The 71,158-nt window shown below is 49.0% G+C and overlaps 3 protein-coding genes across 5 annotated transcripts; 1 reads left to right on the top strand and 2 right to left on the bottom strand.

The window, feature by feature from the left end:
* Window positions 1-3,198: 3,198 nt before the first annotated feature.
* On the bottom strand, window positions 3,199-8,657 carry LOC149356825 (uncharacterized). The gene is made up of 3 exons (XM_089577835.1): window positions 8,469-8,657; window positions 7,971-8,060; window positions 3,199-4,584 (listed from the first exon to the last, which is right to left on the bottom strand). The coding sequence occupies exons 1-3, from the start codon at window positions 8,476-8,478 to the stop codon at window positions 3,416-3,418; spliced, it is 1,269 nt and encodes a 422-aa protein (XP_089433961.1). The 5' UTR covers window positions 8,479-8,657; the 3' UTR covers window positions 3,199-3,415.
* Window positions 8,658-12,758: 4,101 nt separating this feature from the next.
* LOC149356826 (uncharacterized) lies at window positions 12,759-19,630 on the top strand. 3 transcript variants are annotated; one of them, XM_089584340.1, is made up of 11 exons: window positions 12,759-13,410; window positions 13,475-13,528; window positions 13,586-13,684; window positions 13,793-13,849; window positions 15,544-15,714; window positions 15,968-16,096; window positions 16,627-16,686; window positions 16,873-16,938; window positions 18,173-18,223; window positions 18,578-19,301; window positions 19,362-19,630. In XM_089584340.1, the coding sequence occupies exons 6-11, from the start codon at window positions 15,983-15,985 to the stop codon at window positions 19,580-19,582; spliced, it is 1,236 nt and encodes a 411-aa protein (XP_089440466.1). In that variant the 5' UTR covers window positions 12,759-13,410; window positions 13,475-13,528; window positions 13,586-13,684; window positions 13,793-13,849; window positions 15,544-15,714; window positions 15,968-15,982; the 3' UTR covers window positions 19,583-19,630. The 3 variants fall into 3 exon arrangements, with proteins under 3 accessions (XP_089440466.1, XP_089440465.1, XP_089440467.1); XM_089584339.1 differs by having other exon boundaries at window positions 18,578-19,630; XM_089584341.1 differs by lacking the exons at window positions 15,544-15,714; window positions 15,968-16,096; window positions 16,627-16,686; ... (2 more) ...; window positions 18,578-19,301; window positions 19,362-19,630 and adding an exon at window positions 14,465-15,230.
* Window positions 19,631-20,857: 1,227 nt separating this feature from the next.
* On the bottom strand, window positions 20,858-24,967 carry LOC149356827 (uncharacterized). The gene is made up of 4 exons (XM_089575374.1): window positions 24,957-24,967; window positions 22,279-22,976; window positions 21,629-21,964; window positions 20,858-20,970 (listed from the first exon to the last, which is right to left on the bottom strand). The coding sequence occupies exons 1-4, from the start codon at window positions 24,965-24,967 to the stop codon at window positions 20,858-20,860; spliced, it is 1,158 nt and encodes a 385-aa protein (XP_089431500.1).
* Between the last annotated feature and the right edge of the window lie 46,191 nt (window positions 24,968-71,158).

Here is a 71,158-nt window from a genome sequence, read left to right on the forward strand (position 1 = left end):
GCACGGTAGAATAATTAGTGTCATTAGCATGCACAAACTGAAGGCGAGAAAAAAGAAACGCGCGAATCTAGTTCAGAACAGAAGGGTCAATATTTAGAATGCTGAGTTTATATAGAAGTAATGAATAGTTAACTTTATCGAATGCCTTCGCGAAGTCGACAAATATGCAGTCTGTGGAAAACGCGGAGTCTAAGTAGAAGTGCAGATCATTAGTAAAGGAAAGTAATTGAGTTTCACAGGAGAAACCTTTCCGAAAGCCATGCTGAGTCAGAGAAAAGAAGCTATTATCCTCAAGAAAATTAACAAAATGAGTGAAAATTATATGTTCCATTATTTTGCATGGTATAGATGTGAGAGAGATGGGTCGATAGTTAGACGGGTTATGTTTGTCTCCGGCTTTATGTACAGGTATGACCTTAGCAGTTTTCCAGTTCTCGGGTAGTACGCCATCGTGGTATTACTGTGAGAATATGCTTTCCACAATGATAGAGGTATATTCAACAGTATTCCGAAGAAATTTGCTATTAATGCCATCGATTCCGCTAGAAGATATTTGTTTCAAATTATTAATGATCGGTATAATGCCATGAGAGTCAAGCACAATTGGATCCATACAGTAGTAGTTACACGATTGGAGTTTTTGGATGGTGGCGATCAACGGATGAGGAAGAAAATGACTGGACAAAAGAGTCATTTAGTGAAGTGGCACAAATATGGTCCTGAATGGGATTTCCAGTTGCTGAAAGTAATGGCACTTTGTCGTTAGTGCTAGGTTTTATTATGCTCCAGAAGCGTTTAGGATTAGACATTAAGATGTTCGAGAGGGTTGCATTAAAAAAAGAAAATTTAGTAGTCTTTAGTGCACGGGAATAGGCTAAGGCAGCTGATTTATATGCAGTCCATCGCTCAGGTTTTAACGAATACCTAGCAGTTCGCAAAAGTCTTTTCTTTTTGTTAGAAAGGCGGTTTAAATATCGATTATACCATGGAGCTTGGTTATTCGAGTAGACGCGCCGAAGAGGAATATGTCGGTTAACCAATTCAGATTCCTTATTTCGGAACATGCACCAGTTAGTTTCTACCGAGCGCTCGAGGTAATTAGGTAAGAATATGTCTAGAAAAGAGCTCAGTTCGTGATTAATATCAAGAAAATTAGCCTTGTTGTAGTCTCTAATATTTTTGGAGCGGTTTGATAAAGGTGCGTGTCCATGAGTTAACGTGAAATGTAATACATCGTGGTCGCTCAGGCCAGGCATATGTATTACAGGTGACGCGCAATCTTCTGCAGTCGTTAATACAATATCTAGAAGAGAAGATGAATTTTGAGCAACACGTGTGGGTGAAGTGACGATTTGTGTCAAGCCAAAGTCTGCGCAGATGGTGATAAATTGGTTAGTTTCTGCGCTCGGTGGGTTAGAAAAGGGGAACGTGTGTTCTGCGCTTAACTGTTTTGCTGAGTTGCCCGACAATGAAGCAGTCAGCCGCCCCGGATCTCAGTGCTGTGGGTTGCAATTTGGTGTACGCATAAGAAGCTGCGTGTCAAGAATTAATATAATTGGCTTTTTATCCTCAGTCGCTGCAGCCGGCACAGAAGGGTGTGAATCAGCACCCTCAGGCAGGTCGGGTAACATACGCGCGTCTGCAGTACGCGGCCGCGGATGCATTGCATGCTGTTTTCTGAGACCTAATTTCTCGGGCTCATGTCCGTCAGGTCTTGCAGGTGTTCTAGCATCTTGTTTGTGAGCACTTCCGGACGCATCAGGCAGCACGCGTAAGTTTGGAGTACGCAGCGTCGGACCTCTTGACGATTCTTCTTCTCGAGCCCACCCCGTGGAATCATCTGAACCGGCTGCTGCAGTCGATTTAGCATCTTCTAAAAATACATCTTGGAATTTTTCACCTACTCCACATGCGCCTAGAGTAGGCGGCAACTTGAACTCTGGAAGAATAATTGCTGTTGTCGTCCCGCAAAGGTCGTACTTAAAAACTAAGCTTACGCTACCGTCGGCCTCGATTTCGTCCACCGCAGCATCTAGCTGTTCAGTTCCTCAATCAATGTCAGAACCATTATCACGTTTATGTGCAAAGATCTCAGATTCCAATTGACTGAAAATGTTCTCATCAGAGACTTCAAGTAGCACATACAGGTCTTGAGTAGTAGGCGTTGGAGATCCCGGCGGGTTTGCTCCATGAGTGTATGTATTGCACTGATTTTAATCAACAGCCTTTCTGGCTTCTTGCGTGTCAGTGACGTGAAAGAGTTCGCACAGGGCTCCTGTGTCGGCAGTATAGAGGCCGATATTTAAACTGAAATAACTAGCGTTGCCTCCTTGCAGATGTCATGCTCGACAGAGGAGCTCAAGGTTGCAATACGCTCAATTTTTCCCTGAGCAGAAACTAAAGGTTGTGCTATTTTGGCAACCTCAGACATATTTAATGCTGCTTACATAAAGCTCCGCTATAATTTCAAAAATGTTCCATATTTAGAGACCTCAGTAAGCGCACTCGTACCTGTACTTGGGGGCGACAGATGTCTGGGAGATCTTGCTTCACTCAGAAACGTCTCGTGTTCTTCGTCATGAGCTGCCGCAGCCGGTGTAGTATTTTGCGTGTGAGAATCCTGAGAGACGTCAATATCTGCACGCGCATTTCTGCTAAGCGACAACTTGGACTCAGAGGTGATTGTTGTCTTCGTGTAAATGTCATCCTGGACCGCGAAGCTCAAGAGTGCATCATGCTGGAATTCGTTTGCCATAGAAAGTAGTGGTTCAGCAACCTTGTGAAACCCACAATTATTATCACGGTGGTTAAGAAAAGCTCAAATTCTGTTTCAACAAATTGATTGTCATAGCTGTTGGTATCCGGTAATGATTGGTTTCTCGTATCCAAGGTTACTATGTTTTCTTCCAGCTGGTTAGCCTGGCATGTGGCACACTTCCGATTGATGTCAAAGGCTACCTTCGTTACGGTCGGGCGAACGGCTGTGGGGAATGCCTTCCACAGGCGCACGCAGTTTTGCACCTGTACCGTAAGTGCCGAGGTCGGACATCTCTTCTTGGCATTTTTACGAACAGACCGAGTGGTGGCACCTAATGGCAGCATCGCTGCTTTTTGAGCGAGTTGGTTGCTCATAATGACAGGAAATTTTGCGCACACAACATTTAGGGACAAGAAGGGACACATACAGGCGCGCAAAGATAAACACACGAAAAAGAGCCCGATTTATTAGAAATGCATTTCAACATCACTGCATTTTGAGCGGGTTGGTTGCTCATAGCGGAAAAAAAATTCAGGCTCACAACAAACATGGACATGAACGGAGAGACACACAGGCGCAAAGATAAGCACATGAAAAAAAAACCAGATACATTAGAAATGTACTTCAGCATAGCTGCGTTTTAGCCGTGTTTGTCACTCATAGTGGCCGGAAATGTTGCACACAAAACAAACATGGACAAGGAAGGGGACGCACACATCCGCAAGGATAGACACATGTAAAAAAGCCCGGTGGATTGGAAATGTAGTTGAGTGGTGGCTGGCCTGGAAAAGGTAGGGCGTTCCAGTCAAATCCGGTAACAGTGCCTGGGCTGGCATGCTCCACACCAGGAGTGGTGGACTGGGCATCTGCTGCGAGACTGTTGTCTTCAACAATGAAACAGTCTTCGTCATCACTGCTATCAATTATTATCGGGGCTACATCTTCAACCTGGGGCGTCGGCGGCTCCTCACTGCAATCTTGACCACCGAGTGCACCTTGCATGTCACAAGTGCTGTTATCAGCCTGCCCAGGAACTCCATACTCAGCGTCCTGGTGAGGGCATGCATTTGCCTCCTCTTGGCACTGGCAGCTGCCAGCACGGGTCGAACCATTTCGGTCGCGGGAAGGCCCAGCTGAATGATCTGATATCCTCATAGAAACTACATGGGTGTACCTGTCAGGACAACTACTGAATTCCAAACAGTCTGGCCAAAACAGGCTGCGATCCTCCGAGTTGCGGGAACGAGAAGCAACGCACCCGGGCTCCTGCAGGGTTTGTTGTGGGCTATTTTCGAAGTAAAGACCATAAAAAGAACTGCTGTCACAAGATGAATCCTCTTCTGGGTTGTTTATAACCTGCTGCGGACTCCACGCCGGCGACGGCGAAGTCGTCCTCCTTGCAGAAAATTCATCAAGTGTAGATAGAGATGACTTGTCACCACTTTCTACTGCCGCCTCAGGCTCCTCGCTATTGTTAGACTCAGCATTTCCACTGGCCACTGCAGGACCCTGCAGATCTTGCGTAGCGCTGTTCTCAAAGTAAAGGCCATAAAGAGAAGCGCGGTCCCAGGATGAATCCACTTCGGGGCTGTTTATAATCTGCTGCAGAGTTCTTGCAACAGAAGCCGAGGTCTCCCACCTTGCAGCCAATTCATCTAGGATAGCACGAAATGGCCCGTGGTCGCTTTCTGCTCGTTGCTCAGGGCGTTCGCTATGGCCAGACTGAGCACTTCCACTGGCCACTCCCCGGTATTGTACAGGATGGCTCATGTTTGACGTTTCCGGTATAGGCGTGTTCGCAGTCTTCAAATGCTCTCGATCTCCTCCTGTCGAAATGAAAGTAAAAAAAAGGAAGTTATTTTGAGCACAAAAATTCTGAGGGCACTAAGTCTGCTTAGGTGGAGGAATGACAAATCATGTGTTTTGAGGAAAGGAAAGATTTTTGAGGAAAGGGCGCGGTAGCTCTAAAATCTCGGCATCTCGATGGACACCTCAACCGCGCCTTAAAGCATGCAACTGAAGGCGCATATGTCTTCGGTCCGAACCCCTGGCGCAAGCTGGAATCGAACTTCACATCTCGACATCTAAGTGGGGACCTCAACCGCACATTAAAAAAAAATGGAGTCTCAAAAAGCGTGCAATTGATGGTACTTAAGTCAGTCGTCGGAAGCCCTGTCAAAAGCTAGCCTCTAGCTTCACTAAAACAGGGAAGCTATATGCAAAGAGAAACGCAAGGATACCACCCGGAATGCTGTATGACGAACGCTTGCTCAAAATTTTGGTGAATGTATTCGGGAATACTGCCACCCCATTCAGGTCAACCACTGATGACATCGCTCGGATTTCGTCTGCCGGTAGGATGAAGCTGGCATATCCTTTTCTCCTGAGGGATACTGGTAAAGTGCCATTCACATTCATGATCTTAGAGAATCTGCTAAACCCGCACTGCCCCATTCTTATTCTAGTTAATCAATTTTCATGATCCGGATCTGTACTACCCGCCATAAGTAGACGTATTCTCTAAGCACTTCCAACGCCTTGCTATCAATCGTTAACTGCTGTTCCCTTCCGATTTTGTTCAGGGCTACATTGGATTGCTACATATTAATCTTTAGAGCCCCCCCCCCCCATTCAGCTATGCCTATCCAAAACATTGATCATGCTTTGCATTTCATCCCACGACTGAGTTCGGAAGGCATTGTCATCAGCGAATCGCAAAAACTGATATATTCTTTATGAGGTCTTATCCCCAACTGGTTTGGTTTATGGTTTGGTTTATGGGGTTTAACGTCCCAAAGCGACTAAGGCTATGAGAGACGCTGTACTGGAGGGCTCCGGAAATTTCGACCACCTGGGGTTCTTTAACGTGCACTGACATCGCACAGTACACGGGCCTCTAGAATTTCTCCTCCAAAAAAATTCAGGAGAAATATCTAGGCCTATGAATACGTCCTGTAAACAGGCGGTAGATAGCCCTGGAGAGATCGTGTCTCCCTGCATTTGATCCTTCCTTATTGAAATTTTATTGCTCTCTTAACGGGAGACTATGGTCGCTGTGGGACCGTTGTTGATCTTTGTCAGCACCTTTCCGAATCCCTTTTCTACCCCTTGGTTGCGAAATGTCTGCATGACTGCTGAGGTTTCGATTGAGTCAAATACTTTCTCATAACCTGTGAAGTCTATATGCAAGGGTTGGTTATATTCTGGCCCTTTCTTAATCCCCTGATTGATGGTGTGAATATGGTTCATGTCAAATAGCGTTTACGAAACCCTGCCTTATTGCTTTGTTGAATGAAGTGTGATGTTGTCCCGGCTCTATTATTGATTTCCTTAGTAAATACTTTCTAGGCAACAGAAAGCAAGTTGATCGGCCTGTAATTTTTTCAAGTTCTTCACGTCCCCCTTCTCATGGATTGACTTGTAAGCGTTCTTTCAAGCTTCCGGTACGCTCGAAGTGATAATACATTCCGCATAGAGGGTGGCTTGGTGTTCTAGCACAATCTCAACACCATCCTTCTAGACACGTGCTGTTACCTGATCCTCACCAGGTGCTTTCTCCTTTCGCATTGCTCCTGAGGCTTTATTCGCTTCCTCTTTCATTACTGGATTGATGTCCCATTGCTGTACGCTACTGGCTCTCTCATTAACGTCCTGATCGTAATGGCTACTGTGTACATTTGTGTGGGATCCTTCGGCTACTTTAAGTAACTTATCCATATGTTGCTAATGACACTGCCCTCTTTCCCCCTTAAAGCATACATGTTATTTTTTGCATATGCCTAGTTTCCTCTTCATAACTTTCATTCTGTCCCTGCTCTTTAGAACATGCTCGATTGTCTCCGTATTAAACTTCCGTATGTCAGTTACCTTGCGCTTAATGATTACCTTTTATAGCTCTGCTAGTGCTATTCGGTCTGTGGGGTTAGAAGCTTTCATGCTTTGTCGTGGCTTAATCGGAGCTCTTAATGAGAGTAATTGTTAGAATGGATTATATACAGCAACCTTAATGATGACCCAACTCACACTGAACATGGCTTCTTGATTCAGGTGGATATCTAGCCACGCACAATTTAGTCGCGTTATATTGAGAGAAGTATTGCTTTAGCAAAAGTAACCAAGCTGCCTGCTGTCCTCGTACTGCGGAACCCTTGCAACTTCCCTAAAAGACATGGGAGCGAAAACAGGCGCTCCTTATGACTTGCATGACAGACGCCAAGTCATCAAAAAAACGCAACATAGGGGTTGTTTTTAATATGCGGTGTTCATGAATAAGAGCATAATAGGGTGATTAATTAAAGATAATTAATTAGAAAGCTGGAAAAATGAAAACTACATGCCGCTAGTGCGATCAGAAAGTACGACCTTCAAATTTCGCGTCCTGTACTCTACCAGCTGAGCTAAGGCGACGCCTGCTTAATCCTCTGCTTTCGGGTGTATTTATCTGTAGTGTAATCTAGTATTCAGAGTGCTCACCAGCGCCACTCTCGTCCATAGCGGCGGACGCAGTTTGCTGCGCGAGAGCCCTCTTATTCTGCCTGTGATATCAATACTGCCAGAACCGAGGCTCTTATTAGCTGTTGAGGACACAAGGGAAGGGAAAAAAGGCGCCGGTTATTACATGCCTGGTTTTGTCAAATGGTCTTGTAAGGTGAGAAGAGACCTCTTACAGATTTAGTGCTTGAATGGTGACATAGGTGCTTCACTAAATGGCGGAGAAGCATACCATGAAGCCTGATTATTTTTGGCAAGGACTGCATATGAGAGCGACACTGCTTAAATGAACCAGTGCCTGCTGCGGGATGTGTCGCTATAAGTTTTGCCAGCTTCCAAGAACCATCTTACAAGCGTTGTCAGTGTCCGCAGTCACACAACAAAGAAAATAAAGACAGTAAGTAAATCAAACTCCCGTGCTCGACACCCGGCCCCGAACGCCGGATGTGGAACGCCTCCTTCGCTTTACGAGCAGCGGGTTGCTGGTGCTTGAGCCCGAAGAAAAAAGGTGTCAAGCTGAAGCCTCGAACGTCTAGTATGCCAACTTAGCCTGTAGAGCTAGCATTCTGAATTATGTTTCAATACAGACCGTTCAGATGGCAGCTTTATCTGCGTCTTCATCGATGTTATATATTTCATAGTCTAAACGATCAGACGACTGAACCTATGAAACGAAAGTCCGAACTCTCTTACCAGGGATTAATGAGTGTGACAAGCCCACCTTGGGAGTTCAAGTGCGGTGGCCGGCTGAGGACAACAGAGCCGAGGACAGTTCGCCTTGTGCTCGTATGCTGAAGGCCGCTCGACGTGCCTGCACCGTAAACATTCAGTGTGAGTGCGTACAGCAAGCATCCGCTCTGTAACGATTAGAGATATGAAAGGACAGCCCCTATTTCTCAAGCAACCTGTGTACTGCTTAAACTGCGTGAAGAAAACACGGACAGAGACAGAAAAAACACATACACACACTGAGCGCAGTTTAACCATGAACGAAAAGCACCAACTAGGCCGCCAGAAGACTCTTCTGTGTACTGCACAGTTACACTCATGACATACTTTATGCACTCGTGTATAAGGTTGCTTATGTTTGCCGTTACACTCTTCAGATGCTAATGCGAGAGGAGTTTGGTTACAAAAATACCAAATAACTAGCTTCAGGTGCTGAACAGTGCTGTCGCCGCCATGCGTGTATGCTTTCGCTGCCTATGCGCGCACTTACATGGCTGCATTTTGATTGTTTTTGGCTCCTATATAGTTACATGGTGTGCGGCCCCAACATTTCATGACTACTCTCGTGATCGTGCAGCCCAGCAGAGTAATATGTACTACGCTTCTCTCACTGTCGCCGATCTGTGGGCATATACGTATAAGCGATCGTACGACGCAATTTCTCATCGGCGCCTACTCCCGTCGAGACGGCGGCAGTCGTCCCCTCGAGGCTCACGTGAATCTGGCTCGGTGCGCCGGTCGGTCCAGAGTGCACACCGCAACGCCTGCCTCGAGTTTCGCTCACGTGAATCTGGCTCGGTGCGTTGGTCGGTCCGTAATGCATACCGCATCGCTTGCCTATCCTCTTCCATTCTTGCCGGCGCCGTCAGGACGCCGTTTGTGTTTGTGATGTTTGTGTTTTCGCGTGTGCGGCGTCGACTCATCAGCGTCGGCGGCAGGAAGCACGACGAGAGTGTGTGGTGCGCGAGCGAGCTGAGAGGACGTGCGTGTAAGAATGTGTGAACCCTTTTGAAGTGCGCGAACTTGAATTGTAACCAAAATATATCCATCATTTATTCCCAATTTAATGTGTGCGTCAAGTGTCCTTACTCGCTCCCCCTTCCCATTTTCGGCCATCTCTAACATACGATAAAAGAAGCCTGTGAATAGTGCAGGTCGCGGCGCGTTCCTCGCTGTAATTACACCTTATTACAAAGTAATAAATTCTTAGGAAGGGAAGCTCTGTACTAGCGGAGAGTAAGTCGCATACAAAGCGACAAGACCCTTCTACTGAAGTGTTAATCGACATTGCTTGTATTTGGACTCTAGGAACTAATATTTTAATGTATCCGTATTGCTTCCTCAGTTTTCTTGTCCGCGTTTCATTCGGTGCTGATAGTACACTACACAAGGTAGTGAACACGGTGGGTCGCATTTTTACAGCAGGAGCTGCTGCTCCTGCTCTTGGGTTTCTCGTCGTTGTCGTCGTAGTAGTAGTGGACGCAGTAGCGGTATTAAGTCGTACTAGTCGTCGGTGTAATTGATGGCTGCGTTTTCATGGGGACCACTGGAGGAAGGCTACAGTGGAGGGAGGAGTTTAATGAAGCTGAGAGTGCGACGGAATCCCGTCTGGCCGGGTGGGGACATTTGAAACCGATGACTATTGAATAAGATCAAACTGCAGGCGAGGTAACCGCATCGGTGGATCAGGATTATGATTTCCAGACCATACGCCTGGAGAAGGGAGATGAAGGTGATAGGGTGACGGAATCTCGCTTCGCTGAGCGGGTACGACTGAAACGAGGGAGATCTAAAAAAACAATTAGTATTAGATCTGAACTCGATATATGCCCGCTTCTTACTGTGCACTCAAGGCTATTTAAAAACGACTCACTTCTGTTAATGCTTTCACTACGGACGAAGCCCCCGCACTGGGAGCCGAAACTCCAACGATCATTCTTTTCCTGGCCGGCGTCTGTTTTTCTTTCAGGAAGGAGGGTATGATATGAGTGTAAGAATGCGTAACCGGTGGGTAGTTTTCACCGGGAAATATCGGAGGGTGACTATTGTGGAAGAAGGTGGGTATCGCGATACTGGAGGAATTCCAAACAGGGCGATGGTCACTGTGAAAGGAGGAGGGTAGGACGAGAGCGTAAAAAGGGGCAACCGGCAGGCTGTTGCCACGGGAACCAGCCGGATCGTAGTTACCGTAAAAGTAGGGCATGCGGCACCGTAGGAAGATGAAACCGGAGGGCGTTTACCAAGTGAACCGTCTGGAAGGTTGTTACCATGGAAAAAGGAGGTTCTGGCAAGAGCGGAGGAATCCCCAATCTGAGTATGGTTGCCGCGGAAGGAGGATATGGAGACAGCGTAAAAAAGCACGACGGGAGGTGGTTGCCACGAGAACCACCAGGAGAGTAGCTACCCTGGAACAAGGAGGGTTACTGTGGGCGGAGGGAGATGTGGCGAAAACGTAAGAAGGCGTGACCAGAGGGTGATTACCGTGGTACCGTCCGGAAGCTCGTTCCGTGAATGGAGAAGGGTGTGGCGAGAGGGGAAGAATCCCCGACTGTAGGATGCTTTCCGTGGAAGAAAGAAGGTATGGCGAGAGCATAGGAAAGCTTAACTCGAGGGTGGTTACTGTGGAAGGAGGAAGGTAAGGCGAGAGCGTAAGGTGCAAGCGCAGGGTGGTTGCCACGGGAGCCCCCGGTAGGCGGCTAACATGGAAGAAGAAGGGTTTGGTGAGACCGCAAGAATACTTAACTCGAGGTTGGTTACAAAGGTAACCGTCCGGTTGGTGCTAACCATGAAAGAAGACCGTGTGGCAGGTGCGGAACAATCCCCGACCAGAGGTTGGTTTCCATAGAAGAAAGAGCCTTTAGGGAGAGAATAGGAAAGCTTTACCGGAGGGTGGTTAACGTGGTAGGACAAAGGTATGGCGAGAGAGTAAGTCGCAGAAGTTGACTGGTTGGCACGGGAGGGACCCGGAGGGTAGTTACCCTGGAAGTAGCAGGAGGAGGGTTTACCGTGGAAGGAGGACGGTTTGGAGCCAGCATAGAAGTGCGTAGCCGGTTGGCGGTCACCACGGCTCCTATCCGGAGTGTAGCGTGGTTCCTTTGCGGCAGCTGGTGAGAAACGCGCCATCCGAGGAGAGGGTCCCCAGTAAAGCAGTGCGCCTAGAGCAGCTGACTAGGGCAGAGAGCTAGGCGGAAAGGGAGTGTATGAGGAAAACAAAATAGAGCGATATAAAACTATAAAGATACTCAGTCGCTCTCATATTCTCTGGGTCAACAAGTCGTAATCGATAAATCCCTTAACAGCTGTAACCGAATCTCGAGTCACGCAGTGGTAACCGTTATGTCAATTTTTTTTCGTGGTTGTGGCGTTGGAGACATGGGCCTCAGGAGGCGAGATCGGATCCCGTAGCGTTTTAATGTAGGCGAAGTGCAAAAGAAGCCCGCGTGTCAAGAGACGCTATCGCACGTTAAAAGATCTCAGGCAGTAGAAATTATTCCGGGGCCTTCTACTACGGCACATCTTTCTCGGTTCCTCCTTTCACTCCCTCCATGGTTCCATCTCTCATCGTGTGTTTGAGGTGTCCAGTAGGATGTGAGCCAGTTGCTGTGACTTCCCTTCTCTTAGTTATGGTTTTCGTCATATGACGGTGATATGGTTGAAATCAGCTTCTTGAGGTGTTGTTGAGAAGTTCTGGTAGGAGGGCCGATATTGTGACGGAACTGAAAAAAACAGTAGGTGTCTCACTCAGTACCTGGGCGAACTTTTCCCGCTGGGGCGCAGGACTACATAAAGGAGAGGACAAGTACACACAACGTCGTAAAATTAGCAACTGACTGCCCCACTCCGACGCAGCGCGAAAGGTTCTTTACCAAAGAAATTCAACACCAACGATCCTGCGTACAAAATTTGCCGTCTCACTCAGGCTAGAACAGTGAAATAAAAGCAAAGATGCGTTGAGCAAACGAGGGTGTTAGAAAAAAATGCAGGTGCAGCCACACTACACGCGGCTTAGGTCGGCCAATTTCCCTTTAGCCACCTGCTTTTCGTACTTCCGCAACTTGATGAAACTGGTATACCCGACATCATAATTTCAATATAAAACACAGCTAAATAGTACAACTTTAGTAAGATAATAGCGCTCTTTTAAGCCAAATCTTTTCCCACAAGAGATTGGTTACCATGGCGAGTGAGTGGAGCAAATATCAACATTGCCCATGCAAAAAAAAATCGCACGCATTCAGTGGCATTCTTGCGGCATGTTCGCGTTAGCAGCCTTGGTGCAATAAAGCGGCCGCGGTGTTCTCTTCCTTCTCTGTTCTCTATCCTACGGCCGGTGCACTCTCACTCCGTAATGATTTCCATCTTTCTCTCGGGAACTTTTGAAGTGAGCGGACATGTTTTGCTTGCGCTCCTGCCCTTGTTCGCCCTACTCGTCGCGGCAGTCACCTCCCAGCAGTCGGCGCTCCCGGACGAATGCGTCACTCGCTCCGCGGCGAATACGCACACGCTCGCCCGCGTCGCCTCACCCCCCAGCCGCTATAGTTCGCGCCTGCTGCCCTTTCCACGGCTCTTCGTGAGTGCTGTCGGGGAATGTGGGGTAGTTTTCCTGTGCCTGGAGCCGTGGATTACCCCCGTGACCAACTGATGCGCTGCCCGACGCCGAGCCTGCTGCGGGTGAAAGCCACTACCTTCCCGGTCCTTCCTGATGTGCCCGCGTGATCACCCCGAGAACGCCTGCACCCTGGAGCGCCTGCAGGAGCCTCAGCCTGCACCCCAACCAAAGAAGGTGTAGAGAACATTGTTAACCTTTTGCGCGCGTTAAAGTTACAGAACGAGCAGACCCTTTGCTGTCTTGACGTGTTTTTCGGCGCTCCGGCAGCCTTCTCTGCGCTATACACCTTTTCAACACGGGGAGCGCCATCTTCCAGTCAAAAGCCTCAAACCAGGCGGCAAGAGGCCAAGCGTAACTTGCTGGCGGCGAGAGTAACGCACCACTCAATGTTGCCCGTTCTGTCTGGACTGCACGGGAAGCTGGCATGTCGCTACGAGCCACGGGTACGAGTGCTTGTATTGCGAGTGTGCGTGATTGTTTTCCGCTGTGATTGCCTCTAGTTGCGATGTCGGACAGCTACCAAGCTTCCTCTGGACAGCACTGCGCGGTTTACGGCTGCACAAACAGCCAGAAAAAAGGAAATGCGGCAAGGAAAGCGCTTTGCGCAGCTCATCGCGTTGTTCAAGAAGACTGTGGATGCAATATGTTTCAGTTACACAGATTTCCGGCGGACCCTGGCTTAAGGCAGCGCTGGATTGCCTCAGTCAATCGGAAGAATTTTGTCCCTTCAGAGTCCTCGCGCGTATGTTCATTTCATTTTGTTGACGGGAAAAGGACTGAGATCAATCCAGTACCAATGCTTAGGCTCGGATATAAAAGAAAGGTAAGGCGTATGCAAGGAATGCAGAATGAGTGCCTCGCTGAGCACCATAAATCTTACGTTGCAGGTTGTCAAAGGAAGGCGGCGCATAATAAAGCACGATCCTGTTGCGCCGAGAAAGGTTTGTAAAGACAATGCGTGCTGAGCGAGGCATACGTAACAGGACGTTTGTTTTCAGCGAGCAAGGAAAAGTCTTCCTGTGGTACCGACTTCCCCGCCAGCCGTGCCGGATGCAGCAAATAGTTCGCCCACAAAACATTCGCCAATCCCAACAGAGGTAAGGCCACCGTATGGCTTGTTTTCGGCCGGTCTTTTTTTGTGTGTGTGTTGTGCAAAAGGGAGCTGTGATCCAGTTACCTGACAGATCTTTGTCGCGCGTTTGCAGCCTGTCACATATTCCAATACTGCGTTGCAAGTGCTTTGCGATGCCGCCATGGTAACGGTAAGATTTCTTTTCTCTTTTTTGAAGTTTAGTTCACCATTCTGCCTGAAACCGCCGGCAACTTTTGCAAGGCTTTCGGCGCCGATTCAGAGGCTTGCAACTCCCTACTGAATCGTTCGTCGAGATGCGACGACCACTGGTCTGGTGCGGCGATGAAATAGCAGCAAAAAAGATCGATCTTTTAGGATTCTTTAACGAAATACCGCGCCGCGGTGGCTCAGTGGTTACGGCGCTCGGCTACTGGCCCGAAAGACGCGGTTTCGATCCCGGCCGCGGCGGCCGAATTTCGATGGAGGCGGAATTCTAGAGGCCCGTGTGCTGTACGATGTCAGTGCACGTTAAAGAACCCCAGGTGGTCGAAATTTCCCTCATAGCCTGAGTTGCTTTGGGACGTTAAACCCCGATAAACAAAACCATCTTTAACGAAATTGATGTCCTGCGTTTGTACTCAAAGGTACGCAGCCTTGTCTATGACGCTCGAGCGATTTCCTTAGTCGCGAATAATTTGAGATATTGTGACGGACTAGAAGACGACGAAGCGGGCAGTGGCATGGGCAGGAGCGCTCGTGCTAGGCTCGCAGACATTAAATCATATCATCGCCATCGGTCATGCAGTCCTTTCTTCATCGCTTGCCGTCACGTAACATTTGGTGGAGGTGCTGGGTGCCTTCTTCATCCCGGTCCCGGAGCTTAGGAGCCTGCTGTACACCGAGGTCTTCTGTGGAGAGCTCACGGCTTCGCACCTCCCGGCGCTTCCCCAGCCTGCCAGGTATGCCCCGACGCCGCCGCTCTTCACCGCCCCACCCCAAGCCCCGACCAGAAGACACGACGACACAACGACCGCCGCAACTGCCCTGTGATCCCACTCACCGCCCACATGAGAACCCACATGAGACCCTAGAAGACCCAACGACCTACGACCCCATTGAACCGAGACCGCCGCCACTGACCAGAGAACCCATTGACCACCGACACTCACACGAGAAACAAGTACCCCAGCCCCTGCCGTTGGGTGTGTCTACGGGCCTCGACGTTGACTTCCAGAAACCGGTGGCTCCTCAGTCTTCGTGGACCTGGCTTCACCCGCTCATCATCTCTTTCATCGTCACGGCAAGCCCTTCATCTTCTCTTCTCTGTTCATATGTTCTGCCACGCCCATCGTCACGTCCTGCTTGTCATCGTCTGTGGCATTCTTCTAGTTCGCGCGATCGGGACGATCGCTTCGTGGCCCCTAGTCATGTGACGGACTAGAAGACGACGAAGCGGGCAGTGGCATGGGCAGGAGCGCTCGTGCTAGGCTCGCAGACATTAAATCATATCATCGCCATCGGTCATGCAGTCCTTTCTTCATCGCTTGCCGTCACGTAACAATATTTTCTTTCAGACCCTGCATTTTGCCTTCACCACTGGTTTAATTACGCAGCAGCACCTGATCTTAAGGACTGCTCGCAAAAACCACTGCATTCGTTAAACTTATGCATCTTGCCCGCCGGTCTCGGTTGTAGCGCCTTAGCAAGGATGTTCACGTTTAACTAGTTCCTCACTTCAGAAGAAGCAAGGAAGTTAGTGAATAGGTTTCTTTTCCGACTGTCAGCAATAAATTTTTTAACATATGAATTCCAAAAAAAATTTCTGGTATTCTTGGGAAAATATACTGTTTCAAGAATTAAATTTGGCCCCAATAATCCTTGCAGGCCTTGCAGGACAAATTCACAGCGGAGTCTCAAGAAGCTCGAGGACTTTTGGACTTTGATGTGGTGAATGAATAGTTGCCTCAACTTACGAATAGCAATGAATCCTTGCAAACATTGCAAGAGGAAATAACAATTCAATCTCAGCAAACTCATGATCTGGACTCTGATGTGGTGAGTGAACAGCTGCAGTGGCTTCTGTGGCACACTTTCCTAATGAGCATGCTATATTTCTAACAATTGTTTCAGATAAGGCAAAATTCACAAGGCATCTGTGCAATCTGCAGATTTCAGTGCATGTTACACACCCTCAGGTGGTCCAAATTAAACATAACCATCTGCATTGACTTCCCGCATAGCCCATGTGTCACTTTCAAGCATTAAACCACACTGTTTGATCAAGTGAAAAAACAATCATTTATTTCAGGCAACAGAGACAGGAATGGAGGACACCGCCAGTGCTAGGCCCAATGAGTCATTGCAGGCATCCCAAGACAACAGCAAAGTACTCATAACAATTCAACCTCAGCAAACTCAAGAAATGGAGTGTAATGTGGTGAGTGAACAGTTGACAAGCTAACAGGCTTTTGATGCAATGGCTTCGATGCAGTGGTACACTTTCCTAATGAGAATTCTATATTCATAAGGAATTGTTCAGCTGAGGCAAAATTCACAATGCACCTATGCAGTGTTCTGGCTTCAGTGCATGTTACAGACCATCAGGTGGTGCAAGTCAGTCATAACAATCCACAATGACTTCCCCATAACCCGTGTGTCACATTGAGACATTATACTGCACTATTTAATTAAGAAGAGGTAAAATGATTGATTTCAGGCAGTACAGTCAGGAATAGAAGATTCTGGCAGCATCAGCAGCAAGAGAAACATCTATGTGCTGCAAGCAGATGTAGTGTGTAGAATATCAGTCACTCAAGCTTTGTTAGGCGTTTTCATTGTTCCCTGATTCTAACAAGCAACACATACCCAATGTTTTGGGAAAATGCTAAATATGTAATTATGCTGAAGCAAATTGCCTATTTTGGTTATACATTACCACAGCACACTGTTTCATTTCAAACAATGCAGACTGTGGAGCCCACCACCTTGTGTGATGAGGAAAAATGCCAGATGCAAACTACAGAGACGGTAAGTGTGCTGATTAGTGGTGGCATTTTCGCGCATCCTTCTAACCCCCATCAAGACTACGTTATAAATCTTTTATGCTGTTCATTTGTGTTCAGTAAGTGTTTAGTTTAGTTTAGACAAGTTTTAGTTCAGCCTTATAGATTTGCAATGACTATTCAGTTTTCCATCTGGTGTTTTTTTGTGCAGTCCACACAGACATCTGTGCTTGGCACTCAAGGTTCAGGAGGCTACGCATGGGAGTGCGCCGACATGGTAAGTGGAGCAACAGATGCTTTTAAAACTTCAATGGAATTTTTCAGTACTTTTCTACGTTTTCATTTGCAGTTGCATATGTGCGGACCATATATGCAGCCATGTATGATCGAATTCCTGAGTGTGCACTAATGAATTGCTGTTTATTAGACTGTACCACCTCATCCCAATATAAATTGCAGCACAGGCCTTCTAGATCACCATAATGATGCCGCAAGTTGGTCAGGATTGTACTGTCGTACGCCTCAAATAAGGTGATGTACACTCGCCGTCAAAAGTAAATGTAAGGCGACGTAGTCAAAAAAATGTAATTTCTTTAAATTTAAAGCATAATGGTTCATGCTTGTTGGTGCACAGTGCAATTTGCAAAATCAAAATTAGGCTGCACATATGTATTCAAGGATGCATGAATTAAGGGGCCAGTGATTAAATTTTTTTCATGAATATTGCCTTCCATTTACTTTTGACGGCACTTGTACATCACCTTTTTCATTGTTGCAACTGAGAAAAAAAAACATTCACTGCTGTTTGAGGCATTGCAGGCTGCAAATATCACTGATTTGTTCATGACTCAAGCTGTCGGCTTATTCATACAGCATGTAAAGTAGCAATTGCATCATTTGTGTAAACCATTGGGATGGCTCTGAAATATGGCCAAGGCAGTACAAGCATGCTAGCTGTATTTGGCACCACCACCTTAGTGCATTGCTGGTTATGTGCAGAACGAGATTTGTGAAAAAGCATCTGCCTCGCATTCAGGAGGTACCATGTTCGATCCCTGGTTCCGCTGGGCAACCACCGGTTTCTAATGAGTACAAGGCTTCCCCCGGCCCGGTGCTTGGCTCTCCTGGAGTGAAATGCTTGGGAAAAGGGGCCATAAACAAAAAAAGGGGGGCACATAATGGGCTTTCTGCCGCGCGAGGCGGACTTATTGTTGTCTGATTGCGGAACGGATCACTGTCTCGTTGGCGTAACTATTTGGGACCTATGACCCCTTTCCCAAGCATTTCACCCCAAGCGTCATAGCAGTGATGCTTGCATGCAGCTCCATTTCCTAAATCTGCCGATACTGGTGGGCCACGGGGGCATGGATATAAGAGTATTGTGGCTATATTTTAGCGTTAACATTTCCTCTGCAGAGTAAAAAGTGCCTGTAATAGCTGTTGCTTCTGTCAGGCTAATGAGTGTTGCTTGGAGAATACACTGAACATTCAAGTGGTACTGCTTCTTTTAGGCAACGCAGACTCCAGCTGGTACAAGCTCTGACCCATGTTCTAAGGAAGACGTAAGTGTGCTTCACATTCACTTCTATACAGTTTACAGAAGTGATCAAGGAACCAAGCAGGTGTAGTGTGTTGCTGCATGCATATTTTATGCATGAAAGGTACTATGTCAAATGTTAAAATCATGCTCTTCTTATTTCAATTGTGGAAGGCATTGTCCAACTCAGAATTTATAAACAGCCTGTCAAAGCTTAGGTCACATAAAAGCTCCAAAACTGAACATATCCAGCCTCATCCATGTTGCTAAGTGATGTTACAATGCAGATGCATGCTTACACTGCAAGCCAAAATGGCCCTTGCCATGAGCAATGTAGTATTGTTTTGTCTTGCAAGCTATTTTTCATGTTTTCTTGCAGGTGTCAACAAACAATGACCATACCTATGCTCAAAGGCTATCAGACTGTGCAGAATTTGCTCAGAGAAACTCATTCGTAAAGTCATTGTCAGGGGATGATATTACTTTTTACACCGGTCTGCCCTGGCCAGCTTTTAGTAAACTTGCCAAAGTAGCCCATGCACTCATGAATAAGGCAAGCAGGCTGTCAGCAGAGGACCTGCTGTTGATGAGTCTCAAGAGGCTTCGCCTTGGCCTTTTATATGGCCATTTGGCACGTATTTTCAAAGTGTCTATTGCATGTGTCTGCAATTATATGTCTCTCAAGCTTGATATCCTATACAAAATAATGCAGAGATCAGTTGTTTGGCTGCCAAGAAAAGATATTAGGAATTGCATGCCAATGTCGTTCATTGAGAATGGCTATGAAAAAACCACTTGCATATTGGACTGTACAGAAGTGCCTCTGCAACGACCAAAAAAACTAAGGGCCAGAGCTCAAACTTATAGTTCCTACAAGGCGCGAAATACAGTCAAGTTCCTTGTAGCCATTGCTCCAAATGGGTGCATTATGTTTATCTCGAAAGCTTATGGTGGGCGTGTTTCTGATAAATTCATCTCACGAGACAGCTGCATTGGGGATTATCTTGTGCCTGGAGATGAGATTATGGCAGACCGGGGGTTTACCCTTGACGAAGAACTCGAGGTTCAAGGGATACGCCTCAACACACCAGTCTTCACGAAAGGTATGTATTCACTGCTTGTCGTGTGTGGTTCCAAACACAATGTTTTAAATTACTTCACAGGACGGAAACAGCTCACCGAGAAGGAGGTGACAAAGTCACGCCGCATTGCATCTGTGCGCATCCACGTGGAGCGGGCTATCAACCGCATAAAAACATACCGCATACTCAAGCAGGCCCTTCCTATCACCTCCAAGAAGACAATCAGCAAGATTATTTTTGTATGCGCAGGACTGTGTAACTTGAAAGGACATTTGATAAGGCCCCGAAATGAAGTGTGCTAAACACAGACTTCAAGTCTCGAGGTACTGAATAAAAGCCTGCTGAACACAGGATGGTTGGAGTGACTGTTGCTCCAAGGGCTCCATTCAATAATACAATGTGACAAGGAAAAGAAAGCTTTGTTACCAGGCAGTGCTGGCTGTAGCTCAACACACTGCATGCAATTTAGAGAGGACGCACGTTTATTCTTGGCTGCAATGCTTGGAAATTAAGATTGAAACACTACTGCATGTAGCCCTATGTATTCTATAGCATAGTGGCTTTCATCAAAACCAAACCATATCCATGCTGCACTGCAGCTTTCACAATGTATAAAATAGCCTGATTGTTCGCTATATGTATAATACAGTGTACTGGAGTGTTACGAGCCCCCCTAATTAGTAGCGCCAGGAAGAGAGCATAAATGATTCATGCAACAACACACTGGCCACAACTCGATCAAATGTTAGTGATGATAAATCCTGCAAGCAGATCAAGGTACCTGCGAAATGCTAAAAAAGCTGACAGCATAAACATTTTCAGCACTGAGCAGAATCAAAAGAAAAATTTCTAAACAATATTAATGAACATATTCAAATTTCTCACTGAAAAAAGCAATGCAATGTCACAAGTATGAGCTGCACTGTAATACACTGGGAGAGCTGGCAGATGTCTTAACATATTCGAGAAATTAACAGGACACAAATGAGGATAAGATGCAGGCATGTCTTCAATTTAAATTTGTATCCATGTGTGTTTTCCACTGAAAATGCACTACAGAAGTAGACACGAGCCAGATAATGCCCACAGTGTGGACAGCTTCCAGCCAATACCAAAGAAAGGTGCCACAGTCTGTCCAGCAAAGTGTCACCAGACAGAGGATGCTCTGTGTGAGATAACTAGCCATTACTGAACAAATGGGCTCGCGACCATGTTATTAAATCGCTCAGTTAAAGCTAATTTGTCTGCTGGTGACACCATGGTGCAGGAAGGCAATCAACAGACGCTCCGAAAGTGAGGGCAAGCTCCAACAACAGCAACAGAATAACTGATGCAACATGGCAACTAAGAAGCCAGGCAAGTTGCCAACAGGTCAGAATGGTAATGCCAACTACACAGAAAAGGCCTTATTGCCACCATGTGCAAGAATGAAAACCGTGATCGCAGCCCGCTGGCCTATACATTGCAAACTGGCAAAAATGCTGCATACCTAGACTTCATGTACTGTATACAAAAGCAACACTGTAAATGCTTTCACGGCTGTTACGTCCTGCTGTGGTGACCCAGTGGTTGGGGTGCTAGACTGCTGAAGCCAAGGACAAAGGATTGAATTCCAGCCGCAGTTGGTACTTTTCGGAGAAGTGGTCGAAATTTTTGCTCTCTGCTACAGAGTCCCTCATAGCCTGGGCCACTTTGGGATGTTAAACCATATAAATCAACTCACAGCTGTTACATACATCAAAATGGCATTTAGCTAACCTATTCTTATAATCCAGACCAATTAATTACTTATGAATGAATGTTGTACCTTATTTCTCACCAGTTTATATACTACATGCACTGAGGTGGTTACATCGAGCAGATCTCTCTGTATCTTTCAACAACATCTAAGTCCCCATCAGCCTCAAGGTCTGACAGACGAGGTAAGAGTTCAGAGAAGTAAAACTTCTTTAACCTTGCAAAATTTTTCTGAATAAACTCTTGATCAAATGGGACCTCAACAATTACATCCCTCTGTGCACTCCATACATAAAAGAAGCACATGTCCGTTTTGGTGCATAGCATTTGAAGCTGCACTTGAGTGTAGTAGCCATTTGCGCCACTTTCTGCCAGACATAGGCAGCCCGAGCTATCTCTCCGCACATCGTACTTTCCTGCATCAATCAAAGGCATGCAGTCAAGTACATTGGGGCACTTGATTTCTAAAATTGCGTTTTCACTTTCTATAACCCCATCGGGTGATGCAGAAAGCCATGAAAAATCAGGGCTCACAACTGTGCCAGTTTTCCTGATATCGAAACAAGTTTTGCTAACAAACTGACTGAAAGCAACTGGCTCCATCTGCCTACCATGCTTTGTTTCAGCATTTCCCATGAATGTGGGCTTCAGCATTCTCTCGGCTGCCTTCTCACCACTTGTTACGTCCTTCTTTGGCACTTTACTTGCATTTGATGCAGTCAGACGTAGTATCCGGGAGAAGTGCCAAAGTGGAGTGTCCTGGCTTGCAGTCTCAAGCTCCAGTACGCTGGCTCCTTGAGGTGAAAGAGCCACATACTTCTCGTAAAACTCTCTGCATAGCGTGCAGGTATTGTTTACGTGGTCACCATGCGGTGGCCGCCCCACAGGATTTTGTGGAGACGTCACGTGCCTCTCCGGTGCATGAAGGCTCTCATACAGAAGGGTGCCTGCATAAAACAACACTTGCAACATAGGCAACATTGTGGATATTGGCCCTGCATCAACAGTATTTCAAGAACAAGTCACTTCTAACATAACTTGCAAGCTGCACATAATTTTAGTCTGAAAAGCGCTACACTACAGCGAAAAGATACAATAATACACCAGGCTTAATACTGTTTAGTATGCTTCTACTAACCTCCAAATACTACTACCCTCCTATGCTTTTATATTAACACATGCAAACAGACATTATAATTTTAAAAAGCTCGCTAATGTTGTTTTTTGGCAGAAATATAATATGACACATTTTGTGAGGTACCTGGGAGGTTGAAGAGCTCGGCATACGGTGGTTCTTCATGCATCTTCATGATCTCTTCTTTGGTCATAGGTGTGCACCTTGGCTGACGACGTTTTTTGGGGGAGCCACCAACAGTCCCTTTCTGCACTCTGAAACTGATTTCCTCCAGCACAGCAGGCTCCACATTTCGTTTCGTCCCACGATTCCACTGTGCTGCTGTGTCTGTGCACGATGTGCCAGTGAGCCCTTTAGAAACAGCAATCTCGACTTTCCAAAGCACAGCCCCTACGTGGCTGCAGGCTCTGCCTTGGCCAGCCATGCATGTGCAGCCAGCTGTCACTATTTCTCCAGTCTTCTTCACGCATGCCCATGCATTTCTCGGGGCGGCATTTATTGACTGCGAAGGGCACACATCTCCTTTTAAGTAGCACAAATCATCAGAAATTCTATGTGCATATATTCTTCCCACCCAACCACTCTGAACGTAGTTGTAAGATTCCAAGGACCTATAATTTTTCATTGCTTGTAGGTCACAGGCTTTGGAGCTTACAAGGTAATAAAAAATGTCTGGGCTATTGATGGGCGGCCATTCACGCATGTCATCGGACCAGACTGTAATCCCATCAGGATGCTCGTACTTTTTATTGTCTGTAAAAGAAAAGCAGAAAAGGATTTTGGGATATTCATAATTACAAAGCACACTTTTTTGTATACAGTGGCTAAAAAAAGTTTAGAAAGGTGAAATGATTAATCTGAAGAAATGGTAACTTGCGTCGCTGATCTTGTAATCAAGAAACCGTTCACACGACCACTGATGCTGATCATTATACTGAGCCCCCACCTCCCTTCTTGACTGTCAATTTAAGTGTTGCTTCTGTTGCAGATAAAAACTGAAAGCGGAGCCCTTTTTTATTTTACATTTGTGAGACCACAGTGGTTAGGATGGTCGACTACAGTGTTTCAACAAGATGACAGGGCAAGTTGGTACTCATTCATTCATTTTAAAACCAGTCAAAGGACAGAACATAGAAAACAGCACAAGAAGAGGCTCTGCTTTTCTCTGCGTTCAATCTTTTGACTGGTTTTAAAATGAATCGAATACTGTGCTCAAGGACGCGGGATCGAATCCCGGCCGCGGCAGCCTCTTTTCAATGCAGGCGAAAAGCGAGGCGCCCATGTCAGTGCACGTTAAAAAACCTCAGGCTGTAAAAATTTCCGGAGCCCTCAGGTACAGCGTCTCAAACAGCCCGAGTCACTTTGGGACGTTAAACCCCATAAACCTAACCAAACATTTGTATCTCACCGCACCATTAACCTTCCCATGGCCTGACGGTAGGAAGAAAACTTGCTCAAAAGCGAGGCTTTCTTCGCTAGACGGACTGCGATACAGCCCATGTTATCCATGCCATAGCTTTATTAAACTCCAACATAGTCATTCAGTACACCCTTCTAATTACAGCTGAAAGCGACGACACACGTTGATTACCGACACACGTTGATTACCGCTAGCTCATGCTCTCTGCTAGGCTTCAGAATGGCAAGAGAGTTATGTTCTTATTGACATGCATGTCGAAAAATTCAGGGGGCACTTTGGCTCTCTAAAGTGCTGCAAGGCGAAAGCGTTTCCTGACCACTGTTTGTTTACATCGAAATGTAACCGCCGCAGCCGGGATCAAACCCGCGCAGCAGCTGAGCATCCGCGGCAGCTGTATCAATCAAACGAGATGCAGATAATGGTATGGAGTGAACATTTATTGCAACTAAATTGCATAAGCAGTCATCTTACCTCCGATATTAATAAGCCTGGTTGGCTGGGTCCCCGTCGCGCACGACGGTGGAGTGTGAACAGATGGATGCGCAGACGCCATCGAACAATCGCTTACGGTGAACAAAACGGCCCGTTATCCACAAAATCACCAGCGCAAGTCTTCTTCAGAGTATTAGGACACAAAAAAATGCTCGCATAAGCATAGACGCGGATATTTTTTTCTCCCAAAACAAGGCGAAAAGCAACAATCTACACACGAACAACCGCAGACACACGAACGCAACGAGCTTCTTGCAGTCCAATATGGCGTCGCCGCTAGGCGTCGCCCTCGTCCTTGCTTTTCCTACCGGGGATTTAAAAATGGCAGCGCCCCTGGAGGCTTTTTGAAAAGGTCTATAGAGCTACTTTTCGTTTTCCTCGCATTACCACGACCTTAGCGCAGATATAGCACCCCCTGTTCACACAGTAAGTGCAGCCCTACAGCGCTCGTCTCCTTAGTGCTTAAAAACATTAGAGCAGCGTTTTTGTGCACCACTGATTTCACCCTTTCTCTTTCTCAGAGCGAGTCCAGCCCATGTGCAGCGCCTCTCCCTTTCGGCAGCGCCTCTCCAAAGCAGCACCTCTCCGTTTTTTTGGTTTTGTGTTTCGCTTACGCTTGATCGCAGCTTTACTCTGCCGCTGTTATTTCTTTGCTTCTCTTCTCACTTTTTTTCAGCACTTTCTTTGTCTTTATACAGCCGTCCGCAGTGCCCCTGTAGTTTCTTTAAGGCAGCCCATCGGCGCGCTACATCTCTAGCGTTTGGGAACGGGCCGCTCCGTTTTTGCTTTCTCTCAGAGAGCCTCGTGATCTGCGCAACTTCTCCGTGCTCTTGCTAGCGCCTCTCTCTCTTTTTCCCCTCCTCTAACTCCTTTCACCTGCGTTGTCACTCACGGTGCAGACATGCGCGGGCTGCAGTGTTTCTGAGAGTTAAATTCTTGCCCTAACACTAAGTGTCGCGTACCTCAGACTGCAGTGACTCCGGCTCTGCGCTCTCACTCCTTTTCTTTTCAATCGCTAGCAGTCCTGACCTTTTTCTCTTAGTGTGTTTTACTCCACACGTCACTAGCGCAGCGGCGGCTGTCGCGCCGTCAGTCCTCGTTTATAGTTGTTTGTTGTTCGCAGCTGTTTCCACAGATCGTACCTGCCGAAACCAACATGGAAGATGGCTCGGATGGCACGGATTCCATCCCAACCAGCCGGTGTTACCGCACCACACTGGAGAGGGCAGCCAGGCACAGCGCCTGTAGCGTAGAATGCGACCCCCGGTTTTCCTCCGCCCCTTTGAGCTGAGGGTCAGCGCTCTCCTGGAGGAGGCAAACAAGGGTCGGCATCGCCTTCAGACGCGAGATGTCCCACTGTCCCCAACGAGATGTCCCCCCCCCCAACGAGCAGTACCACGGAGCTCGCCTTACAGGAGGCAATCCGCTCTGCCACCCCCTCGGGATCAAGGGAGTCCTCGTGCGATTTCTTGGTGTCGAACCCTTTGCCGCGCCCTGGCCCCCGACGGCAGCCCAAGAAGAAGAGGAGCTCTAAACCAAAACGCCCTGGCCCTTCCCCCCGCCCCTTAGCCAGAGGATGCAGCTGCATGGAGCTGCAGGATCTCCTGCAGCAATGGTAAGTAGCTCTTTGGCCAGCTGCGTAACACCCGCTATTTCCGACAAAGTTGCCCTCGAAGAGGCAGTCACTGATCCCCACCCAAAGGCCCTGGGAACGGCGGCGCCCACCAACAATCCAACGGCTCCAGCCAGCCTCTCATCCGAGTCCCACCCAGGCGGGAACCATATGGCAGGTGAGAAGCCAATGGACACACAGTGAAGTACATTGGACAACCTCCTGCGCATGGTCAGCCAATAGCTTCAAGCCACCGCACCACTACTCAGCAGTTACTCGCCGCCAGTCAGTCACCTGACACTCCCAGGAGATCCATCCCAAAAGGACTCTGGACAGGCATTGGCAGGAGTCCAATCTGCACAGAGAGTGAGTACCCATGCCGACTCGCCCACTAATCCTGAGCACTCCAGCGCAGGTGAAGGGGACGACAGCAATCCAGGTGGCTGGATAAAAGTCAAGTGCAAGGCCAGGCGTCCAGCTTCCCGCAGATGTCCAAGGCTGACAACGGTCCTTTTCCGCCGCTTACATTGGGCTGTCCTCTCGAGGACATGGCCATGGAGGACTACAGCGCCTTCCTACACAGCCAACCTGGAATCCTGGAGGTACGGATGAACAGGAAGCGCAACATCATCGCAGCAGACGACTCCACCAATGCATCCTGGGACCAGCTGCTGGCTTCACCTCCTTCCTCTCCGCTCTGGTCCAGGCCTTCGAGGCTTCTCGACCTGAAGGCAGCATCGGAGCTATCGACGGGGTCGACCGCGAAGTGTCCGACAACGACATCGCGGCCACTATTGAGGCGTGTAGACATTATTAGTCTAAAGCACCACGGCCGTGCCGTCACGGTTCGCTTCACCACCCCTCCCCCTGACCACGTCTTTATCGCAGGCATGCGTTTCCGGGTGCGCCCTCACATGGTCCGGCCTCCGAACTGCTCCCAGTGCGAAGGCTACAACCACGTGGCAGCTTCCTGCACCAGGCCCCATGCGTTGCACGAATTGTAGCGGCACACAGCACGATAGGGAGTGCTCGGCTTCTGCATCCAGGTGTTTCCACTGCGGAGGGCGTCACCGGGCTTCGAACACCACCTGTCCCAGGTGGAAGGACCAGACCCAGGTCAACAAGGCCCTTCGCAGGACAGCCAACCCCGCGGAGCGACGCACAGTCATGGCTCAGCTCCGACCACCACAGCTGCCCAGGACGCGTGCGAGTCCCGCCTCTGCAGCCAGATCCTCGGCAGACTGGACGGGATTATCCAGCTACACCAAGGCTCTCGGGTAACGGAGCAGTAGCTGCCCCCCTCCCCCACGCCGGTTGGTTGCACTGGAACCGGCACCTCCCACGTTCGAGGCTGTCCAGCCCTCGGTTACCGCTGCCCTGTGGCAAATCATCCACACCCTTGTGCACCAGCTTCCCTCAGTTCAGGGGCTCGGAAGCTGTACGAGGCTGCTCTCAATGCCGAGAACCCTACCGACCTTCATTATAGCCATTAGTAAAGAAAACACCGGAAGGCCACGCGTCTTGCAGGGGAACGTGAATTCCCCTGCACGCACGCCTTGACGACCTAAAAGACCTTGTCTAGCAGGGCACCCTGTACTACGACGTGCTTGCCCTCCAGGAGACCCGAAATCCTGCCGAAGCCTCCTGCCTTTCTGGGTACACGGGCTCCTCGGAACGCTCCTGCTTCTCCCTACAGGACTACAACGACGCCTCCTTTTTGTGACGATGCCAACCCTCAGGAGAGACCCCGCACGACCATTTATGTCACAAACAGCATCGGCCACATTATCCTGACAGTGCCTCACCCGGACCTGGGCCACTTGGAGATTTGTGCTCGGCGAGTCTGAAAGGGCAACACGGACACCTCAGTGCCTTCGGTCTACCTCCCTCCCAGTGTGCCTTGGGATCTATCCTGCCTCATGGCCCTCCATGCTCGCCTAGGTAAGGATGCCCTAATCTGGTTTGGTTTATTGGGGTTTAACGACCCAAAGCAACTCAGGCAATGAGGGACGCCGTAGTGAAGGGCTCCGGAAATTTCGACCACCTGGGGTTCTTTAACGTGCACTGATATTGCACAGCGCATCCACAGATTACGGATACCATAATCTGTGGTTATTTTCACTTTCATCGCAGGGAATGCAGCACACTAACCACGACCGCCAGAGGCAGAAAACTCCTGGGTCCCGTATCTAATGCCAGGTTGCGTAACCTGCAGTCCCCGACCACTACCATCATCCGACCAGCACGCTCGTCCATCATCGACCTCACCCTCCTGTCGGATGCCTGCCATTTCTCCTGGGAAAGAGGACTGGACTCCCTGGCCTCGGACCACTTTCTCATATTCCAGCGCTCTTCTTCTCGAAGGTGACGGAAGGAAAAGGGGCACAGAGCCACAAAGTGGCCCTTGTTGAAGGATCCCGTAAAGTATATACCGCATGCAGGGGACTTCCTGGCCCTCCTCAGTACGTGCGCCCAGAGCGCCACCGTCTACTGCTCTAACCGAGTGCAGGCCCCGGCTCTCGGCCTCCGACTGCTGGGCCTCCGAGCTGCCAGGTGACGCACAGAGCTGAAGGCAGAAAGAACGTCGCTGCCTGCAGATTGGACGGCCTACCGACGGATTGACGCTGTCTGCCATCGCCAGGCCAACAAACCATGCTCGGGAAACGTGGGCTGCCATCTGCCTTTCCATCCGGTCTGCCCGGGAGTGGGCAACAGCGTGGCGCCTCCTGCGGTCCCTGCTCCAGGTCGCCACCAACCGCCATCCTGTGCACGTAGCGGACATCGCCCGGGGAGTTTCTTATCAGGCAATAGCGGAGCAGCTGGCCGACTACTTCTCCAAGGCAGCCCAACCGAGACCCAGCCTCCAGATGTCCTCCCCCCCCCCCACCTAGACAACACAGTGCTGCCCTCCCATGCCCGCAGGCTCTGTAGGTGCGGCCACGCTGTGCAACGAGGCGATCCCAACCACGAGCTCCACAGGGCCCTCAAGCGGTCCGAGAAGAGTGCTCCTGCAGCAGACGGGCTCACATTACAGATGCTGCGAAACCTGGATGCCCGGAGAAGGCTCGCCTCCTGGTAGTGTTCAACGACATCTGGACGAGTAGCACCTTACGGACGTGTTGTATCACAGCCATCCTTGTCCCCTTCCTTAAGCCCCGCTAGCCATCCAGGAAGCTCTCCTGCTACAGACCATCTCACTGTCCTTCGCCGCCTTTAAGACAGTAGAGTGGGTGGCCCTCTAGCGACTCACCTGCATGGCAGAGGTCACCAGTTTCCTCCCCGAGATCCAGACAGGGATCTGCAGGCACCGATGCACAGCATACTCTATCGCGGATGTGGTATCCTCCCGCTAGGAGGCGAAGCATCATGGAGACATCACCCTCTAGTCCTCCTGGACACTAGTCGCCATTCAACAGTCTGCTTTACAGCACCATCGTGACGGAACTGGATGAGCTGGGGGTGACGGAAACCTCCGACGCTTCATTACCTCCTTTTTCTCTGATCGTTCTTTGCAGGTGCGGGTACGCAGCACCCTAGCACTCTCCACCTCATCACCTCCGGGGTACCCCAGGGATCGGTCCTCAGCCCCTTTCTGTTCAACCTGGTCATGGCAGGCCTCCCCAGCTCCATCCACCAGGGCCGCCGCCACTTGGTTCCTCTGCTCTGTGTGCACTAACGATCGGGCGGTCTGGGTTCGAGCAGCGAGGAGGCAGATCACCACAGCCAGGCAGGCTCCCCATCGTGCCCTCAGTGGGGTGCAGCAGCTCCTGGCGACCAAGGGCCTGTCACTCTCAGCCACCAAGTCCGAGGCTCTCTTTGTCAATCCGAGGAGAGCACGAGCCATGGCTCAAATTGCTGCCCTCACATCAACGGGACTAACGTCCCTTGGAAACCCCAGGTGATGTCCCTCGGCCTAACAATCGACCAGCGGCTCACCTGGATCTCTGCTGGCAAGGCCCTCCTCTCCCACATGGATCGAGTCGGCAGAGCAGCCTAACGCCTTCTCGCCCGAGACAAAGGCTGTACCCCCACCTGGGCCATCGGACTTTTTCAGGCACCGGCCACATCAGCCATCCAGCACGTCTTGACTCTTGTCACTCCGGCCTACCCGCGTTAATCGCTTGGAACTCTCACGAAGTAAATGGTTTCGGCGCCCACAGTGATCGCAGGCACCAGCCACAGTGGCAGATGTGTGCAGGCCTGACGCACATGGACTCGCTCTCCCACGTTCCAGATGGTGGCGCCCTCCATGAGTGCCTGCATGGCAACCCCAGCTCCAGGATTGGGAAGCTGTCTACAGCCCGTGTGGAGACATTTGGCCCTTCCCTGGGGCACCCGATCCTCCCTGCCCTCCCAACCCGACCTCCCCTGCAGGATACCCTGGGCCTTGACAGAGTGGCCAAAAATCGCTGCCCTGCTACCGCCCTCCGCCATTGCACCGCAACCTTCCTGGGTGAGTGCAAAAGTCCAGTCCTTGTCTACACCGACGGCTCGGTTCGACCAGCCACTGGGCAGGCGGCGGTGGCTCTGGCGCTGCCCCAGTCGGAGCAGTCACGGACCTCCAGGCTCTCCTTCCGGGGCAGCTCAACAGAAACTGAACTGGCGGGTCTACACCTATAAGCTGACTTCATTGAGACCATCGACCCTCCTGGCCCCGTTATTGTGCTCTGTGATTCTCGGCCAGCTCTCCAGATCCTGGGAAAGCCCCACATCTACCAGACCTCGGCCAGTGTCCTTCGTTCCCAGCTTCACGCCCTTGAGGACGCCCGCTACCAGACGTCTGTCCACTGGGTACCTGGCCTTACCGGCTACCAGGGCTACGAGGACGCCGACACCCTTGTGCAGTGCAGCCCACTACAACGGGCCTCCAGTGACTACGAAATAGCCCCCACGACTCTTGTTGCCCGCTACTCAACAGGTGGTAAGGACACTCCAACCCGACAGGCGCATCGCTGCATACCGGCCCTTCACCGACTTTCTCGGAAGAGATCCCTCGCCAGGAACGAACCCTCCTGCTGCGGCTGCTCCTGGACGCCAAAGCACATGTTCGTCTGCGGCCTGGCACCCTCCGCTGCCTGCGCGTCGTGCGTAGATGCAGGCACTTTGGGACACTTGCTACATGCGTGCCTAACTTTTTATCTGCACCGTCGCCGTCTCTTGCAGGTTACCGGGCTGTCGGACTGTCAGCCGACACGGGGGACCAGATCCTGATCCCTGCTCGAAACCACCTCTCCGCCCACCGCGTCCTCCTGGCCTACCTCGTGGAGACCGGCCTGGACGCACTGCTCTAGGCCCGCGGCTCCCCTAGACCTTTGGCCCCCCTGCACCTGCGACCCCCTGGAGCTGTGACTCCTAGCATTTGGACCATGACAGCAGCAACGACGTAGATGCTGACTGCACCTGCCCCTCCACACCCCCTCTACATCTCCCTTCCCCCTCCCTTAGCCGACAAGGGGGATCCCACAAATAAGAGTAACATAACCCACGTCCAGTGTAATCTCCCCAGAATACCCCAAAGTAACCACCACCACCCCAATCTCAGGCAGTCACGAATGTGGCATGCGACGCCAGATCTAGAATGCCGAGTAGGAATGCCGATTGTTTAACGAAGGAAATGCGAAAGTTTTTACGTTCTCTGTTTTGCCTTCTACATAATAATTCGAAGGTCGTTCCAACAAATAAATTGTGTACCCTTCGTCATCACTATTTCACATACAAACACAAATAACCACTTCACAGAACGGCCGACATGCGGCTGCCCTAGCTGTCAGCTGGTGGGAGACAGACGTTCGGCTCCGCATCACCGAAGATATACCATCGTTCTCTGCCAATAACCGCTTGTAGTAGTAGTAAAAACATTTATTTATTTATTATTATTTTTTTCAAAAGGAAGAGTTAGGGAGTAGACAAGGTTTTTCCGCCCACTATGGGAGCTTAACCTTGTTGAGGATGAAGGTTCGGGGTCGTGGCTCCACGGAACCACGGTCAAGACGACGCCCGTTCCCACCACCAGGACAGGAGCGCCGCTTTGCAAAGAGGTTAAGAGGCGGGGAAAGGAGACTGGATTTATTTACATATTTACAAGAAGCAGCGAAAAGCACGCTACGTGCCAAGATGGAACACAGCAGGGAATGACACGAACAAAGGAGACGGGAGCCCTTAAACAGAGTCGGGACAGACTCCCGCCCCTTTTGTCCAATCAACCATGTCAGTTGGGCTGAATCCCAATTTTTAGCGGGGGGGCGGGGGGGCAAGCGGAAAATTTTGGCATTGCAAACTGGCAACTTTATAGAGGCAGGCTGATACCTAAATTTTGGTAGGTGGGATAAGTGCCAAATTTGGTGGTGAAATGTTTCGGAGGTGGGGAAACTTCCAGAATTGGTGGGTAGGCCACCTGCAAAATATTGTTACATTAGGCGGTGCATGCATAAGGAAGGAAGAGGAAGAAGCTCTTGAGTTTTTGTGAAGAAGACGACGGTCGAGCAGTGTCGGCTGGTGCCTGCAGTAAACGCCTGTGGTTTTAAAGCCCTGTTTTCCGTGTCCGCTCTCTGCAATCCCAAGCGGAACTACCCCGTAACATCTTGGTGGAGGTGCTTTCGATCCCGCTGGCCACAGCTCCTCGTATTTCTGCGCCAGAAACCTGGATTTGCGCAGTGGACGCCATCTCCCCGAACTCACACCACCGACTGCCACAGTAAGCATGGCTTCCCAGGACGCATCTCCCGCTCCGGACACTTCAGCTGCCCACATGGTCTTAACCAAAATCCGCCATCCGCCTATTTTTAACGGTGAAGACAAGACGGATGTTGAAGATTGGCTCGACGAATACGAAAGGTGCGGCAAGAATAACCGTTGGGATGCTAGCATAATGCTCGCAAACATCACCTTTTATCTCGCGGGAACTGCGAAGACCTGGTTTACCAACCACGAACAGGAGATGCCTACTTGGGACATCTGCAAGCAAAAACTTAAGGACTTGTTCGGCAAGCCAATTGGGCGAGCTCTCGCAGACAAAAACGACCTGGCTACTCGCGCTCAATCGTCAACCGAATCTTACCTTGCCTACATACAGGACGTCCTCGCCCTGTGTCGAAAGGTAAACACCTCCATGACCGAAGCTGACAAAGTGGGCCATATACGTAAGGGTATCGCCGATGACGCATTCAATATATTTATCTGCAAAGACTGCTCTACGGTGGACTCAGTCCTGCAAGTGTGTCGCCGTTTCGAACAGGCGAAGCAGCGCCGCATCGTCCATCGGTTTGCGCGCCTTCCCAACACGGCGACTACATCCTCATGCGACGATCTGCCCTCTTTGCAGCAGCCTTCAAGTCAGAATAACCTTACTACCATCGTCCGCAGGGAAATCGAGGCCTTGACTCCTGTTCCACTTACAACACCTCCTGCAGAGGCAACAATAGCTATGATACAGGCTGTTGTCCGCCAAGAATTCGCGAATGTGGGCCTCATTTGCAATCCTATCACGCCACCCCCTGCACCACAGCCAATACCAGTGGTTGCTGCTGCTACGACAACCCCGCCCTACACACCGCCCTACACACCGCGCTACACCACCCGCCATCCTGCGGAGTGGCGCACGTCTGACAACAGGCCTATTTGCTTCGTCTGTTGTCGGGCTGGCCATACGTCCCGCTATTGTCGCAGCCGCCCGGCTCCCCCTCTCACCCCTACTACAGCCCTGTCCGCCATGACTATTATGCACCGCGGCGCGTTTCTGTCACCCCAGCACAGCATCGTGCCGAAAACATTGAGCAAGTCCGTCGTCCTAGCCGTTCGCCATCGCCACAAGCCCACCGTTCCCGATCACCTACTCCTCGCCGCAGCTTGTCCCCAACGTACCAAGACCCCTACTCGGGAAACTAGGCGACGCAGCGCCCGGACGTGACGCTGCGTTACCGACCCGGACAGCCAACTGTGTCTCGACCATCGCACCACGCCGCAACCTGATCAATGTCCTCGTAGATAGAGTCCCTGTGCCCGCTCTCATTGACACTGGAGCCCATATTTCAGTCCTTAGTTCGTCGTTCCGCCAGCGCCTCAAAAACGTTCTTACGCCCGCTAACACCTCTACAGTTCGTGTTGCTGACGGAAACACTGCTACCATCATCGGAATGTGCACTGCGCGCATTAGCATCGCCGGCCACCCCGTCCCTGTGCTATTCGCCGTCCTTACTACTTGTCCTCAAGACGTCATTTTAGGCCTAGACTTTTTAACAGCCCATTCCGCTCTCATCGACTGTTCCTCCGGACTTCTGCGCCTAGCCCTGCGCCATTGTGTTCACGACCCTAGTGCTGACCATTCCCAGCCTCGCCTCCGCTCCAGTACATTTACTCGCCTACCTCCCGAGGCGGCAGTATACGTGCCCATGTCACCTTTTCCCTCCCTTCCTGACGGCGACTACGTTGTCAACCCCATCACCGACGTCACTCTACAACACAACATCGCCCTACCTCATAACATTGTACACGTCGAGAACAATCTCACCTACATTCCCGTACTCAACTTCAGCATGTCCTCGCAAGTTCTCCCGGAGGGCATTTACCTTGCCGAGCTGTCACCTTTGTCCACATTTACTATTTCTGCAGTGCTGCCCGACCGTCGCGCCGAGGTACCTGCACAGCCTGCCTCGTCACATAGTCCGGAGGACCGCATCTCAGCCATGGTTGCCTCTGACCTGCGTCCCGAATATGCCAGTGCCCTTGCCAGCCTTTTGCGGTCGTACAGCGACATTTTTGATTTCGGTCACGGATCCCTGGGCCAAACGTCCGTCGTCACACATCGCATAGATACTGGAGATGCCCGCCCTGTTCACCGACGGCCTTACAGAGTTGCTCTTTCAGAACGCCATATTATTCAGGAAGAAGTGGACAAAATGTTGGCCAGCAACATTATTGAGCCGTCGAGCAGCCCCTGGGCGTCTCCGGTAGTAGTTGTCAAAAAGAAAGACAACAGCTGGAGGTTTTGCGTAGATTATCGACACCTCAACAAGATAACAAAGAAAGACGTGTACCCTCTTCCTAGGATCGATGACGCCCTCGACTGCCTGCATGGTGCCAACTACTTCTCCTCCATCGATCTCCGTTCTGGATATTGGCAGATCTCTGTTGACGAACCATATCGTGAGAAGACGGCTTTTGTCACCCCGGATGAACTCTACCAATTCAAGGTGATGCCTTTCGGCTTATGTAATGCCCCTGCGACCTTCGAGCGCATGATGGACTCCTTACTACGCGGGTTCAAATGGACCACATGTCTGTGCTACCTCGATGACGTCATCGTATGTTCATCAACCTTTGAGGGCCACCTCCATCGTCTTTCGGCTATTCTTGGCGTCTTCCGACGAGCTGGCCTTCAGTTGAACTCCAAGAAGTGTAGCTTTGGTCGCCGGGAACTCAAGATACTCGGACATTTGGTCAACACCCATGGCATCCAGCCGGACCCCGACAAAATTCGCGCTGTAAGTGGTTTTCCTATACCGAAATCTAGCAGCGACGTGCGTAGCTTCCTCGGACTTTGCTCATACTTCCGGCGATTTGTACCAAACTTCGCGGAAATCGCCCGTCCACTCACGCAGCTTCTGAAAAAAGAGGTCTCCTTTTCCTGGGGCCACGAACACTCGGCCGCCTTCGCCGCTCTTATTGCCCACCTGACCCGTCCGCCTGTGTTGTCTCACTTCAATCCATCAGCACCCACAGAAGTACGCACCGACGCAAGTGGTCATGGCATTGGTGCCGTTCTCGCACAACGTCAGCTCGGCTCCCCTCGCGTCATCGCCTATGCCAGCCGACTCCTCTCTAAGGCCGAACAGAATTATTCCATCACTGAACGTGAGTGCTTAGCCCTACTCTGGGCCATTACGAAGCCATTCACAGTAGTCACTGACCACCACGCCTTGTGTTGGCTTTCTACACTCAACGACCCTACTGGCCGCCTTGGACGTTGGGCCTTGCGCCTTCAGGAGTACAATTTTTCAGTAGTTTATAAGTCTGACCAGTTGCATCGAGACGACGATTGCCTGTCCCGTCATCCAGTCGACCCGCCAAGCCAACCTGAATGTGACAATGACGATTTCGTGCTCTCTATTTCTGACTTTTCCAACATTTACCGTGAGCAACGCCAGGACCCTCAGCTTCGCGAAATTATCAGTCGCCTCTGCGCCGATCGCCATGACCCTGCCCTTCGTTTGTTTGTGCTCCGCGACGGCACCTTATACCGGCACAATATGCGACCTGATGGCCCTGACCTTCTACTAGTCGTCCCTCAGCACCTACGCAAAGCCGTCCTTGAACAGCTTCACGACGTTCCGACAGCGGGTCATCTAGGCGTCTCTCGCACATACGACAGTGTGCGCCGTCGGTTCTTTTGGCCAGGCCTCTACCGCACAGTCCGCCGATACGTGGCTGCTTGTGACCGCTGTCAACTCCGGAAAAAGCCATTAGTTTTACCAGCTGGAATTCTGCAGCCGATCGACATCCCCATAGACCCATTTTCTCGCGTGGGTCTGGACCTTCTAGGGCCTTTTCCGCTCTCCGCATCGGGGAACAAATGGATTGCGGTGGCCACTGATTACACCACACGCTACGCGGTCACACGAGCAATACCAACCAGTTGTGCAACCGATGTCGCTGCTTTCCTCCTCAACGACGTTATACTCATCCATGGAGCTCCCCGCCAACTGCTCACCGACCGTGGCCGTGGCTTTCTTGCGCGTATAGTCGACGAGATCCTACGGTTGTGCAACGTTCGTCATTCTTTCACGACTGCCTACCATCCACAGACGAACGGGCTTACCGAACGCCTTAACCGGACATTGACTGATATGCTGTCTATGTACGTGTCTGATGACCACCGCGACTGGGTCATCACGCTGCCATTTGTGACATTTGCATACAATTCGTCACGTCACAACACTTCCGGCTACTCCCCCTTCTATCTTCTATACGGCCGTGACCCTCTGCTTCCATTCGACAGCCTGCTCCCTTATGTCGCCACTGCCAGCTCATATGCCCGTGACGCCATAGCCCGAGCTGACGTTGCCCGCGTTGTTGCTCGCAATCGACTCACAGCCTCCCAGCACTCCCAGAAACGTCGCTATGATCCCTGTCATCGCAACACCGAGTATTCTTGCGGCTCTCTCGTGCTGCTTTGGACCCCAGCTCGCCGCGTTGGCCTCTCGGAAAAACTTTTGCCACGTTATACAGGCCCCTACCGTATTTTACGACAAGTGACTCCAGTGACATACGAAATTGTGCCCTTGCATCTCGCACGCCATACCTCCATACCTCGCACTGAGACGGCCCATGTTGCACGCCTCAAGCCGTACTACACGGACCCTGGTGTGGACGCTAGTACGCACCGGGACGGTGCTTTTCAGCCGGCGGGGTAGTGTTACATTAGGCGGTGCATGCATAAGGAAGGAAGAAGAAGAAGCTCTTGAGTTTTTGTGAAGAAGACGACGGTCGAGCAGTGTCGGCTGGTGCCTGCAGTAAACACCTGTGGTTTTAAAGCCCTGTTTTCCGTGTCCGCTCTCTGCAATCCGAAGCGGAACTACCCCGTAACAATATTTTTGAGGTGGGTCAACTCAGAAATGTTGAGGGAAAGCAGATGCTAAATTTTGAAGGTTGGCCAACTGCCAATTTCTGGGGGCATCCAATTGCCAAGATTTATAGGGGGGATAATAGGCATAGTTTTGGGCAGGGCAAAGTGCCATATTTTGTAGGTGGGCCAAAAGACAAATTTTTCTATGGCACCTGCCAGTTGTGGAGGTGCGGCAAGTGCCAGAATGTCATCGTGGCCACCAGATAAGGTTTTGGGACAAGCGATAAATTTTTCAGATGTTGGCCAAATGTCAAATTTCGAGGTTCCTTCAGAAGTTCAAATATGCCAGTGCTCTCTGATTTGTCTCTGTAGGTTCACGTGACCCTGATGACGTCATCTCCAAATTGACCTATCAGGGGGTTTCATTGTGTAGAAACCAGGTGATTTATGGAAGACGTGCACAAAGGACAAGTGATAGCATTTTGGCAATCGCCCAGGCAGAATTTGGAGTTCACCATCATGTCGGGCGTGCTCAGCTATGGTTGTACATCGTTTGTGGTCCAAACTGCCCAAGGTCAAATTTCGGCGCTGGCCCGGGCCAATTTTTCGAAATGACCCGTGCCAGATTTGGAAGTCACCATCGTGTCGGGCGTGCTCAGCTATGGTTGTACATCGTTTGTGGTCCAAACTGGGCAAGGTCAAATTTCGGGGCTAGCCCAGGCTAATTTTTCGAAATGACCCATGCCAAATTTGGAGGTCACCAGTGTGTCGGGCGTGTGAGCTATGGTTGAACATCGATTGTGGTCGAAACTGGCCAAGGTCAAATTTCGGGGCTGGCCCGGGCCCATTTTTCAAAATGACCCGTGCCAAATTTTGAGGTGACCATCGTGTCGGGCGTGCTCAGCTATGGTTGTACATCGTTTGTGGTCCAAACTGGCCAAGGTCAAAATTCGGGGCTGGCCTGGGCCAATTTTTCGAAATGACCCGTGACAGATTTGGAGGTCACCATCGTGTCGGGCGTGTCAGCTACAGTTGTACATCGTTTGTGGTCCAAACTGGCCAAGGTCAAATTTCGGGGCTGGCCTGGGCCGATTTTTCGAAATGACCCGTGCCAAATTTGGAGGTCGTCATCATGTCGGTCACGGTGCATTAGGATGGACAACGAATCTGGTCCGATTCGGCCAAGGTCGGTCTGTTGCTATGATATTCGAGGTTAAACAAAGGTCAAATCAGGCACGGAATGGTGACCGTCTTTTGCATTTTCTAGAGCTACCGCTCTAAAGTGCCCACTCAATGTAGAACCCCTTTGTTCACGCCTACACTTGTCAGAAAAAATCACTCCGGAGGGGCTCAAGACAGTCTTTGCCGCGGGAACAAAACTTCAGAGGGCAGCTAAGGCTGCTTACGTGCTGTGATGGCGAAAGCATTAGTGTGTCATCGTGAGCGTTTGGCGTCGACTAAGGTTGCGCAATCAGAAATTGAACGCCCGAGCATTGATCACACAAACATTGAATTCACAAAGGTACGAGAGAAACACTCGGACACAGGGTTCGAATACCTGCCGCGAGCTAGCCTCCAACCAGAGTAAGAAGCGTATGCTATATCGAGCGGGAAACCGTATGAAGCTACCCGCACTGGTGCACGATGGACGATCTCGTCACAATTTTAATACCCACATAGGTTTTTGAGGAAAGGAAAGGGCGCAGTAACTGTCGCACATCTTTGCGGACACGTCAATCGCGCCTTCAGTGAAAACGTACAGTCGGGGAAGTCATACACCTGAATGTGCATATGTCGTCAGTTCGAATCTTTGTCGGAAGATAGCCACCAATTTAGCGAGAACATGTCAGCTATATGCAAAAAGAAATGGTATGACACAGCCCGGAACGCTGTAGGACGAACGGTTCCTGAAACTTTTGACACGTTTGTAGTCAGAAATTCTGGCACAACGTTGATGTTGGCCAGGGAAGGGGGGATATTTAAGGCGAATCAAATTTACAGCCGTCCGAAATTGCGGCGGTCGGCTTGCTGTGCGCGTCCTACGGCCGCTTGATGACGTCACCCTTTTTTCTTCCCGTCGCTGCGATTTCCTTCACCATCTGCGAGTACACACACTAACACATGCTGCCGGCTTTTCTCGTAATGAAGCTAATACGGCTTTAGCCTCCAGGAACGCGAAAAGCGGAACACGTTCCTGCACTGGCCGCAACGGCATGCTTGGCACTCATGGTAAGTGTCCTGATAAATCCTAGGTACACGCTAGTCACACAAGAAGACACATTGTTAAAGTACCACGGTGTCCAAAGAACGCCACCACCTGTTCGGCGCGGTGCGTTGCCCTTCGAACGCAACGCTTTTTGAGGAAAGGAAATGGTCTGTAATTCTCTGTCATCTCGGTGGACACCTGAGCCGCACCGTACAGTAAGGGAGGAAGTGTGAGTGAAAGAAAAAAGAGGGGCCGTAATGAACAAACTTAAAATTGTATTTGAGAAAAGGAAATTACTCATTAACTGTCTCACATATCTCCGTAGACACTAGTCGAAAATTGTATTTGAGGAAAGGATGTTGCGCAGTAACTGTCTCACATATTTCGGTGGACACCCGTCAAATCTCGCGCGGTGACGTCACGACAACTTGGGTCAATTTGAAACGCGGACAAATACGCCTTGCTCGTCGGTGAATTGGTTTTTGAGGAAAGGAAATGTATCTCTCTCATATCTGTGTCTCATATCTCGGTGGACACCTAAACCTCGCCGTAGCGGGAACGGAGGAAGATCGGAGTGAACGAAGACACCGTATTCACTAGACGCACCTTTGTTCATTCCAAACCATCGAGCTGGCATGGCGGAATCGAGCCATCCGCCATGCCAGCTCGATGGTTTGGAATGAACAAAGGTGCGTCTAGTGAATACGGTGTCTTCGTTCACTCCCATCTTCCTCCGTTCCCGTTACGGCGAGGTTTAGGTGTCCACCGAGATACCTAAACCTCGCCGTAACGGGAACGGAGGACTATTGGAAAGAGCAAACTAAAGACGCACGTGACCGAGCTGGGAAATAGAAAGGCACCAGCCTTTCAATTTTCGCCAGAGCTACAGTCTGCAATCTTTTTTTTATTAGCAAACTCTGGTATGTGATGCAGGTTTTGCATTGCTCGCGTGTGAACGTTCAGAAGCTACACAGGATTTTTGCAGTTTTCATATGGGCGTCCGAATGGGAACGTTGTAGCAGAACGAACCTGTTCCGGAGGTTAAAAGATGGGGGGCTAGGGCTAGGGCACCTCTTTTTAAGGCAGCTGGTGAACCGTTTTTTGTTTTTTCGCGACGTCACAGACCCGTTCTTGCGCACCGTGTGCCAAGTGAAGCTGCGGCGATTGCTGCCGGAGTTTGTGGTATCCACAGAAGAGCTCTCTGGTGGAACTTTTGGTTACTACAAAGAGATTGTAGCAAGCGTTCGGTTCCTTTCGGCACGTTTTTCCACCGATTATTTGTGGAAAAGCAAAAGGAAAAAGTTGTACAATGATCTTTGTGATATTGTTTTCCCAGAGCCCATGTACAGGGCCTTGTACAGTGGAGGCCCGGGAGGGGATGTTTTAAAAAAGGTGAAGAAAATGCAGGTGCCACCAGGAGTAAAGACTTTCTTTTTTAAGTTACATACCGGGACGTTACCAGTTAAAAAGTTTCTAGAGGGAAAGGAATTCTTTTTACCGTGGGGATCGAACTGCTTAATTTGTAAACAGCCTGAAACAATAGACCATGTTTTTTTGCACTGCTGGGAAGGGGTTTATTTTTGGGACGTGTTACAAAGGACCATAAAGAAAGAGCTACCACTTGACGCGCACGGAATTCGCTATTTAAGCACTGATAATGACGATGGGGTACCTTTTGATCTCATAATGCTCTTGGGCCTCCACTGTATATGGCGCTCCAGAATGGCAGGCTACCATTGTGACAAAGACGCACGACCGGCCCGAATTTATTTTCGGGAAAGCATGGACTGGTTTCTTGCAATCCAAAAAGCAGCTGCGGAGCCTCCCGAGTGGCTCTCAAGACTAGAGCCGTTGTGTATGTTGCGGGAATTTTAAGCTGACGAAGCCAGTCTCGTGCTGGCTGACCACGACAGTGTCGTATGTATATAGCGTTATGTGTATTTTTGTTGTGCAATGTCATGAGCCAAAGACAGGCAATAAAGAAGAAAAAAAAAGAGCTGGCATGGCGGAGTGGTAGCGTGCTCGACTCGCACTCCGGAGACCGTGGTTCGATTCGCAAGCTGGGCAAATTTGTTACTGGTTTTTATTTTTTTATCTGGTGTGACTAGAAAGATTTAGGGAATTAATTAAACTCAAACTTACTTGGAGCATCACTAAACGATCACTTTAATTGGTTGCATGGTTAGTAGCCAAAGTACAATTGGCCCCGTTTGAAATTCGCGCGCTGTGACGTCACGACCGTTTCGACCAATTGAAAAGCGTGAACTTTCTGTCGACAGCTCCTGCTTACAACGATGAGGCATTAAAGGCTTCCGCCTTAAAAGCGCGCTTCGATCGCGGAGGCCTCGCTGTGGTGGCACCGCCGCGGCTTGCGACGGCGCGAGTCGGTCGCGCTTCTCTTCGGCGTGACGTCACAAAGCACCTGTTGCGCTCCTAGCGGAGAGCGCAGGCGTTAGGCGCCGGTGGTGGTGGCACCGCCGCGCCACGCCGAAGTAAAGCTTTCGCTTCGCTTTAAAATGCCGTGGCTGGAAAAGCAGCCACAACGGATGTGGACAGTCCGCTCTACCACAAGGAAAGCTTACTTGAGCCTCTAGTAATACAGTTGGTGCTCTCTAAATCCCGACGTCAGGAAGTACTTAAGTTAGCCTATGAATCTTACTGAGGAGGTCACTTTGGGTTCAGGAAAACCGAGGCGGGAATTAAGTACAGTTTTTATTGGTCCGGAATTGAAGGGGGTGTAAGGGCATACTATAACAGCTGCCATGGATGCCAGACTGGGGCCAGTCGCCACCAGACGGGCAGAGTGCTGATAGAGCCGTTAACGATGCCGCTATACACGTTCGAACAGGTCAACGTCTCCGTTATAGGTTCTTTGGACGCACCCTCGCGAAGGGTCACAGGTATGCATTGTGCATCATGGGTTTGTGCACACGATGGCCTGTGGCGGAGTGCTTCCGCTCCCTCAGTGCGAAAGCTACCTGTGACGCTCCCTTGACGCTGTCCAGTCGGACAGGAATTCCTGAAGGGGTCGCCTCTGACTGCGGCGCAAAATGTTTTGCCGAACTCATGCAAGAGTTTCTGAAGAAGCTAGGCTCCTCACCAAGGTTTCCACACCCTGGCACCTCGAGAGTAACGGCGTGGTCGAGTGGTGGGAACGGACATTTAAGAACATGCTTTGCGATATTATCCACGAGAAAAGAAGAATGGGATAAATTTGTGCCCTCCCTGTTATAGATATACCGCGAGGTGCCACACGACACTGGCGTCGCTCCATTCCAGCTGCTGTGCGGCCGAAAGCCAATCAGCCCATTGTCCGTTTTGTAGCGCAGCTGGGCGAGACAGATAAGTGTACCAGCAGTGCCGGGGCTGTCCCCATCACAGTGTATGCGGGAGCTGAAGGCGGGCTTAGAGCATGCAGCGGAGGAGACAGAATTGGTGAACTCAAAGCAGCAGTATGCGTACGCGACCAAGTACAACAGGCGGGAGAAGGGAAAACCCTTTCAGATAGAAGACAGTGTGTTGGTGTTTGACGAGCAACGTCCCGGTGAAATGTTTCCGCAGTGGAAAGGGCCGGGAATTATTGACGGAAAGTCACTGCGAGCACTCTTACTTCGTGCAGATGGCGGGAGGAGGTCAGAAACAGGTGCACGCCAGAAAATTGCGGTCGTATCACAAGCGCGTAATGAGAGTTGGACGCATCTTTGTTGAGTAGAGGGCGTTTGGCGAAGTAGAGTACGTAACTAGATTGGTGCCGACGAGCGCTACGGTATCTATCCTTCCCTAGGACATGACGGCTCACCTGAAGGTGGAAGAGGGCGATCTCATTCGCGAAGTGTTCGCATAACATCGAGGCCTATTTGACAAGCCAGAGGTGGCTATAATAGGAGAACACAAGATCCTTCTAGAAGAGGGCTCCACACCGAAGTCAGGTCACCCTTATGATATATCCGCAAGCCTACTAAAAGGCGAAGTGGGCAAACAAGGAGGCGAGAAGCTTGAGATGGGTCTGATTTTCCCTTGCGAAAGCCCCCACGCCCGTGCCGTGGGCTGTGTCCCCTAAAGGACGGATCGATGAGAATGTGTGCAGACTTTAGGAGGCTCAAGCGGGGACGGTGCGGATACCTACCCGATGGCATTGCAGCAGGTGCTCATCCTGAGCATAGGAAGGGCTCACTATATTACGCACCTCGACCTTAGAAGAGGTTATTGGCTTGTTCCACTAGCACAGTCGGCGCAGCTACTCCCTGCTTTTGTCTGCCACCGCGGGCTACTAGCGCGGATGGTAATGCCGTTTGGACTGAAAAACGCGACCTAGACGTTCCAGAGAGCCATGAACGAGTTTTTAGTCCCGCATTCTGCCTGCGCGTTAGCTTACTTAGACGACATCACGGTGTTGAGCGAGATGCTACCTGATCACATACGACACATGCACGCCGTCTTCGCAGCTTTAGAGAGAGCGAACCTAAAAGTTACCTGGAGAATTGCCAAGTGGCAAGAGGGTCCATCCGTGACTTGGGACACGTAGTGGGCTCGGGAAATCACATACCCGATCCCGAAAAATTGAAAGCAATTAGGGGACTGAACGCACGAAAAGCAAAGAGCTCCTTAGCAGCGTGCTCGGACTGTGCGGTTACTACCAGAGCCAGGTGCCTAGCTATGCGAAGTGGCAGTGCCGCTGACAGGAAGAGGGTCCATAACCGGATCTCTAACGGGATCCGTTGATGGGGAAGAGGATCCCTAAGAAAAATCTCATGTCTCACAGCAGCTGAAAGTGCGTTTCAGCGACTCAAAGGGTACTCTGTGAAGCCACAGCTCTCGGCACGCCTGATACTGGCAAGCTGGTTTTGACTGTACACGGAGCTTCTGAGGTTGCAGTGGAAGCCTGTCTCTCCCAGTGTGCTGCGGACGGCTCCGAGGGACCGATCGCGTTCCCGAGTCACAGATTGTCTCCAACGCAGGCTCGATGGTCAACCATAGAAAGAGAGGCATTTGCAGTGATCTGTTGGCTATATAATTTCGACCTCTGGCTGTTCGGCGCGCAGGTTATGGTGGTGTCAGACCACAATCTCCTCTCCTTTCTTACCCTGACCACACTTCAGGCAGCGAAGCTGACTCGCTGGGCATTTGCCCTGCAGAGGTATAATGTTTGATAAAACAACGGGAAGGGAACAGTCACGGTAGCGCCGACGAGCGGTCTAGGTTGCCGAACGACAGCTGGGAAGCAGACAGCAATGATTGCGCCGGGGGGCAAGACAGAAAGAACAAGTTCACAGAAGGACAAATTCAGCAACATGTACTGTGTCAGTAAGGGGAACTGCAGAGAACTCCGCGCGTCTGAGTGTATAAATGTGGTTGTCTGCATGCGTACAACCACGCGTGGAGTGTACTGTGTGCTCCCTATTTTTTCATGTCATATGTGCTGCTCGTTTACGTTTGTGCAGTGTTCCATTAACGCTTAACCCTCCTTGAGTGCTTTCGCTGCTTACGTCGCCCTCAGGGTGATTATGTGACGGAAAAACGATCCCTTGTTGGTTCTAATTCTATAGATGCCATTTCGGCCCCTTGTAGAATTTTGGAAAAGGCGTGTAAGGGATCGGTGGATGGCCGCGCAGTTATTAGGACTATTGGTCCTTTTGTTGCTGCCCCCCCCCCCCCAGCAAGAAGCGGCGATCTCCTTCTTAATCCCCGTCGTGTGCGGTGGCATGAAGTGCACAAGGCGAGGAAGACAGAAGTTGACCCGCCCAGGCCGCGAGAGAGTCAGATGGAAGGACGGGGGCGCGTTTTCTGGGAACAACCCGAGGTACCATCAGGAGGAACAATACGGCTGCGCGCGAGACGCGGGTTGGGTCCCACGGTTTGCTAATGGTCCCCAGCGGAGTTGCTTCGACCCAGAGGCGCCAACAATAGTGGGGGCCGTAGCCGCGCCGAAACTTCCATACGTTGACCGCCACCTCATCCTGACATAGCAAAGATCTTCAAAAACCCATAAACCGAAAAAACCATTCAGGGTGATCATTTCTGAAACTGGCATATGGCTAAAAATGGTTTCGATGTACTTACAAAGCAAACTTAACCTTTTACCGCTTGACGACCCCTTTATGGTTAAAAAATCTGACGAAATTTTAGACTTTGTTCGGTCGCGCTATGATGACAGCATGGTTGCATTTTCTGTGGATGTCAAGGATCTATATTACTCGCTGCCGAACAACAAGGTGCTGTGCTGTGTAGTGGAGTGCATACATGAGTTCGGGTGTGTTGCTTTCCAGAATGCGGCGGGTGTGTCGGCGAGCAGTTTTTTAGAAATTTTAGCTATTTACTTAAAGTCAACGTTCATTAACTGGGAAGGAAAACCCTACCTTCAGAGAGAAGGGATATGCATCGGGTCGTGCATAGCGCCGATTCTGAGTAATCTGTTTTTATCAAAACTTGACAAGGCTGTTTCCAGCCACCTAGACAGCTTGGACGTAATCAAGGTCTTTAGATTTGTTGATGACTTTTTTATTCTTGTCAAGTGTGACCACGGCTCCTTGAGTCAAAGGCTCATAGCATTTTAACTATAATGAGAGAACATTTTAAACCGCTTGTTTTAGCATGCGAATTGCTCATCGATAACTCCATTAGATTTTTGGACATTAACTTCACCTTTCACGCTCATAACATATGCTGGGCCTACCTGTCGCGTAGCAACAAGCCGATGCTGCCATATCACTCCGCTCATTCAAAACTGGTAAAAAGAGGCATTGTCAATTTATGTTTTCAAAATGCTCTCCGGAAATCTTGTCCGCACATGATGACCGATAGTTTTCAAGAGCAGTCCAAGAGGCTGACTAATGCCGGGTACCCCTCCCATGTTCAAGTTTCTGTTGCCGAAAAACTTGTTAAGAGAATGAAACCAGAAAATCAATGTAACCCAAACCCGGCTCCTCATTAACGAAAAAACCTTGTTGTAGTAACTTATCTACGCAAGATTTCCCACAATTTAAAAAGAATTGGTCAACGAGCGACTGCGACCGTCGTGTTCTCGGCGTCGAAAAAACTTGCAACCTTGTGCAAACTGGGAAAAACCAACACCAACCAAGCGCGAGGATGCGCAACTAGACAGCAGAAGCCCCACGTCACGTGCGATGACGGTGTTGTATATCAAATTCCCTTGTCATGCGGGAAACACTATATCGGCCAGACGGGGAGATGTCTTAAGCCTAATGGAACACGCTCGCAACGTCAGAAACGGGCAAGGCGGATCGCTGGTTGACCACATTCTCGCATGCAAGTCAAAAACCTGTAAGCCTTTCTTTGATAAAAGTCTGGTAATAGGAAAAAGTAGAGAAAGGTTAACGCACGAAATCATTGAAGCCGAAAAGATAAATAGGTCAGGATGCTCGTATGTAAGCAAACCTTCCATTCTCCACTCATGCAAAGCGCTCGTTTTTCTAAGAAACTGATACTGTTCGCACGTGTGATTACTGTTTTCTGGTGTATAAATGTGATGCTTCAGGAGAATAAAATTTGTTGGAAGTTAGCGCTCTTGGTGTTCGTCTCTGGTCTCTTGTGTCCTCGTCTTTTGCTGCGCTACAGTGTACTGGATCATTTTAGGATTCTTCATTTTCAGAAATCCATCACCTACTGGTACAAGCGCCACCGGAACTGATTCGACACCATTCTTTCGAAACGAAATTAAAGGGCAAGCTTTCGACCGGCAGGCTGGCGATCCGGAGTTCGATCCGGAGTGGCAATCCGGCGTTGAACGACATGCCTACAAACAGCGTGGCGGCAACCGCATATTAACGCGGAAGCCTTTAATGCCTCATCGTTGTAAGGAGGAGCTGTCGACAGAAATGTCACGCTTTTCAATTGGTCAAAACGGTCGTGACGTCACCGTGCGCGAATTTCAAACGGGGCCAATTGTACTTTGCCTACTAACCATGGAACCAATTAAAGGGATCGTATAGTGATGCTCGAAGTAAGTTTGACTGAGTTTAGTTAACTGCTTACTAAACCAATTAGTCTAACCTTTCTAGTCAGACCAAATAAATAAATAAACCGAGTAAGAAATTGGCCGAGCTTGGGAATCGAACCTCGGTCTCCGGAGTGCAAGTCGAGCACCACTCCGCCATTCCAGCTCGATGGTTTGGAATGAACAAAGGTGCGTCTAGTGAATACGGTGTCTTAGTTCACTCCCATCTTCCTCCGTTCCCGTTACGGCGAGGTTTTGGTGTCCACCGAGATATGAGAGACAGATACATTCCCTTTCCTCAAAAACCAATTTACCGACGAGCAAGGCGTATTTGTCCGCTTTCAGATTGGTCCGAAATGTCGTGACGGGTGTCCACCGAAATATGTGAGACTGTAACTGCGCAACCTCCTTACCTGAAATACAATTTTCGACTAGTGTCTACTGAGATATGTGAGACAGTTAATGCGTAATTTCCTCTCCTCAAATACAATTTTCATTTCCTTCATTACGGCCCCTCTTTCTTCTTTCACTCACACTTCCTCCCTTCCTGTACGGTGTGGTTCGGGTGTCCACCGAGATGACAGAGAAGTACACCGTAATTTCCTTTCCTCAAAAAGAGTTGCGTTCTAAGGGCTGCGCATCGCGACGAACGGGTGGTGGCGTTCCCTGGACTCCCTGGCAGCGCTACAACATGCTGTTGTGTTCCACTCCTGAAGGCGAAGCTTAAGAGTCATTATTTGGCAGTTAATTAATGAACCAACAAAATGTGCAGTGCACAGTCGTGTAGCAGAATGCAGAACTCAGGCTTTCGCCTTTTACCACTTTAGCCGCTAAAGTTCCTCGTAATTTTACCCAAGTCTGCAGAGCTAAACTGAAACCTGGCCGAAACCCCGCTAATGTGGAACGGCCTCAGCAAATAGACACGCCCGGCACCGCCAGGAAACGAAGCCGAGAGGCGGCGACACATCAGGAACCGTGAAGAGGCATGACCAGCAGTCCAGTTCTTGTTGTTGTTGTTTACCTTAGCAAAAATTGCACATAACCACGCAGGGAGTTGGCCAAGGCACGATGGTGGACGCCAATAAAGTTTTTGGGCGGGAAAAAAAGGCCTGGGGCAGCGAAGTAGAACAGTGGAATGACTGAAACTTGCAAAAATTTAGTTTAGTTTAGTTTATTGGGTTTCACGTCCCAAAGCGACTCAAACTATGAGAGACGCTGTAGTGAAGGGCTCCAGAAATTTCGACCACCTGGGGTTCTTTAACGTGCACTGACATCGCACAGTACACGGGCCACTAGAATTGATTATAGCAAAAATTTGTATTAATTGTTGGAAAACTCAAATAAATGCAACGAACTTAATATAACCGCAATAGAACAAAAACACTTCTCGGCCATGCGACAGAATTTTATGTATAGTTAACAAGGGAACCGGCAAGTTGCAATGTGCCAATTTCGAAAATTGGCACATACAATTAACCCACTCGCCAATGACCGGCACTGTGGATGTACCATTCTACTAAGCAAATATTCATAAATAAGGCGGCCAAAGAATTCCTGAAGAAAGGCCCGCTCATTGCTTCGGGTTACAAGAATCACGCTTCTAGTGCACGCAGGATGGCTTGCGCTACCACCAGCCCCCCTGGGGAGCAATGGAATGGGGGCCCAAAAGCATGGTGCCAGAAGCTGTGGGAAAATAATATATTTTCAAGTTTGGTGCGTGCCGATCATTCGGAAAGCTGCTGTGGCACGGGTAAGGCTTCCATAAAGTGCTTAACGGAGCTGTCCTCCAGTGAACTCATCAGTCATATCCGAAGGAATCGTTGCACTCCTCATGCAATAGGACTGTTGCACTGCATTCCAAGAAATTTCTCGTCCAGCACTTGCACGATGACCTCACGAAGCGCCGAGCCTGCACAGAAATGCATGATGCGATGATGAGCCTAATTATGGTCGTCACAGGACAAAAACAATAATGACTAAACAACACCGAATTTTTGAGACACACTCTGCGTGAACACGCTAGCAAGAAATTTTGCAGGATGATTTTTAATTTATGCTTAAGAACTAACGCCACATTAGTAGCACAAAGTGGAATTTAATTTACTAAACTTGCCTCGTACCAAATGGTTCATTTTTAGTTTAGTCCGCTATGTCGCACACTCAGTAAACATGTTCAATGCGACAAAAGCAAATTAATGTGATATTGAAAACAGTTAATGTATTATTTTGTTTTAATATCATAACTCGTATCTCTAAATTGCGAGCTAGGTTTTGTTCAAGTAAAGATTCACAGGTTTTAGCATCTCTTTCACATGGGCGTCAAAACAACATTTTTGATCAGTTTTTTTTTGCTTGCGATTTTTTGCGAAATACGCTGAACGCAAGAAACTCAGGACACCTTTGCTTTTTAAAAAGAAATCTAACTGTTTATCATAGTCGCTTCGAATTCCTGCAGTATAAGATTCGAAACAGCGATTTCAAAACCACGCAAAAACACTCGTTTGACAGCCCAGAGTAATGACCATTTTTGATTGAGAGGCAACTTGGGCAAAAGCTTTACCAAGAAATTGCGGATCTTCTGTTGTGCCTGCAAGTGCGGATGAGGAGGAGGAGGAATAAGAGGAAAGGCAGGAAGGTTAAACGAAGAATAATTGGTTTGCTACCCTACAGGGGGGAAGGGGGTGAGTGGATAAAAAAAAGAAAAGGAAAGGAGAGTACCAAGAAATTGAAGTCATGGAAAGTCAGCGTTCGTTAAGTCACAGCCTATCATGCAGGTCGGAAGTTCGCAATAAGCGAAGCAGTGCCTTGGAGGCCTTCACCGCCGACGATCGCCGCGGCCAGTGGCCGAGAATCTTCATTACCGTCAGTGGGCGTGGATCCAGACGCTCCATAGCACGGCTGGGAGAGTGCCTTTCGGCGCTGTAGTCAGGGCGGTCACAAATAATGTGGGATAAAGTCTCGTGATACCCGCAGACGGCACATGCAGTGCTATCAGCCATTTCGATTAAGAAAGAGTAATCGATGGTGATAGCTACACCAAGCCACAGGCGACACAGTAAAGTTTCTTCACGTAATGGTAGGCTGGATGGAAGCCGGCGCTTCAGATCTGGGTCCATGGATTTTAAACGTGAATTGGCAAATTGGCCAGAATTCCACGCGGCAATTGTGATGTCCCGCGCAAGTGCCCGAAGCCTGCCCGCTGCGTCTGATCTCGAAAGGGGGATCGAAACAAAATCGCTGTCCTGGTGGTGAAAGCCAAAAAGAAAGAGTACAGAAGTATTACAAATATTGTTACCGACTGGTCTGCAGTGGAAAATTGATTAAGCGGTTCTGATTCCTGTCGTGCATAAGCGGTAAATGACAAACGTATTTCCGAATGCATCCGATCTCATGTCACATGAATTCAAACCCGCTGTTAGACAAAGTAGTGAATGTTTGGTGGATTCATCTCACCTAAGAAGAAAAATGTAGTTTTTACCATTCGGCCACATTTGCAATGCGCACGACGTCAAGCAAGACATTTCGCAATGAGAATAGGTGCACAGAAGTCGTCCTCGTGCTTTGGCTGGTTCTCTTTTCCTGCCGGAAAAATAAACGCGCATGCAGTCAAAGCAACATATACCCCCAAAACGACGTTAACTTCAGACGTATATCAAGACGAAAGAATTTTAGTACTTAAAAATAATATCTTGCAGACCAGAGTACGAACCGCGTCGGAGCTCTCCTAACCTATGAGAAGTGCATTTTCCCTTTCACAGACTATGAACGAAGCCTGCTCGAGTGTGCATGCTTTTTCGTCGCGCTGGTTGTGTGCTTTTGCGCCGCCGTGGCAGCCAAGGCAAGACCCATCGAGTCAAGGATGTGTCAGGGTGATGTATAGCGCTATTCCATGAAGTAGCCCAATGCGACGCGGGACGTTTTTTGAAGCGAAAAGCTTCACTAGACTAAACACCGGGTCTGCCCCGGTCAAAAAATCTTTCAAAGTTCCTTCAGGGAGCCAACAGGATTCTTGACTGTCACCTCTACATGCACCTGAAGGTCCTGAAGGAATCTGCATGGATGCTCTGTTTGCAATGGCGCGACTCTGACGGGGCTGAAGGCATCTCCATTAGCAGCTGTGGTTGTACCGGCACGACTCTGAAGTTGCTGAAGGGATCTCCGTCAGCACCTCTGTTTGTACAGGCACGACTCTGACGGTGCTGAAGGCATCTCCGTCAGCAGCTCTGTTTGCACCGGCGCGTCTCTGAAGGTGCTGAAGGGATCTCCGTCAGCACGTCTGTTTGTACCGGCACGACTCTGACGGTGCTGAAGGCATCTCCATTAGCAGCTCTGTTTACCGGCGTGACTCTGACGGTCCTGCAGAAATCTGCATGCAGCTGCTCTGTCTGCGGGCGACGTTAGCTTCGACCGTCACCGGTATAGCTGCGAATCGCTTCGGGAAAGTTATAATACTGGCAAGAAGCTTAACTGTACGTTTTAATCGGTTTGTGTAGCACACATATCTTGTAGTACCAGCACAACCGCTCACCGGTGGAGATTTATTTGGCCAGAAAGCAGCTTACGAAATTAGCGGGGACATATCTGAAACACACGTACGTATGCTCAAACACATACAATATTCGTGCAAGTTGCATGATTCTTGCAAGCACGCATTAAGTATATGTGAGCTGCGCGCCCTTCCGATAGTGCCTGAAAATTCTTTGCACGGAGGCCATGAATCGCTGTAGAGCTCGCGCTCTCGATCATATGCTTAGCTTTCAAGGATCATCCGACCGGCTTCACTCGATCCTGGCTCATTTTCAGCAAAACTGTACACATATCATATATCAATATTGGACGGTAAACAATGTCTCGTAGTGAACTTGACAACTGATGCGTACCAACCAAGCGGTTCGCATAACTGAAGTACTTCTGCGTTTCGTGCGAACCATATATATGGCCACCCATGCAAAGACGGCCGGCCGCTATTCGGCTTTGCTGACTTTTCTTCACTCGTCCTCGGCGCAGACGATTCCAGGCGCACGGCATAAACTACGGCCAGGTGAAAAAAAATGTGTGTTAGCTGCGCAGTTAATTTTAATCTAGGGAGAACCATCAATTGAGGAGAATGAATTTTTAAAAGGTGCTGCACAATTAATTCTAGCTTAACGCGTTTGTGCGCGTTGCGCGCAAAAAGTAGAGCAAATGTGGTATCGGTACGTACGTCGATCATACTTCATACTCAAAACTGATTAGGTTCGACCTTTCCGCTATGCATATGCTGCGCACCGCGTGCAGTGAACCCGCCCGCTATCAGGGCAGATTTGCCTATCTGATAGCCAGTGCACGTACGCATGTTTGTGTGCGGCATACACCGGCCAGGAACTGCGCCAGTCGGAATTAACTTTTTCTACTACGCATAGCCTTCCCTCGATCCTCGATCATCCTTTCAGCAAGGTGGAGACGCTGCATGCATGCTAGATCGTCCAGAGCTTCCTCAATCAGGCAACGAAACCAGTGCCCACATTCTACGCCGGGGCGCGTGCCCGCACCAATTTTCGTAGTCACGAGGAATTCATACGCCAGCGCACATTTCAGTCGGGGATTAAGGTGACTGAATGCAGCGAACAGCGCTATAAGCGCGGCAAAGACGTGCAGCGGATTGCTCGCGCTGAACGACAGCGCAAATATTTTTTTTTTCCATGGCGCGACGTTTCTGTTTAAATAATTTTCACCAAGCAGGAAAGCGCCCTGCACTTGCATTGACTGTTGAAGCCAAGCGCAGTGAGTACACTGAAGTCCCCTCGAGGCATCTGTGTTGTCATGAAAAGCCGCACAACTCATGTGCGGCTCTCCGTCAGTCTTTATCTCCCAAATTCCCCTCCCTACGCAGAGTAGCATGCCAGCGATATTGAAACGCCGGCTAAATTCTCTGTATTTCATTAAAGAGTCTCTCTCTGGCGATGTGTATCGTTGAAAACATTAAACTCGCAAACCTAGCACCGCGATGTCAAGTGAACATATTCCTTGACGCTGGATTCATGATCTCTATGCAGTTAATTCCCAGCCCCCTGTATGTCACACTAAGTGAATGGGGATTAACCATCACATCACACCAACTGGCCAGCTCCACTGGCTGGAGGACCTTCTTTGAAAGGCATTTGCGTAAAAATTCTTCGTATCACTGTAGGGTATACGGCAACTTAATTGACAGCAGTAACAGAATTTTGGTTCCCGGAACACACCCATGGAACATGTAACGCTGCATCAAAAATAAGTGCAGCCAGTTTTGAGGCTTTGAGGTTTTGAGGATTGTTCTCGCAATCACTCTCCGAAGGTACCATTCCAGACGACTGGGAAGTGGGGAAGGTCGTTCCCGTCCACAAATCAGGTAGTACTGATTCACCTCTTAATTATCGCCCCGTTTCATTAACAAGTGTACCGTGCAAAATCATGGAACATGTCATTTACTCTCAAATCATGCAATTTTTGGATTCAAATAATTTCTTCCATCCATCACAGCATGGATTTCGCAAGGGGTTCTCCTGCGAAACTCAACTAGCCATTTTTCTACATGATATTCACGCCAACCTTGATACTAACCTGCAAACTGACTCCATATTCCTAGATTTCGCTAAGGCTTTCGACAAAGTACCTCATCAACGCTTGCTTCTTAAACTCTCCCAGTTGAAGTATACACCCGAACATAATTGCATGGATTAAAGCTTTCCTCACGCATCGCTCTCAGTCCGTCGTCATTAATAACCAACTTTCCAACCCGCTTCCAGTAACCTCTGGCGTCCCACAGGGTTCTGTTCTCGGTCCTTTGTTATTCCTCATATACATTAATGATTTACCCCAGCATGTCTCTTGTCACATCCGCTTATTCGCCAATGATTGCGTCATTTATCGCTCAGTGACTAACCATTCTGACCAAGAATCCCTTCAGGCAGACCTGCACCATGTGCAAGACTGGTGCTCCCAGTGGATGATGATGCTCAACTCTAACAAATGCAAGTGCATGTCCTTTCACCGCCGTCGAAATCCTCTTGTTTTTAAATACACAGTCTGCAATTCCCCAGTTGACCTCATCCAGTCATATAAATACTTTGGAGTCACCATTTCTAATGATTTATCTTGGCGTTTGCACGTGACTAACCTGATACCATCTGCTAATAAAACACTAGGTTTCTTAAAACGTCACCTATGGGAAGCCCCACAACACGTAAGACTACACGCGTACATCTCATTCATTACAACTAAACTTGAATACGCATCACCCATCTGGAGCCCTTATCAAGAATATTTAACACACGCTATCGAATCTTTTCAAAACAGGGCTATCAGATTCATGCACTCCTTATACTAGTATGACGTCAGCATATCATCCCTCAAGGTACTTACCTCCCATCAGCACGGGTTTCGAAAAGGCTTTTCCACTGTCACTCAGCTAACTTCTGTCATTCATGCTTTTGCAAGTGTACTAAATAGCGCTGGTCAAATGGATGTTATATTTTTAGACTTCAGCAAAGCCTTTGATGTTATTTCTCATGCCAAACTAATTTACAAACTTAAACTTATTGGTCTCCCTAATTTCATAATTCGTTGGATTTCCTCATACCTTTCTCACCGCACACAATTTGTTTGTATTGATGATTGCTATTCAAACCACCTGCCGGTCACTTCAGGCGTCCCACAGGGAAGCTTCCTCGGACCTCTCCTCTTTTTAATATATATTGCCGCGTCTACAACAATAGCCGCTCGGCGGCTGTTCGGCACGCAGCTCGTGCGCCACGCGGTTCGCTGCTGAAGAAGACGAAGCTCGACGTTCCATCCTGGCCGTCTCGGTGCGCGCTGGCATCATCTCGGTGTTAGCGTTCCTCTGCCGTCTGGACGCGGCGCTACCTGTACCAACTGCTACGTGACACTGGTGGAGGTTGCGGGCTCGACGTCCCATGTCCAACACCTCTTCAGACAGCCGCTCATCGAGTCCTGACCAGCTACCCCTTGTCTGCACGCCCGTTCACCGCAGCAGCCGCCGCCTCCTGGGACTGGTCCCAGAGTTTGGTCTCCTCCCACAAGAGGCACGCACTCATCGACCTGGTGAGCATACCACCATGGCTCAGGCTAGCGCTTCACACTTGACGCTCCAGCAACCCCGCGTGCCAGCCAGCTTCCATGGCGTCACTTTCGAAGACGTTGAAGACTGGCTTGACCAGTTTGAGCGGGTTGCCGATTTCAACCAATGGAGCCCTGCGCAGAAGCTGCGGAACGTGTATTTCGCCCTCGAAGATGGAGCCAAGATTTGGTTCGAGAACAGGGAGGCCGATCTCCAAAGCTGGGATACCTTCCGCCAGCAGGTCCGGGACACCTTTGCTAGCACGGACCGCCGGGATCGTGCGCGGCGCCTCCTGGACGCTCGCGTCCAAAAGCCTAATGAGACAGTTGCCATGTTCGCCGAGGACGTGACCCGTCTTTGTCGGCGCGCTGACCCAGATATGGCGGAATCCGCGAAGCTCCGCCACCTGATGCAAGGTGTGAAGGACCAACTCTTCGCTGGTTTGGTCCGGAATCCCCCGCAGACGGTAGCCGACTTCATCAAAGAGGCGACCGCCATTGAGCGGGCCTTGCATCAACGCTACCGCCGAAATGACTCCTTGTGCGGTGAGCCAAGCGCCAGTGCGGCTTCTTTGAGCGTGTCCAGCGACAATGCGTCGCTGCGTGAGCTCATACGCGCCGTGGTCCGTGAAGAGCTGCAGAAACTGACCCTTGCCTCGTCTGACCCGACGGCTGCGGCTCTTACCGAGGTTGTGCGCGACGAGATTCGTCAAGCATTTTCACCGCCTCCTCCAGTCATGCCGGAGCCACGCCCCATGAGCTACGCCGCGGCTCTCCGTTCCGAGTTGCCACCTGTGCAACGCTTGCCGTACCACCCGCCGCCGCCAACCGCTCCGCCACCGTCATTCTACCAGCGGCCTCAGCGAGGACCTGCCATGCGCCCACCGGCCCGGAAGGCGGCTGTTTGGCGCACTTCTGATCAGCAGCCGCTCTGTTACCATTGCGGGGAAGCCGGCCACCTGTATCGCCGTTGCCCATACCGTGAAATCGGCCTCCCGGGTTTCCCACGTGACGCTCCTTGTCCCCGTTTCGGTGAGCGACCCCACGAAATAGAGGAGTACCTTGCTGCCCATGACACCACCTCTAACCGCCGACCCCGATCTCCGTCTCCCGCACGCGTCACGTCGCCCAGCCGCCAGCCTTTCTCAGATGGACTGCGGGGCAGGTCTCCAAGCCCGCGCCGGGGAAACTGAAAGCGGCGACCTCAGGGGGGAAGGTTGCTGACAGCGGATATAACGAAGACCCCCGAACGCCGCCGGAGCGCGATGCCGAGATCCCGATGCCGCTGCAGCACGATTCTGTGAACCCGAGTTTCCCTGACACCGATGCAGTTAGCGCCGACCTCCGCATTCACGTTGACGGGCACCCAGTGACTGCTTTAGTCGATACAGGCGCGGACTTTTCGATCATAAGCAAGCACCTCGCGGATCGCCTCAGCAAGGTAAAGACAGCCTGGGATGGACCTCAAATTCGTACTGCTGGCGGTCACCTCATGACGCCTGTCGGAAGATGCACTGCTCGAGTCACCATTGCCAATTCTGCTTTTGTTGGCACTTTTGTTGTTCTGCCGCACTGCTGCAAAGACCTGATTCTCGGAATGGACTTCTTGCGTGAGCATGGTGCTATCATAAACCTTCCTGATCGTCTGGTAACATTTTCGACCCCTGGAACGATTCCAGCCGACACCGAACCACGCAGAGTGGCCCTGCGCATAATCGACGCCGATGTGACCGTCCCTCCGCGATCCTGTGCCCTCGTTACCGTCATTTGTGACGACCTGTGCAGTGCTGACGGCGTAGCAGAACAGAACACTGCGCTTGTGCTCTCCCATGGGGTCTGCATCGCCAGAGGTATCGTCACGCTACGGAACGGCCTAGCAGATGTCCTTCTAACGAATTTCGGGACCGAACGGCAACACATCGCCAAGGGCACTGCGGTCGCATACTTCGAGGGCATCGCCGAAATTAACGACTGCCTTGCCCTCCAGAGCGAAACGTCCAATTCTTGCACACCTCAGCTGATCCTCGACGTGAACCCAGGCTTAACCCCAGCCGATAGGGAGAGCCTAGTCGGCCTACTGCATCAGTTCCAAGACTGTTTCTCGTCTACGTCGGCAGTCAAACAGACGCCTCTCGCTAAGCACCGCATCATTACGGACTGCAGTACCCGACCAATTCGGCAAAACCCATACCGTGTCTCACTGCGGGAGCGTGAAGCCATAGCTGAACAAGTCAAAGAGATGCTGCAGGATGGTGTTATTCAGCCGTCGAGGAGCCCGTGGGCTTCGCCTGTGGTTTTGGTTAAGAAGAAGGATGGTAGTCTGCGATTTTGCGTTGACTACCGGAAGCTTAACCAGGTTACCAAGAAAGACGTCTACCCGTTACCACGCATTGACGACTCTCTTGACCGGTTGCGGCACGCGCGCTACTTTTCTTCGCTGGACTTAAAAAGTGGTTACTGGCAGATCGAAGTTGACGAGCGGGATCGCGAGAAGACAGCGTTCGTGACGCCGGATGGCCTTTATGAGTTCAAGGTCCTTCCTTTCGGTTTGTGTTCAGCTCCAGCAACATTTCAGAGAATGATGGACGCTGTTTTGTCGGGCCTGAAATGGCAGACGTGCTTGGTATACCTGGACGACGTTGTTGTATTTTCGCCAACGTTCGAAGAACACCTCCAGCGCCTCTTGACCGTGCTACAGGCTATACGATCTGCCGGCCTGACGTTGAAGCCCGAGAAATGCCACTTTGGTTATGAGGAGCTCCTTTTCCTGGGCCATGTCGTCAGCCATCGTGGAGTCCGGCCGGATCCTGCTAAAACAGCTGCCGTCGCCAACTTTCCCACTCCTTCGGACAAGAAAACGGTCCGGCGTTTTTTGGGCCTTTGCGCGTATTACCGGCGGTTCATTGCCAACTTTTCCCGACTTGCTGCACCGTTGACGCATCTTACAAGAGAGGACGTCCCATTCACGTGGACAGAACAGCAGCAGCAGTCATTTGATGAATTACGGCGACGCTTGCAAACCACGCCTGTCCTTGGTCATTTCGATTCTCGTGCGGAGACTCTCGTCCACACAGATGCCAGCAACGTGGGTATCGGTGCTGTACTCGTCCAGTGGCAGGACGGCGCTGAGCGCGTAATAGCATACGCCAGCCGCACTCTGTCTCGTGCCGAATCTAATTATTCCACGACCGAAAAAGAATGCCTTGCCGTGGTATGGGCTGTGACAAAATTTCGACCTTACCTGTACGGCCGGCATTTTCAAGTTGTAACCGACCACCACTCTCTTTGCTGGTTGACGAACTTACGGGATCCCTCTGGCCGCCTTGCGCGTTGGAGCTTACGCCTTCAGGAGTTTGACATGTCCATCGTTTATAAATCAGGGCGCCAGCACAACGATGCCGACTGCTTGTCCAGATATCCAGTCGAGGCTGCGCGCGACGACGACGAACCAGACTTTCCTCTCATCGCAGCCGTAGACGCAGCGACTATTTCCAGTCAGCAACGTGAGGACCCGGCGCTGAAACCTCTCATCGACTTCCTGGAAGCCCGTACCGAGGAGGTTCCCCAGCCCTTCGCAAGAACCCAGTCCTCCTTTTGTCTGCGCAACAACGTGCTGTACAAAGCCAACTTTTCTCCAACCGGAAGCGACTACCTCCTCGTCGTTCCAGCGAATCTCCGTGAAGAAATCTTGCAGGCGTGTCACGACGAGCCCACCGCAGGTCACCTCGGCTACGCCCGCACTCTGGCTCGGATCAAAAAGAGCTATTACTGGCCTAAGCTTGCGGAGACTGTACGACACTATGTGCGCACGTGCCGTAATTGTCAACGACGAAAAACACCCCCTGTCAAGCCAGCTGGACTTTTACATCCCGTTCAAGTGCCCAGACTCCCGTTTGAGCAAGTTGGCATGGATCTTCTCGGCCCTTTTCCAACTTCATCTTCGGGAAACCGGTGGATTGTCGTCGCTACTGACTACCTTACGCGCTACGCTGAAACCAAGGCCCTCCAGCGCGGCACAGCAGCCGAGGCTGCGAAATTTTTCGTGGAAAGCATCGTCCTCCGGCATGGCGCTCCAGCACTAATTATCACGGATAGAGGCACCGCTTTCACTGCCAAACTCATGGAATCCCTCATGCGGCTGAGTGGCACTACTCACAGGAAAACAACCGCCTACCATCCCCAGACGAATGGCCTGACCGAGCGCCTCAACAAAACTCTCGTCGACATGCTGTCCATGTATGTTGACGTTGAGCATCGATCTTGGGACAATATCCTGCCATATATTACTTTCGCGTATAACACGGCTCAACAGGAAACCACGCGGAGGACGCCCTTCTGTCTGTTGTACGGCCGCGAAGTGTCGACAATGTTGGAAGCAATGCTGCCCCATGATGGCCGCGACCCCGACGTTGGCGCCGAGGAGTTCACGCTTCGCGCAGAAGAAGCTCGACAACTTGCAAGAGTGCGCATCCTGAACCAACAAGACCGTGATGCCCGACGTTACAACCGCCGCCACCGACTGATGACGTTCGCCCCGGACGACAAAGTGTGGGTATGGACCCCCATTCGACGCCGTGGCCTTTCCGAAAAACTGCTCAAGCAGTATTTCGGCCCCTACCGAGTTCTCCGTCAGCTAAGCGACGTAACCTATGAAGTCCTCCCTGATGGGGCTTCCCGGACTACTCGCCGTCAGCAGAGACCAGAGATTGTTCATGTAGTGCGGATGAAGCCCTATTTTTCGCGAGACATTCAGTGACTAAGTGCTGTGCGTTACTCTGTTGTTTTTTTTTGCTTCTTTCTCCCTATTTTCTTGTTAAAGCATCGGGCCGATGCTCTTTCCGAGAGGGAGGGTAATGCCGCGTCTACAACAATAGCCGCTCGGCGGCTGTTCGGCACGCAGCTCGTGCGCCACGCGGTTCGCTGCTGAAGAAGACGAAGCTCGACGTTCCATCCTGGCCGTCTCGGTGCGCGCTGGCATCATCTCGGTGTTAGCGTTCCTCTGCCGTCTGGACGCGGCGCTACCTGTACCAACTGCTACGTGACAATATCAATGACATTATTAACGTTATAACTACCCCTGTTGAAATTAGATTATTTGCAGATGACTGCGTTTTATTTCACCAAATTACTTGCCAAGATGATCAAGTTTTACTAAACTCCAATCTTCAGAACATACATACATGGTGTAATAAATGGGACATGAAGCTAAATTTAGAGAAAACAGTATACATGACGATAACTAACAAAAAGGCTTCCTTCTCATTTCCTTACAATATTTCATCTCACCTTCTGACCGAAGTGAGCGAGTACAAGTATCTAGGAGTTACAATAACAAAAAACCTTAGCTGGAATAAACATGTATCAAACGTATGCTCCTCAGCATTTCGTAAACTCTGCTTTCTTAGACATAAACTAAAACTTGCCCCACCTGAACTTAAAAAATTAACCTACTTTTCGATAATAAGACCATCACTAGAATATGCGTGCACCGTCTGGGATCCCTACACTAAACGTAACATCGAGGCCCTTGAAATGATTCAACGCAAAGCCGTCCGTTTTATTTTTTCAAAGTATCGTGTAACTGACTCACCAACGACCCTCATGCGAACTCACGGTATTGAAACATTACAGCTGCGGCGGAAAATTCAAAGACTGAAACTACTTTTCTTACTAAAAAACCATAAACTGTCTATGAATGCAGACCCCTTCCTCAAACCTAACACTACGCGCCAAACACGAAATCATCATACACAATCATTAACCCCTTACAGTGCTAGGATTAACGCCTTTAAATACTCATTTTTTCCACGCACCATTGAGGAGTGGAACAGGTGTCCGCCAGATCTCTTAACCAGAGCTGATTCTTTTGACTCTATGTTTTCTTCACAGCATTTAATTTGTGAGCCATTTATTTCTACGTTTACTTTTTGTATTTTGCATCTGAGCCTTGTATTTATTGCTGTATTTTGTGTTACAACTTGTATTTAACATTTTTTAATTTTGCTAAACCTGTTCTTTTTTGCATATATTATGTATTCGCCCCTCCTGCTTGGGCCTACTGTAGGCCTGCAGTATGTTCTAAATAAAAATAAAATAAATAAAAAATCGTAGTCAGGTCTAGGTAATCTTTCTAGTCGCCGTCGCATAGCCAGTCTTGTCCTGTTTCACAAGTTCTTTTATTCACCACTAAAACAAGAACCATACATTTGCGCACTTCCACAACGTAGGTCCCACCGCATCGCTGGATCATTCTCTTCCAAGTTTTGCGTCCACGTGGCCGTACCACTGTTTTTGCCAACTCATTTTTTTCTCGTGCAGCAGCCGACTGGAACGGCCTTCCCCATAATATTGCTGCCATAACATGTTCATCATCATTTTCAAGCACTGTTGATTCCTGCATTTTGTAAACCCCACCCCTTATGTAACACCCTGGAAAAGGGTCTTTAAGGAAAATAAAGTGATGTGATGTGATCTACAAACATGATTTATTACACACACTAGGCCACAACAACAAAGCAGAGGCAGTAATAAATGTTGGACAGGAATGTGCATTATTCTTTACACTTAAAAGCAGCAAACATTTTAAACACATGAAAAAACAAGGACGACAAAGCATCATACTATCAGGCTGCAAGGCCAGGTATATCCTTATGTCTAGAGACCAGATTTTAGGCAAATGCCTATTTTTTTCAAGGCATCATAGGCGCACCATTTTTACATATGAGCATGAATTAGGCGTTCACGACATGTTTAATACACATTTGATGGTGCCTATAAATGCCTATTTTGGGCGTCAGCGCCTATAAATGCCGATTTCCAACGTTGGTGCCTAAAAATTCCCTATTTTGAAGAAAATGGCCCTGATATACGTTGTGGTTTTGTTTTCAGATTCTCTTTGTTTTCGAATCCATTTCGGTTTCGAGTTGAACCCACACATGGCAACATTAAATGACCGTCACTTGGGTGTGGTGAACACTACTGCAACGCCGACTGTGTAGACAATGTCAACCACATCAGCCAAAAATATCGAAATAACCTTTTTCCTGTTTCTGCCGTTTTGTAGTTACAGCTTGTAAACTCTGGCCGTTAAAATGGTAGTTGACCAGATGGTGCTACATTTTGGAAAGTACATGAAGTACGTAAGTTTCGTCCACATAATTCCCAGTGGGTTCGAGTTGACTGCAAATTGTTCCATAAGCTGGCTGGATAAAGTTTAACTGGATAAAATTTGCCATATTGGTAATCTGCCTTATGATCATTCCTTGTGCCTCATCTGCATGTCATCCTAATCAAATAGCCTTTGGCGGCAGTTTTCTTGGAGCAGGCCGCACTGGACAGCTGAGAGCCGTGCCAGTCGTGCGTGCATGCGGAACACATTCATGCACTCAAACAATGTTTGATGCTTGTATGAATATCACTCTTTTGGCGTCACTCCTATGTCATATTATCTCAACCCTTCAATCGAAATGGTTTCCTACAAGCACACTCCTGTAACATCTGTTGGTGTGGAGCGTTCCTTTTCAGCTTACAAGCTTGTTCTCAGTGAGAAGAGGCACAATTTTGAGCCCACCAACATGGAGACGTTGCTTGTGTGCTACTGCTTTCATGACTTTAGTAGTGATTACTATATGAACGGTGTTTATTTATTATGAATCCCCAGTGGCTCTACGTAGGCCCGTGCTGAACTATATAATTTTTTTCGGCATATAAAACATCACCAGCACTAAGCGGCTACATTTTTAGCATTTCGTACTTATGGTTTCCAGACCCTTTTAATAGCAAGCACCATTTTAAGTCCGCGTGACTTCCGACACTTGGAGCCACTAACTATAAAACGCAGTTTACACAAATGGCGACACATTTATTAATGTTAAAGCACCGTGCATGCCTGCAATAGATAAGTTTAATTCCTATGAGGAAGACTCTGAACACATGTCGGATGCTTTAAAGTCACATTTGCGTCAATTGTTAAATGCATGGCCTCTTGTTTTACTATTGTGCACGACAAGCAAATTGTTTGTTTCCAGGTATGCCAACGCATTTTAAAAGGCTTTGTAACCATCTCGTTCGCTCTGCTGAAGCATGCGTGTTGTACGAAAAGCTTCACGACAGCTTTAAAAAGAGTGCTTCTAAGGTTCGCACACAATGGTTAAGATCTCAAATCATTCCGGCTGTTTTTACTTTATAGCAGATATTGCGTGCTGATGTTCGGATCTGATAAGTGCAATTTTGATGCAGTTTATAGTGCCTATTTTTCTTTTTAGGTGCCTAAAATCAAATCTTAACCACCTATTTTTGGCGCCTAAAACATGCCTTCTTGGTGCCTAAAAATCCGGCCTCTACTTATGTCTTATAAATCCCATCAACAGACTTTGTCAGCATACATTGCAATGTGTTCTCTCTTGCATTATTTGCACTAAATACTTTGAAGCATAAATGTTTCAAGAATAAAAGAAACTTTGAGATTAGTGTAATATTGTCACGTAGTTGTGATGGCTGCAGTTTGGCAGTCAGGTAGACAGCAAAACGGCTTCCAAAGAAACACTGTTGGGCTCTTTCACACCCACAAAGAACTGAACGACTTGGCAGCGGTGTAGCAACAAGCGTGCTTGGCGGTCGTCGAAGACAATGCCTGCCGCTTGTGGCCGTGCTGAATTTATAACTGACGACGAACTTTTGACAATGTGCCAATATGGAGCAACCTCCCGTCACAATCTGAAGAATGGTGTAATTGCTGCTAGCTGCAATGAATTTCATGGCCACAAGTTTGAAAAAAGTTAAACACACTGAAGAGCTACCTTAAAGGAATACAAAAACAAAAATACACTGAAACTACATTCATGAACTGTACATCATACATCACTACCAGATCAATCTCTTTCCTTCTGGTTGGGCACTTTACACAAGTATGAAACATTATTAATACTAAAGAAAACACATTGCAGAGACACATCATCAAGGGAGTGCAAAATATTATTCTGATCAGCCGGTGCATGGGTGCTGACACTGCATGATATGTAGGACATCAAATACAAGTGGTGAAACAAGCAGCCTTTGGGAGTGAAAATATATACAGCCTGCAATCTCATAAATTCCAAGTACATAACAATATGAGCCGTCTACCATTTTAACATAACAAGAGCAGGTCTTTTTTGGAGTCGAATAATCCGAACTGTGTATAATAATGCTGCCAATTTGTGCTCGAAAGTACCTACACATGTGAGGAATGCAGCCAAAGTGTGAATTGAAATCATTTTTAGCTGCTCGGGAAATGAAGGAACAGGGCGTGGCCCACCTAGAGCACATGTCTGGTAGCTGTTTGTGTGCTGAGCGCCAATATTTTTCTTGGCAAAAGCCAAATGAGCTGGGAGCTCCAAATTTCTTTCTGAGCTTCGATAGCACTGCTGCATTATGCACCGTTCAGCGACCTGCATAGGCACCAGCTTGGCTGCTGACACAAGCCGCAGTGCACGGCCAATCCCATCTTCAAAAGGAAACGTGGACACACCCCATAATGGGACAAACATGCGCGTAGCCTTAGAAAGGTGCAGCAGCTGGTGAACATTATATGTCATAGCTGCCTCACCATAGAGCCTCGCTGCTTCCCTAGTAGCACAGTATGTTACTGCAACGTTGCCACAACATTGCCAATGTTGTATTATGTTGCGCTAACATTTTTCAACATTAGATAATGTTGCTGCAATGTTACCAAGCAACTTGCTGATAACGTTGCTCTGAAGTGGTCTTTTCACATTGCAGCAATATTGTCAAATGATGAATAAATGTTGAACCACATACGATGGCATTGCTATAACATTCATGCTATAGGTTAATTGTCTGCCCTCTCTGGCTATTTCTGAAGCCCAAATAGAAAAGTCGGTACCAGATCACTTCCCCTCACCGTGAGAGTATTAATTTGTTTATTAATTTTTACTTCGATTGCAAGTTTGCATGTGGTGTGTATGCAAATGGTGACACTAAGGTAGAAAGATATATTTCTATCTGAAATATTTTTAAACAGCTGGAATTACTTTGTTTTTAATTAAACAGGCAGACAAAATTAAAACTGCCGAAGAAATTAAGTTCTGGTTTCACTGACGCCCCGCAGTCTAATCGTCATAGAGATCACTATCACAAATCCAAATCCAAACCGCGGCTATTCGCGGCCGCGCCGAGAGCCAATCCTGCGGCGCACGCTGGTCCGAGAACCCGCGTGTCAGCGGCAGTCATGGCAAGATTTTCGCGTTTTTTGTTCTTCTAGTACAGTTTTTTGGCGGTCGTCCTGCCCGCGCTGCTGTGTTTCGTTGTGGTTTCACTGGAATTCAGCTGAAACAACAAAGGCTTGCCCAAAGGATGACCTCAATGGTGAGTGATTTCTAGACTTGCATTGTTGTGCTGTGACCTGTGTTGGTTGGCACAAAGCCAGTAGTGTATATATGTTACCCATGCCCTTCGTGATAGTTTGATAAAGTGCTACATTCGTTGTATCATGAAGTGAATGAAGTGTTCGCTAATCGAGGTGTCCTTTCGGCAACGACGCCGAAGAACAGCAGAGGCTGTTCACGACGAACTAGAAAACTGTTTTCGTCAAGGGTACCCACGATGGAGAGAGCCGGCTTTTGCGGGTACGCATCACGAAATGCTACCCTGTTTGGCAGTTGTCAGTCTTGATAATGGTCATGGCAGCAGATTGTGCGCAACAGGAGCAGAACAGTTTCAAGATGCCTTTTCATCGCATAATGTTATTTTATCCTCTTTATCAGCGCCGGTCGAGGACGCAGTTGAAAGCCGCAGTTCTCACTTGTCAGATTTTAGCATCGCTAGCAGCATCCCTGACATAGAAAGTGCAACGTAAGAGTTGTCGCGGATTTCTGACAATGAGGAGTTGGTGGTTTATGAAGATAAGATGACACCTGAGTCTGGTTCCGCTACTCAATGTCTAGAGCACGACTTGCGCGTGTGGGCAATTAATAGCCAATTGCCTGCTTCTCACCTGCATTCCCTGCTTAAAGTGCTGAAGCCATACCATCCAGAGTTACCCACGCATTCTAGAAAACTACTAAAGACGCAGAGGCATAGCGATCCAGCAGTGATGAGCGATGGTCATTACCACTACTTTGGAATTTTTCGTTCTCTGGAAGAACAAGTTGTGCATGTTCCTTAACGTCTGCACTTTGTGCAAGGGCATTACACCAGTTCTCATGCATTCTACTGGAAGATAGCATAGATCCAGCGACATTGTAAGCAAGGAACCAGAATTTATTCTTTCACTTAACACTGACGCTGCTGCATCATGCCAGTAGTGTAGTCTTTGCCCTCTCATTCTTAATCAGATGTATACTCTTATAACCAACATTTATGGGACTGTGCAGCGATTTGCACCAAGGGTAAGAAAAGTGAAATATTCATTGGTATTCAATCATCCTTCATCATCATCAGCCGGACTATACTCGCAGCAGGGCGACAGCCTCTCCCATATTCCCCAAATTAGCCCTTTCCTGTGCTAGCTGCATCTACTTGACCCCTGCACCCATCATCAGTTTGTGATCTAGCTTATGTAGCCCAGGAAGAATCGGCCGTTAGCAACTATGCCTTTCAAATTGTGCACAGCAGTGAGGCTAACAAGACTATAGGCTGGGCCTGCCCTCTCCGCTCGGTTTACTTTGTCGGCCAACCGCCATGGCACAATTGAGGGAAGACAAAGGGAGTGATGTGCAACCACCTCCAGCCGGCTACGCCTTCATCTAAAAACGCCCTTGTGGGTTTAGCAATTGAATGGCCGTCCCCATGGCTGACACCAGTAGGTCCGCTTGTAAGGCAGGATTCAAGCGAGACAGCAGCACTGGCCATTGCTGTGAGGTGCGGGAATGGGAATTTTTGTTTGTACATTATTTGCTTGCTTTTGAGGAATTTTAGGTGGCATGAATAGTCGATGTCTTTTATGTAATGAATGCATTTTTTAGCCACTTTCAGAACAATTAGTTGCTCAGGCTGTTAAAATATGCTCGCGCTGCCAGGGAAGGGCGGATTTTTTTCTCACTATTTTGGTTTGAGCCAAATGACTGGACATAAGTTCTTTGTACAGAGCTGTCCAATGTCTGTGTTCATTGAGGATTGTAAAAGATTTGTTATTAGACGTGTGCCCACCAAGATGCTTATACTAGGAAATTTTTGGTTCTTTCTTTTTTTTTGCAGGGATGCAGCTTTGCTTGTCACATCATGAATTAGAAGAGACCATCATCGTGAGCAGCTGGAGGCTACCAGAAGATAAGCATATTTTAGACGTGCTAAATTGTTCAGGCAAATGTTGACAGTACTTTAAATTTGTAGTTTTCCAGTGCAACGGTGCATGACCAAAGAAGGGAAGAAGGATACTTGAAGAAAACAGCGCAGCAACAGGGACAAGAGAGAAGATGATACAGGTGCTGACTAGCAACTGAAGGTTTATTGAAAAGGAACGCATAAAATATACTCTCTTCACAACCAACAGAGTGCATGAGCTGCGCAAACAACACTGATAACCTGTCAACTTCAGTCATGGTGGTCAGGATACAATAGTTCACAATCATTAACAAGGACAGATGGCCGTTCATGGCTCTGAACTGTTGAATCTTGACCACCATGACTGAAGTTGATAGCTTATCAGTGTTGTTCGCGCAGCCCATGCACGCTCTTGGTTGTGAAGAGAGTATGTTTTATGTGTTCCTTTTCAATAAACCTTCAGTTGGTAGTCAGCACCTGTGTTTTCTTCAAGTATGTAACTTGCCGTTTTACTGAAGTTGGGAAGAAGGATAAAACACAGCACTCACTGACAATTGGTTATTTAACGGCGCAGACACTGCTTAAATGCCTTCAGACCAGCGGAGCAGGAAAAAAACAAACTTATCACACCTTTATCATAAAAACTATGAAAGAAACATCATTTCTGTGTTATATGATACAACTGAAGTATTGCTCGCACATTGTGAACCAGCTTTTTTAATATGATGCGTCTCTGTCCCTTCACAAGTGGCTTGCTTCTGCTAAGAATCTTCACACTTGAAAATCTCTGTACAATTACTGCAGTGCTTGACAAGTTTGGAACCTGGTTTGGTTTGGTTTATTGGGGTTTAACGTCCCAAAGCGACTGAGGCTATGAGAGACGCCGGAGTGAAGGGCTCCGGAAATTTCGACCACCTGGGGTTCTTTAACGTGCACTGACATCGCACAGCACACGGGCCTCTAGAATTTCGCCTTCAAGAAATTCAGCCGCCGCGACCGGGATCGAACCCGCGTCTTTCGGGCCAGCAGCCGAGCACCGTAACCACTCAGCCACCGCGGCGGGGTGTTTGGAACCTGTCCTCATTCTTTAGATCTCTTGCATGCAGTTTGCATTTACGGGCCTCTAGCATTTTGCCTCCATCGAAATGCAACCACCGCGGCCAAGATAGAACCCGTGTCTTAACAGGCCAGCAGCCGAGCACCATAACCACTGAACTGCCGTGGCGGCTCATGTATGTGTGTGTGTTCCGTAGGGCTGGAAAACTATGAACTTAAATCAGTGATGCTAACCAGCCCAACAACTAACTCTGCTGTTCATAATACCTCTGCTCCTTGTTTCTAAATGGCCAATTAGGTGGCACTGCTACTTTGTTTTTTTGTTGCAATTTTGTGCACAAAATGAATGTCTTATATTTGGGAAACACAAAGTCCAGGTGGTGTATGTTTTCAAGGTGTGCTATTGTTGTGTAGATAGTTTACTGAAGTGTTTTGTATTTATAACATGCCAGTTGAGAGGTGCGTGCGCATTTTCATGCTATAGTAATGTGCCTAGTAACTGTTTAAAACATTAGCTCTGGTTCTTGTTCCTGAGTAGCTCACATGTGTGCTGCTCATCCCTTTTTTCTTAGCTAAGCTACTTCATCAAATTGCATGTTGTAGGTGTCACCATGCATGTATATCTTAGAGCTTAAAGTAAGTGCTCTTTGAAGTCATCTTAAGGTGAATTCACACGGTGGACTGAACTGCAAATCTTGAGGGTGAACTGTGCATTATGTGGCTTGACGTCACGAATTGACGCCAACCAATTGGTGTCTGCAGATGGAAAGAGGAGGGCGTTTTTTTCTATTAGGACAAGATCTGCTGTTTTCATCTCATGTGTGAATGCTTTCAGCATGCGGACACTACCTTTACTTGAGGTGATGCTATAGATCTTTTTGCGACCTCATCCGTTGTGTGAATATACCGCAAAAACCCGCGTATAATACGAACCCGAATATAATACGGGCCTAAGATTTAGAGACGCGAAATGGGAAAAAAAGTTTCACCCGCGTATAATACGAGTAACACAAGCTCATAGAAGACATTTATTCAAATCGCATCCCGCACTTCACTTCAATTACTTTGTTCTTCAGTAGCGCTTTCTTCGAACGTTTCTTTGTCCGACAAATCATCCCAAATGTACTCATCTTCCGTGCCATCGAGGGCGTTCGAGATGCCGCACTTCTTAAGCCCGCTTCAGCCGCCCGGTTGGCGTCACTGCAGGCTCACCTGAGCGCATCCACTCTGCGTAGCACCGCCTGACTGCGTCCTTGACCGGTTTGTTTACACAACCATCAAACGGCCGCGAAAGCTTTGTCGCGTTCCGCTGCACGCGAAAAGGGCTTCTTTCTGTTGTGGCCATCCACGAATGCTTCCTTCGACGACACCAAACTGCCTCCCGGCCGCACCGTTGCCGATGTTCTCCGCAGCCAAAATCGCTTGAAAGTAGCCGAGTACTGTTTTCTAGACCGTGACATCGTGCTCTCTAAAACAATATCCACTTCACGAAGCGTGCCTTACATGCTAGCACGTGCGTTGTCAACAGGCGCACGGCACACTGCGACCCCCCGGCGCACCCAAAGGATCAACAAAGAAACGACGTCGTGACGTCGTTTGTCGAGAGTAACGAAGCCAAGCCGTAGCCACGCGCCAATAGCGAAGCCAAGCCATAGCCACGCCGCAAAAACGAAACCAAAACATCGAGCAACTTCGAAAATTTTTGTTCGGATCCGCAAATAGTACGAGGCGGAAATTTAGGATGCTAATTATGGGAAAAAACCTCGTATTATACGCGGGTTTTTACGGTACCTTTGATGTGCATTTTGGTGTAAGGACATGAACTCTAACTATACCTAATTCACAGAACTGGCCCCAGAAATGACATACATCGATGGGGCGAGTGGCAGTGGGCCAAACGAGTTTGGTGAGCGAACCTTCGTGTGATGCATGCCATTTTTTATTTTTCATAATCAAATCGGCCTAAGAAAATGTTCACTGCAAACAAAGGATTTGTCCAATGAGCGCCTGTTAACCTTGTCCTGTGCCACTTGAGGGCGCCTTATCCCCTGAAACTTCTACTCTCATCTTTCCACCATCTCTGCTGTGCCCCTAACTTTGACTGTGTGTGTGCTACATTTACCTTTTCTTGAAATTGGTTACATACCCTTCCCAGGCCCCATTTCTTTCTGTACTTTTTATCTCTACTTTGTGTCGCTCTCCTACTCTACTGTGTGATTACATCTATACCTTTCGATAGCTTGCCGTCCTGCCTTCAGTTGCATTTCAAGCCTTTTCATTAAGCTTCATGTTTCTTTCCCATAGTTATCTAATAATTAAAAGCTTTTTAAATGACTGACATCCCCTTT

Source organism: Amblyomma mixtum, chromosome 3 (assembly GCF_055824585.1).
Source record: "Amblyomma mixtum isolate Tamu chromosome 3, ASM5582458v1, whole genome shotgun sequence".
Taxonomy (NCBI): Eukaryota; Metazoa; Arthropoda; class Arachnida; order Ixodida; family Ixodidae; genus Amblyomma; species Amblyomma mixtum.

Bases quoted from the DNA above. Each gene is read 5' to 3' on its own strand.
- LOC149356825 (XM_089577835.1), bottom strand. The intron at 4,585-7,970 runs GTGGGCTTGTCA...TCATTTCGACAG, and splicing joins ACCGCACTTGAACTCCCAAG to GAGGAGATCGAGAGCATTTG.
- LOC149356827 (XM_089575374.1), bottom strand. The intron at 21,965-22,278 runs GTACCTCACAAA...TGTTTTATGCAG, and splicing joins CGAGCTCTTCAACCTCCCAG to GCACCCTTCTGTATGAGAGC. The intron at 20,971-21,628 runs GTAGGCAGATGG...AACATCCCAAAG, and splicing joins AAATGCTGAAACAAAGCATG to TGGCCCAGGCTATGAGGGAC.
- LOC149356826 (XM_089584339.1), top strand. From the start codon at position 15,983: ATGGAGGACACCGCCAGTGCTAGGCCCAATGAGTCATTGCAGGCATCC. The intron at 16,687-16,872 runs GTAAGTGTGCTG...TTTTTTGTGCAG, and splicing joins AGATGCAAACTACAGAGACG to TCCACACAGACATCTGTGCT. The intron at 18,224-18,577 runs GTAAGTGTGCTT...GTTTTCTTGCAG, and splicing joins ACCCATGTTCTAAGGAAGAC to GTGTCAACAAACAATGACCA.